A 72089-nucleotide genomic window follows, 5' to 3' on the forward strand; every position below is an offset into this window, starting at 1 on the left:
AAATAACAAACCTCTTAAGACAGCAATACCTCTCTAAGTTCTCTTTCAAACTTTAAAAATCCTCCCTGCAATGCAGGAGGCAGGGACAAGTTCTTAAAAACTACTTCTAAGCTCTGTCTCTTCAAGCTAGTAAAAGACAGTGGGTCAGAGTCCCCTGAGGGAAACGCTTGGGAGAGTGTGGGTAAAGAGCTACAGAGAGCCCAAAAGGGCAGGAAATTTTACCTGAGAAAAGCAAAAAAGCCAAGCTTTCAGTTACAGTTGAGCTGAGGCATCAAGGGTTTTCTGAGTGAGATATGAAAAGGTGCTCCTAATCTTCCTAACGCAAAGATCCCTTGAAGCAATGCAAACTCTGTTAGCACTGTATCCTCGCTTCTGACCAAAAACCCAGAGGCGACTGGCCAGCGTCTCTGAGTTGGAGTGCATTTCAGGGATATACTAGGGTTCCTGCAGTTGCAAACTTCCTGGAGCACAGATCTGATGCTGGAAGGTGAAGGACCCAGGGGAAGATTGCTAATGAACAAACAAAACTAAAGCCAGTGGGAATGGCACAGTTGTCCACTTTCCTACAAGTCCTGGGTTGATAGGTCCACAGCTACAAAAAGAAATCTGAGAAAAGCTTTCCTTTCAGAGTAAAGAGCTTTCTGGGAAAACAGTAAAGCTGAACTGTGTCTGAAGCAGTTGTGCTGCTGAGTCAGAATGCTGTCTGGGGAAAGAGCCCAGCCAGGGCAGAACAGAACTATCTAGGAGTAAAGCTTTCTTTTCTGTCAGAGAAAACATCTCTTTGAGAAAAGCTTTGTTTTAACTGACTCCCTGAGATGAGGGAGTGTAGCCCTGAGGGGTGATTGCCTCTGGCATAAGCTCTGTCCTTGAGCACCCAGACAAGCAAATGCAACCCACTGTGGGACTGGGCCAGGTGAAGGCCTGATACGGCAAAACACCTGTCCTAATGGGAGTTTAGAAACGGCTAAAACCTCCCTTGTTAGATTTTTGGTCTGTATGCAAACCACACAGACCACGAAATCAGATACAGACAAAAAGCCCCTAATTTCAGTAGCAGGGAAAGCCGCCACTGTAGTATAGGAAACTGTTTTTGGGGTAGAGGGGATAAACTGAGACCAAACTATGTATTGTCCGGGAGACTCTGAAGAAACAGAAGGGACAGATTCCTCCCCAGAAAATGCATGATCTGTGAAAGCTGCTAAGAGTTTGAGGCAGATTGAGGGGAAGAAAGCCCCTACCTCCAAAGGCAGCTAGCAGAGGTACAGAGCCACAGACAGATACCTGAAGCTCTGCATGGGGGGAGGGGGGCAAGCAATATGAGAAATAAAATCAGTGGGAGAAAATCTTTGAAGGAGCTATGGAAAAGCTCTGTTGTAAATATTTGTTTTTCACTGATTTCATTGACTAAGGCAAGCACAAGCCCCAAGGAAAGTTGCTGTCAGAAATGCCAGCCTCAATGTGTGCTAAAGAGGCAGGTGTGGTTCTGATTTGGGGGCCAGTGTCTAACGAAGGAGAAGCACCTGTTAAAGCCAGCTGAGGAGAGACCAGAAATCTCCCAATGTGCCATAGCTGAAAATGTAAAATGCTTGTTCAAATCTCCCGTTGCAAAAGCAAAAAACTTTGTTCAAACCTCCCGGGCAAAAATTTGTAAACAAGTCTGGTAAAAGAGAACCAGTTGACTCTCAGACCCGAAAAGAACTATGGGAAATGAAGTCCAAAAGCTAGCTTGCAACAAAGGACTGACATAAGAGAAATGCATCCTGGGAAATGTAGTATTTCAGCTAAAGATGGTGATACTGTCCAAAAACTTTTCAGCTCAGAATGAAGTTTCTTCTCAAAGCAATGCTAGAAAGCTTAATCTTACCTCTTGAGAACTCAGATCAGATAAAAAGCTACCTATAAGAGCAAACAAGCCACTTTAAAATCCTTAAAACAAGGGTAAGCAGTTTACACACTGAACGTTGTCTTAGATATAAAGAAACTTACGTGAAATTAAAAATTCTTTACCTCTTGAACAAACAGCCTGCAATGAGTGATTCCTTTGCAGATATAATTAAGGGGATAAGAAACAGGCATTCATAAAAAGAAATGACTGCTTTATAGACTGGAAATGTCAGAAAAACTGTCTTAAAAAAATAGTTGCTTCACCTGAAAATTCCTTATAAGAAATCAATGCTAAATATTACAGCTGCTAATAATGATAACATCAGGAGTTAAATCAACGAAGTGAAAATACTAAATCCTGAAAATACTTTTTCTCAAAGTAAGCTAATGAAGGATATGTTTCATGAAAGAACATCTATGTTCTTGACTCCTTTGAATAGTAACAGTTTGGGTGAAAATATTGGAACTAACAACAATCAAGTCAAAATGTTTCAACAAATTCAAGACGCTATTCACAAAAGAAAGCTGCCATGCTTTGTGGGCCATATTAGAGCTCACTCCAATCTTCCTGGTCCTTTAGCTGAGGGTAATGCAATGGCTGATAAGTTAACAAAGATAGTAGCATTATCCCAAGTGGAAATGAATCAACAGTCGCATGCTCTTCATCATCAAAATAGCATGAGCTTAAGAAAGCAATTCAAGTTTACTGAAGCAGCTCGTCAAATAGTTAAATGATGTGGGGTATGTCCAAAATATTTTCCTGTCTCTCACTTAGGGGTAAACCCTCGAGGTCTTCTTCCCAATCATTTATGGTAAATGGATGTTATGCATATTGCAGAATTTGGCAAATTAAGATATGTACTTATGACCATTGACACTTATTCAGGATTTTTAATGGCTAGTGCATGAAAGGACCAAGCAGATGCCATAACAGGCTGCTCAGTCTTCTCTCAGAGATCAGGCCTCAATTTCAGTTTCCTGAGACTGAGCAAGCAGTCTCTGGGACGGCCGTGGACAAAAGACATAGTCCTTGCAGTAGCTCCCTTTCTGCATGTACTCTGACTGCTCAAAGTTCAGCCAGATGTTTACTGTCTGGGACCCCTCACCAACTTAGAGTTATGTGCATGAGTCAAGGACAGAGCCTAGACCACTGAGCCGGCCCCCACAGTCAGTACGTGCTTGGCCAGCCAGCCCCCATGGCGGCTCAAGGTCAAAGCCTGGGACTTGTGCTGGACTGCCCCCAAAGTGATAATTGTAACCCCCAACCAGTAAATTCAAAGGTTACATACCCTCACCCAATTAAAAGAGAACAGAGATAAAAATAAACCAATCCGAGTTGCACCCATGGCAACCCTCCCCCAAACCCCCCTGAAGGACGTGTGGTTTTTGCCTTTAAAAAGCTGGCCACACATAAAGAAAGAGCAACTCCTCCCTGCCTCACTGTATTGGGTGTAGGAATGAGTTCCCTGTCTAGAATAAACTTTGTATCTACAGAATAAACTTTGCTGTTGCATTCTGGACACCTATGGTCTTTGGTGGTTTCTTTGGGGTCATGATCTGGGCATAACAGTGTACAACCTGGGGAAGCTACAAAACATGAAATTATGCACTGCTTGAAGTGTTTTTCATATATGGGTATACCAAAAATTATTAAAACTGATAATGGTTCTGGGTATAGTAGTAAGGTGTTTCAACAATGTTGTACCCAATGGGAAATTGTACATAAAACAGGTATTCCTTATAATCCTCAGGGACAAGGTATTGTAGAAAGGACTCATAGCAGTCTTAAAATACAACTTCAAAAAATAAAAATAAAAAAGGAAGAAATTTACCCTCAATCACCACATAATGCATTAAATCATGCTCTTTTTGTTCTGAACTTTTTGAATATGGATGTCTATGAACAATCTGCTGCAGATAGATTTTGGCAAAGTGGCACCCAAGCGACTTTTGCTCAAGTGAAATGGAAAGATCCCTACTTGGAATTATGGAAGGGCCCTGATCCTGTTTTAATATGGGGTTGAGGACATGTTTGTGTTTTTTCACAAGAGGAGAATGAAGCTGGGTTGTTACTGGAGCATCTGGTAAGGAACTAAGGAAGGGTCAGCTCCAATGACTTTCCTATAAAGGAACCAGAATGAAAGTGGCTCAATTAGTGTTTCTGAGGTTTTGTCACTGGTTAATGCAAACCGTGAAGAAATAGAGCTTGGAGCTGTGCAGCTTTTGGCTTTACTAGCTCCTTTCGAAAAATACTTTATATCACCTAATAGCTGTACAGTATTTGGCGAAGAGCTTTACAGCAGCTAAATACGGTAATTTCACCCTCAGCGTGAAGTGAAGTTTTTGGTAGAGCAAACCAAGAGTACTGCTGTAATAGAAACGTTTGTCTGAATTGAAGCACTTAGGGGAGCTATTATGAATTTGGGTGAAGGGACAGCCTCTAGTTAAAAACTGTTTACCACTGACAGTGCATCTCTGCAGGTCCAAGAAAGGCTGAGAGAACTCAGCACCTTTGGGGTGTGGCTCGGTCCCGATAATGTTACAGTCCCCTAGCAACAAGTAACACAATTCTATAACGACAACACTCACTAAATCCCAGTGTTGTATAACAAAGCTGACTATAAACTTCTAAACTTTAGAAATGATGTATGTACTTCCTGTCTAGCTAAGAGAATCTTTCTAATGGAGATAGTGATGATAATTAAGAGTAAGAAGTAGAAAAAGATGAAAATAAGATATGTGAGTTTGTAGAAATTCTGTCTTGTTAGATCTGTGTTAAGATATCTTTAGGTGTTTGCTAAGTTAAATATATGCTAATAGTAGCCCTATATAAGTTTGTAAAATAGATCTATAGAGTTCCTTTAAGAATATAAGCTTGTAAGAAGTATCTAAGGTAGTCTTAAGACAGGTAGTAATAAGCTTGTAAGGAGTAAAGATGCTAGGTGTAAATGTAAGTTTAAATAAGATAAGAAGTATATAAGAAGTAATAAGAAATATATTTGCTAAAGTAGTTCTATAGTTTCCTTAAAGAGTATAAATAAGTAGATGTTAATGTGTTATGTGTGAATTTGTAAAAATGTGTAAATATTGAGTGTGAGTTTATGCTTAAGCACATGTTATATGTGAGTTTGTGAAAAAATATAAATATTGAGTGTGAATCTATGCTTAATGTATATAGTGAAACAACCTGAGACACAGAAGGTAGTGTCCTAGTAGACTGCAAAGTAGGCAGTCTGAATAGTTTCAAAAGCTCCAGAAGCTGCTAAGAATGGCGGACGCCAGAACCAGCACAACAAGGCATCCGCTGCTGAAATCCGTGGAAAATCAACACAACACAGAAAAACCTGAGCTAACATCAAAAAACGGTGCGGTTTAGAATACTACTGTACCTAAAAACGTCTCTGGCTTGATACTAAAAGTTGCAGAGATGCTTGTTTGAACTAAAATTGTTAACTGCAAAAAGTTTTGGTTGTAAAACATCTCTTCATATTTGGAAGTGAAAGCCAGATACCAGAATTTATTTCTTGTTTGAACTTTTTAAACTTAAAATGAGATAAAACTGCAGAAAGATTTTGGTTATGGATTTCTTCATATTTGGAAGGCTCATACCAGAATTTTATTATTTGAATTTTGGGACTTAAGAAATGAAATGAACAATAGTGATTACATTGCAATGGGACAATTTTGAGTTTACTTATAGTAATGACCTAGGAACTGCTTTCTGGAATTGAGTTAAAAATGGAACTGTTTAAATGAAATTTATTGTTTCTACCTTGACTCAAGATGCAGTTTTGTGTATGCATATATGCTGGTGATTCATGAATTGTTCTGTGTTAAAAATGCAATTGTTTTGTGGAACAGTTTATGTAAAAATGGAATTACTTATGGAACTGCTTTTGTGTTACAAATGGAACTGTTTAAACAGAAAAGTTTGGGTTTTCTAACTAGGCTTGAGATTTTGCTTTAAAAATTATAAAGAAAAGGAAGAGTTAATATTCATTAGTCTATTTAATTTAAAAAAATGTTTGAGTGGATTAATGTTATGTTAGTAAGAAATGCAAATGGGGTATACTAAGAGACTACTTTTAAAGTGTAAAGAGTTTTATTAAGAAACTGCTTTTGCGGGAGATCCCAGCTGGATCAACAACAGAGAGGGAGAACAAGGAATAGGAGACCATGGTAAATGAAGACCACATGAGAATAGGAAGAAGCAAAGTGCTAGAGAGGCCCACAGAAATCCACAAAGATACCCCCACAACAGACTGCTGGCAATGGTCGAGAGACAGCCCAAACTGACCTACTCTGGTGATGGGATGGCCAAACACCCTAATTGTCGTGCTAGAAATCTCATCCAACTACTGAGGGATCTGGATGCAGAGATCCATGACTAGGCCCCGGGTGGATCTCTGGGAGTCCAATTAGTGAGAATGAGGAGGGTTTATATGAGCAAGAATTGTTGAGACCAAGGTTGGATAAAGCACAGGGACAAATAGCCAAACGAATGGAAACACATGAACTATGAACCAATGGCTGAGGAGTCCCCAACTGGATCAGGCCCTCTGAATGGGTGAGACAGTTGATTGGCTTGATCTGTTTGGGAGGCATCCAGGTAGTGGGACCGGGTCCTGTGCTCATTGCATGAGTTGGCTGTTTGAAACCTGGGGCCTATGCAGGATCGCTTGGCTCGGCCTGGGAGGAGGGGACTGGACCTACCTGGACTGAGTCTACCAGGTTGATCTCAGTCTGTGGGGAAGGCTTTGCCCTGGAGGAGATGGGAATGGGGGGCGGGCTGGGGGGAAGGTGAGGGGGGTGGGAGGGGGGAGAACAAGGGAATCCGTGACTGATATGTAGAACTGAATTGTATTGCAAAATAAAAAGAAAAAGAAACTGCTTTTGGATGTTTTGCTAAGTTTTCAAAGTGTTAATGGTTAATTAAGACTACTGCATTTTCAATATGGGTTTATAGGAATTGTGTAAGTTTGGGTTCCTCTAACTAGGTTTGAGATTTTGTTTAAAAAATTATAAAGAAAAGGAGTTATGAGTGAATTAAGGTGGAATTATGTTTGCAGAAATTATGTTTAACCTATTGATATTAATGCACCCTGGTTTTGTGGAGTTAAGGAAATATTTAAGTTTGATGTGAATACATCAGAAGTTTTTCCTATGTTCTGTTAGCAAGAAAATTTAAATGATTAAGACTTAAAGTTGTAAGACTGAGAAAATTGTTAACTATATATAGCACCCTTTATGTTAATTCAAATGGTTCTGTTAAGAGTTTGCTTTAAGATTGGGAGAATTGTGACTGTGTATAGCAATATTTATGTTAACCTGCTAATGGTAATGATGAAGCTAAGGGATTCTTTAAGTTTGCAATTGCATTAAGTTTTTGGTTTAGAAAGAGCATGATGCAGCTAAAGACTGCTGTAGTCACCTTGGACCTAATCCAAAAGAGAAATGCCATATTTATTATCCTCTACTCCCATCCTGGGAGGTGTAACAGCTACAGAGATTGTTGTTAACTCTTAATAATGAGTTATTTTTTATATATTAAGAAAGGGGGACCTGTTGGAGCCCGTTTTCAGGTTCCTCATGGCTTTACTCAGAAGGTCCGCATAGAGGAGGATGATTAGGACCATGGGCCTGAGTGCAGGTGTCTTGAGATGGTCTGCACTTGGCTGTGCTTGGGGGAGGTCTTTTGCACCACCCCTTGGCATCTCTATAAATACCCTGGGGCAGAGACAGTCAGGAGCCCCTTGGAAAAGGTTCCAGGCCCTCTTGAGGCTATCCTTTATTTTCTATCTGTTTATTCTCTGCAATATAAATTCTTCTATCTAATATTTCCTGCTGCTTGCACTCAAGAAAACTTGGGGGAACTGTAGGGTTGGTGGGTAAACACCCCATACCTAAGAAAAAAACCCAAGCTTGCATCCCAGCTCTTTTCACATTCCCCAATATGCAAGCTTCCATACTGTTAGAGTTCACAGTGTTCTTTCATCCCAGATCCCTGCTCTCTTTATAATATCAAGGTTTTTCTTTCCCCCTGAATCACTATTCTGTAGCTAGAGTTTTCCTGCCTGGCCCACAGTCAGGACAAATCTCTCTCACCTGCCAGTCCCACAGCTGCTCAGACCCAACCAAGTAAACACAGAGACTTATATTGCTTACAAACTGTATGGCCATGGCAGGCTTCTTGCTAACTGTTCTTATATCTTAAATTAATCCATTTCTATAAATCTATACCTTGCCACGTAGCTCATGGTTTACCAGCATCTTCACATGCTGTTTGTCATTGTGGCGGCTGGCAGTGTCTCTGACTCAGCCTTCCACTTCCCAGCTTTATTCTCCTCCTTGTCCTGCCTATACGTCCTCCTGCCTGACTACTGGCCAATCATTGTTTTATTTACTAACCAATCAGAGCAACACATTTGCCATACAGAACATCCCACAGCACTACTCTCTATTTTTTCCCTTGCTATTCTATTATTCTCCTGCTTCTGTCTGCTCCTAAGCGGTAGCCCTGACCATGTCCAGTCTGCTTCTTTTTCTCTCTGCTGTAGACTCATTCTGATGACTCTGGATGTTTTCTCTCTTATCTACAATAAAACCTTCCAAAAATCATGAAGAGACTATTTCAGTGGTTTCTTTACTAACCTATCACTTACACTGGCATTGCCTACAAGTATCTAGATCTCTCATAGAGTGATGAGATAAGATGACAAGAAACAATAGAACTGTGAGACAGAGACAAGGAGATGTCTCAATGTCCAGAGGGAGTTTGGGAGAGGAAGATGTGGGGGAGAGAAAAAGTCTTTCCCCTTTTCTGCTTTGTTTGATCTAATTGCTCCTGTCTTCAAAAAAAAAATTTTTTTAAGATCATAGACAATAGTAAGGGGACACAATAAAGCACCAGGCAGTCTGTGCTCAGTCCCATTAAGCTGCATACTCACTGTCCACTTACGACTACTCTCTGTTGTTTCTTTCCTGTGTCTAGGGAAGATGATACAACTAAGCCTGTGGCTTTGCCCTTTTAGGAACTTATTGTGAGTGGTTCACTTAACCACCAAAGGACAGCTCTTCAGGTTATAATGGCAATGACAAACTGAAAAAAATCTTTAAGCACCATGTCCACAATGAGGGCGAATTCTTTCCCAGATACACTCAGAATCAGATAGGGGTCCCCATCAACACTGGTCAAAGCATAGCAGGAGGAAGTCTGCTGTGATGGTCTGCTGGGGGTAGTGCTTGTACTGGGGCAAATTTTAATTTCTATCATTGTAGGATAGGCTCTCTCTTACCTTACAAGTGATGGAGATTTTCTTTCAAAGAAGGACTACTGAATCTCCCTAGGCTGAGGGATAGCACTCTGACCACTGGAATCAGTAACCAAAGACATAGGGGCAGATATAGAGATGCTGTGAAAGCCTACCCAACCAGAGTTATCTAGGACAAGTACTGTAGTTATACCATTTTCTCATCTTCCTTTTCCACATCCAGCTCTTCCTGTGTCCCTGAACTCTCAAATTCATGACCTCTTCTTCCTTATTATTGTTAAGGCATGAACACATACATGTACAAACATACATGCATATGCATCTTATAGACTCCAATTAGTATTAATGATAAGTACATGTGTTTAGGATTGACCACTTGGGATTGGATAACCTATCAGAGGGACTCTTCCAGAAATAAAATAGATTTTGTCACTCTCATCAACCATTGATTGCCTGTAGTTTTCCTCTTCAAGTGGGACCTCAAATCAGCTTTTTGGTGAGTTTTCTTAACACTCTTTTGTATTTTTTCATTTCAATTTTATTTTATATATGTATATTGAGTTTTGCCTTTGTCTGTACACTATATTTTTCAAAGCTCACAGAGACCATAAGAGGATATTGGATCTCCAGGAACTGGAATTACAGATGATTGTTAGCTGCCATATAGGTACTGAGAACTAAACCTAGATCCTCAGAAAGAGCAGCCAGTGTTCCTAATGGATGAGCCATCTCTCTAGCCCCTTTCTTCACATTTTTAAAGGCCCTTGAGTCATATTGACTACCAGTCAAAACACTTTTGTTATGGGGAGGCCCCCAGAGATGACCACTCAGACACAGTTTAGCCAATTGAAAATGTTTATTCCACTTGGATATCAGGATGTAAGTGTAGCCCTGAGTATTAGACTAAGGGGCTTTTAAAGGCAAAACACACATCCTATTATCTTGATTATCAGCTGCAGGGGGAGGTTTGCACAATAAAGCAGTTTAATAGAAGCTATGGTAAGCTGTTAGCTGAGGTGGGGATTTTGCGCAAGCAGAGAGTTTATCAGAAGCTAAGATAAGTTAGTGAGGGCATTTGGCCTCATAAATAGAGGTACTAAAATAGAGTTGGGAGCCCACAACTCCCATCCCGCCCCCGGAGCTCCCATCTGGACAAGAGGTGAGTGCCTGGGCTCATACCCAGAGAGGCCTGCCCCTAGGTCCCATCACTGGGCACCAGCCATTCCGGGGAAGACCTGCCCAACTTGGCCCCAGGATCTGGCCATCATGCAGGAACCCCACCCTCACCAACACCGGGAAGGTTCCCCTGCTCCAAGACCCCCAGCAGACCCTGCAATCTCCATGCCCTGCCCCCATACCCATCTGCCCAAGACACCAGCAATTGCCTGAGATTCAGAGAACAGCTCCCAGCTCCCATCTGGCCAGAGCTTCAATCGGGACCAGAGAGAGGCTTCCTGAATCTGTCAGCTCTGTCTGGACCAAGAGCACTGACTGATAAGACTAAGAATGAATCCACAAGGAGATGGGCAAACATTAAGGCAGAAGTACATACAACAAAAGGAAGAGCAATACAGCATCAACAGAACCTAGCCCTCTTACAACAGCTAGACCTGAACATCACAAAATGGAAGTAGCAGAAGAAAGCAACCTTATGAATAACATCATGAAGAGGCTAGAGGCTTATAAAGAAGAAATCAAAAGCAAAATTGAGGAAAAGACAAACAAAAAATGGGAAGAATGCTCTAAAAAAAACTAGAGGAAAGGACAAATAAAGCAGAAGAAAACAATAAATCCCTGAAAGAAAATCATGAAAACGCAATGAAAGAGATGAAGGAAACAGTCCAAGACCTGAAAAGGGAAATAAAAAATGAAGAAGACACAAACAGAGGGAATGCTGGAAATAGAAAATCTGACTAAACAGACAGGAACTTCAGATGCAAGTATAACCAACAGAATGCAAGAGATGGAAGAGAGGATCTCTGGCATTGAAGATACGGTAGAAGAAATAGATTCACCAGTCAAAGAAAACACTAAACCTAACAAAGTCATGACACAAAATTTCCAAGAAATTTGGGACACCATGAAAAGATCAAACCTATGAATAATAGGGATAGAGGAAGAAGAAGAATACCAACACAGAGGCACAGAAAATATATTCAACAAGATCATAGAAGAAAACTTTCCCAACTTAAAGAAGGAAATGACTATGAAGATACAAGAAGCCTATAGAACAACAAACAGACTAGACCCCCCAAAAAAGTCCCCTCACCACATAATAATTAAACAACTAAATGTACAGAATAAAGAAAGACTATTAAGAGCAGCAAAGGAAAAAGGCCAAGTGACTTAAAAGGCAAACCCATCAAAATAACACCCATTTTCTCAATGGAGACTTTGAAAGTCAGAAGGACCTGGACAGATGTAATGCAGACACTAAGAGACCATGGATGTCAACCTAGACTAATATACCCAGTAAAACTTTCAATCATCATAGACAGAGTGAACAAGGCATTCCAAGACAAAGCCAGATGTAAAACAATATTTATCCACAAACCCAGCCCCACAGAAAGCAATAGAAGGAAAATTCCAACCTAAGGAAGTCAGATACATCCTCGAAAACACAGGCAATAGATAGGGCCATGGCAGTAAACCCGAAAGAAGAGAAGTACACACACTCCCACCAAAGAATAACAGGAATGAACAATCACTGCTCATTAATATCCCTTAATATCAATGGACTTAATTCACCTATAAAATGACACAGGCTTACAGAATGGATACAAAAGCAGGACCCATCCTTCTGCTGCATACAAGAAACACACCTCAAATTAAAAGACAGACACTACCTAAGAATAAAAGGATGAGAAAAGACTTTCCAATCAAATGGTCCTAAGAAGCAAGCAGGTGTAGCTATCCTGATATCCAACAAAATAGACTTCAAACTAAAATCAATCAAAAGAGATCAAGAAGGGCATTACATCCTCATCACAGGAAAGATCCACCAAGATGAAGTCTCAATTCTGAACATTTATGCCCCAAACACATGGGCACCAACATATGTAAAAGAAACATTACTAAAGCTTAAATCACATATAAAACCCCACACATTAATAGTGGGAGACTTCAACACCCCACTTTCACCACTGGACAGATCTCCCAAATCGAAACTTAACAGAGAAATAAAGGACTTAACTGATGTCATGACTCAAATGGACTTAATCTATATCTATAGAACATTCCATCCTAACAAAAAAGAATATACCTTCTTCTCAGCACCCCATGGAACCTTCTCTAAAATTGACCACATACTTGGCCACAAAGCAACTCTCAACAGATACAAAACAATTGGAATAACCTCCTGTGTTCTATGAGACCACCATGATTTAAAGTTAGATTCCAACAACAACAAAAACTACAGAAAACCTACAATCTCATGGAAACTGAATAATGCTCAACTGAATCACCAATGGGTTAAGGAAGAAATAAAGAAAGAAATTAAAGACTTCCTAGAGATCAACGAAAATGAAGACACCACATACCCAAACTTATGGGACACTATGAAAGCAGCGCTAAGAGGGAAATTCAAAGCACTAAATGCCCACATAAAGAAGTTGGAGAAATCTCACACTAGTGACTTAAGAACACACCTGAAAGCTCTGGAACAAGAAGAAGCAAAGTCTCCCAAGAGGAATAGATGCCAGGATATTATCAAAGTGAAAGCTGAAATCAATAAAATAGAAACAAAGAGAACAATACAAAAAATTAATGAAACAAAGAGTTGGTTCTTTGAGAAAATCAACAAGATAGACAAGTCCTTATCCAAACCAACCAAAAGACAGAGAGAAAGCATCCAAATCAACAAAATCAGAAATGAAAAGGGGGACATAACAACAGACATTGAGGAAATCCAGAGAATCATCAGGTCATACTTCAAAAACCTCTATTCGACAAAACTGGAAAACCTAAAAGAAATGGATAACTTTCTGGATAGGTACCACATACCTAAGTTAAATCAAGACCAGATAAACTATTTAAATAGTCCAATAACACCTAAGGAAATAGAATCAATCATTAAAAGTCTCCCAACCAAAAAAAACCCAGGACCAGATGGTTTCAGCTCAGAATTCTACCATAACTTCAAAGAAGAGTTAATACCAATACTCTCTAAATTGTTTCACACAATTGAAACAGAAGAAATATTACCAAACTCCTTCTGTGAGGCTACAATTACCCTGATTTCTAAACCAAACAAAGATGCAACCAAGAAAGAGAACTACAGACCTATCTCCCTCATGAACATTGATGCAAAAATACTCAATAAAATACTGGCAAACAGGCTCCAAGAACACATCAAAACAATTATCCACCATGATCAAGTAGGCTTCATCCCAGGGATGCAAGGGTGGTTCAACATACAAAAGTCCATCAATGTAATACACCACATAAACAAACTCAAAGAAAAAAACCACATGATCATCTCACTAAATGCAGAAAAGGCATTTGACAAAATCCAACACCACTTCATGATAAATGTCTTGGAGTGATCAGGAATACAGGGAACATACCTAAACATAATAAAGGCAATTTACAGCAAGATAACAGCCAACATCAAATTAAATGGAGAGAAACTTAAAGCAATTCCACTGAAATCAGGAACAAGGCAAGGCTGTCTGGTGTCCCCATATTTATTCCACATAGTACTTGAAGTTCTAGCCAGAGCAAAAAGACAACATAAGGAGATTAAAGGGATACAAATTGGAAAGGAAGAAGTCAAGCTTTCCCTATTTGCAGATGACATGATAGTATACTTGAGCGACCCCAAAGATTCAAACAAGGAACTGATACACCTTATAAACACCTTCAGCAACATAGCAGGATACAAGGTCAAATCAAAAAAATCAGTAGCCCTCCTATATACAATTGACAACCAGGCTGATAAGGAAATCAGAGATACATCACTCATTACAATAGCCAGAAAAGATATAAAATATCTTGGGGTAACAGTAACCAAGCAAGTGAAGGCCCTATATGACAAGAACTTTAAGTCCCTGAAAAAAAGAAATTGAAGATGTCAGAAAATGGAAAGATCTTCCATGCTATTGGATAGGCAGGACTAACATAGTAAAAATGGCAATCTTACCAAAAGCAATCTACAGATTCAATGCAATCCCCATCAAAATACTAACACAACTCTTCACAGACCTGGAAAGAATAATACTCAACTTCATATGGAAAAACAAAAAATCCAGGATAGACAAAAGAATTTTGTGCAATAACACAACCTCTGGAGGCATCACAATCCCTTACTTCAAGCTCTACTATAGAGCTACAGTAATAAAAACAGCTTGATACTGGCATAAAAATTGACATGTGGACCAAAGGAATCAAATTGAAGACCCTGACACTAATCCGCACACCTATGAACATATAATTTTTGACAAAGAAGCCAAAAGTGTACAATGGAGAAAAGAAAACATCTTCAACAAATGGTCCTGGCATAACTGGATATCAACATGTAGAAGACTGCAAAGAGATCCATATCTGTCACCGTGAACAAAACTTAAGTCCAAGTGAATCAAAGACCTCAACATAAATCCAGTTACTCTGAACCTTATAGAAGAGAAAGTAGGAAGTAGTCTTGAATGCACTGGCATAGGAGATCACTCCCTAAATATAACACTAGTAGCATAGACACTGAGAGAAACAATCAATCAATGGGACCTCTTGAAACTGAGAAGCTTTTGTAGATCAAAGGATACAGTCAACAAGGCAAAGCGACAGCCTACAGAATGGGAAAAAGTCTTCACCAACCCCACATCTGACAGAGGACTGATATCCAGAATATAGAAGGAACTCAAGAAATTAGACATCAAAATGCCCAAAAGTCCAATTAAGAAATGGGCTATAGAACTAAACAGAGAATTCTCAACAGAGGAAACTCAAAAGCCTGAAAGACATTTAAGGAATTGTTCAACATCCCTAATCATCAGAGAAATGCAAATCAAAACAACTCTGAGATACCATCTTACACCTGTCAGAATGGCTAAGATCATAAACACTGAAGACACCTTATAATGGAGAGGATGTGGAGCTAGGGGAACTCTCCTCCACTGCTGAGGGGAATGCAAGCTTGTACAACCACTTTGGAAATCAATATGGGGCTTTCTCAGAAAATTGGGAATCAATCTCCCCCAAGATACAGCTATACCACTCTTGGACATATACCCAAGGAATGCTCAATCAAACCACAAGGGCACTTGCTCAGCTATGTTCATAGCAGCACTGATTGTAATAGCCAGAACCTGAAAACAACCTAGATGCCCTTCAACTGAAGAATGGATAAATAAAATGTGGTACATATACACAATGGAATACTACTCAGCAGAGAAAAACAATAACATCATGAGGTTTGCAGGCAAATGGATGGATCTAGAAAAAATCAACCTGAGTGAGGTAACCCAGACTCAGAAAGACAAACATGGTATGTACTCACTCATATTAGGATACTAGATGTAAAACAAAGATGACTTGACTGCTACTCACAACTCCATGGAGGCTACCTAAAAAACAGGACCATAAGAAAGACACAGGGATCACCCAATGACAGAGAAATGGATGAGATATACATGAACAACCTGGACGTGAGTGGGGGTAATGAAGGGCAAGTTTTGAGGGAAAGAGAGCTTGGGGGATTGGGAGATGCCAGCTGGATCAAGAACAGAGAGGGAGAACAAGGGACCATGATAAATGAAGACCACATGAGAATAGGAAGAAGCAAAGTGCTAGAGAGGTCCCTTGAAATCCACAAAGATACCTCCACAATAGTCTACTGGCAATGGTTGAGAGAGAGCCCGAACTGACCTACTCTGGTGATAGGATGGCCAAACACCCTAATTGTCGTGTTAGATACCCCATCCAATGGCTGAGGGAACTGGATGCAGAGATCCACGGCCAGGCCCCAGGTGGAGCTCCAGGAGTCCAACTGATGAGAAAGAAGAGGGATTGTATGAACGAGAATTGTTGAGACCAAGGTTGGATAAACACAGGGACAAATAGCCAAACTAATGGAATCACATGAACTATTAACCAATGGCTGAGGTACCCCCAACGGGATTAGGCCCTCTGGATAAGTGAGACAGTTGATTAGCTTGATCTGTTTGGGAGGCACCCAGGCATTGGGACCAGGACCTGTCCTTAGTGCATGAGCTGGCTGTTTGGAACCTGGGGCTTAGGCAGGGACACTTGGCACAGCCTGTGAGGAGGGCACTGGACCTGCCTGGACTGAATCTACCAGGTTGGGGATTCTTTGCCCTGGAGGAGATGGGAATGGGGGGGTGGGCTGGAGGGTAAGCAGGGGGGAGGGAGGGAGAGGACAGAGGAATCCATGGCTGATATGTAAAATTAAATTAAATTATAAAAGAAAAAACAGCATGGTATTGGCATAAAAAACAGGAAAATGGATCAATGGAATTGCATCGAAGACCGTGACATTAATCCACATACCTATGAACATTTGATTTTTGACAGAGAAGCCAAAATTGTACAATGGAAAAAGAAAGCATCCTCAACAAATGGTGCTTGTACAATGGAATGGCAGCATGTAGAGGAAAGAAATTAGGTCAATATCATTAGCCCTGCATAAAACTCAATTTCCTGTGGATGAAAGACGTCAATATAAATCCAGTTACACTGAATGTGAAAGAAGAGAATGTGGAAAGCAGCCTTGAACTGATTGGTTCACTTCCTGAACCAGTAGTAAAGATATTGAGATTGACAATTAATAAATGGGACCTCTTGAAATTGAAAAGCTTCTGTAAGGCAAAGGAAATGGACAATAAGACAAAATGGCAGCCTACAGAATGGGAAACAATGTTCACCAACCCCACATCTGATAGAAATCTCATCTCTAAAATATATAAAGAATTCAAGAAACTAGACATCAAAATACCAAATAATCCAATTAACTAATGTGGTACAGTTCTAAAAAGAGAATTCTTAACAGAGAAATCTCAAATACCTCAAAGATATTTAATGAATTGCTCAACATCCTTACTTATCAGGGAAATACAAATCAAAATGACTCTGAGATACTACCTTACACCTATCAGAATGGCTAAGATCAAAATAAGATAAAAAACTGATGACCACTTTTGGTGGAGAGGATATGGAGCAAGGGGAACACTCCTCCACTGCTTGTGGGAGTGGAAATTGACAGTCACTTTGGAAATCAGTATGACGGTTTCTCAGAAATTCGAAATTCAATCTACCTCAAGCCCACCTATGCCAGTCTTGGGCATATACCCAAAGGATGCTCAATCATATCACAAAGACACTTGCTGAACTATGTTCATAGCAGCATTATTCAAAATAGTCAGAACCTGGAAACAACCTAGATTCCCCTCAACTGAAGAATGGATAAAAAAAAGTGGTACATTTACACAATGGAGTATTATTCAGAGGTAAAAGACAATGATGTCATGAAGATTTCCAGCAAATGGATGGAACTAGGAAAAAATCATCCTGAGTGAGGTAACTGAGACCCAGAAAGATAAAAACCATATATACTCATTCCTAAGTGGATATTAGATGTAAAGCAAAGGATAACCAGGCTACAATCCATAGCCCCAGAGAAGCTAGGTAACAAGAAGGACCCTAGGAGGGATGCATGGGTTTCCCTGGGAAGGAGAAATAGATGAGAACTTCTAGATAAACTGGGGCAAGGGGGTGGGTAGAGGGGAGGGGATGGGGAATGGGAACATTAGGGATTGGGATGGTCAAGTTGGGGGTGGGACAATGGAAAGAGTAATGAAAGAGATATCCTGATAGAGAAGGCCATTATGGGGTTAGGGAGAAACCTGGTGCCAGGAAAATTCCCAGGAATCCACAAGGATGACTTCAGCTAAGACTCCTAGCAATAGTGGAGAGGGTGCCTAAACTGGCCTTTCCTGGAATCATATTGGAGACTACCCTGTCATTGTAGAATCTCATCCAGGAACTGATAGAAGCAGATGCAGAAATCTACAGCTGAGCACTGCACCAAGCTCAGGGAGTCTAGTTGAACAGAGGGAGGAGGGATTATATGAGGAAGGGTATTCAAGATCATATCAGGAAAAACCACAGAGACATCTGACCTGAGGTCATGGGAGCTCACGGACTCTAGACCCACACCTAGGGAGCCTGCATGGGACTGCCCTAAGCCCTCTTGCATATAGATATCAGTTGTACAGCTTGGCCTGTTTGCAGCTTCTAGTATTGGGACCAAGATCTGTTCCTGGCCCTTGAGTTTGCTTTTTGGAACCTATTTCCTATGGTTAGATGTCTTGCTCAGTCTTAATACAGAGGAGAGGAGCTTTGTCTTGTCTCAACTTGGTATGCCATACTTTGTTGACTTCCATGAGAGGCCTTACCCTTTCTGAGGAGTGGATAGGGGGTAGAAAGGATTTGGGGGATGGAAAAGATGAGAGTAGGGAGGGGAAACTGTGGTTGGTATGTAAAATAAATAAAAATTTAATTAAAAAAGAGTTGCTTAGGAGATGGGAGATAATGAAAATAAGTAGCATTATTTCTCTCCTTGTTTCTTTCCTCTTCTCTTCATTCCATCCTTCCTTTCTTTTATTGTGCATTTTCTTACTGTATGTTTCAAATTTGTTGTTGTATCATTTCTCTGAGACTGTCAATCTGAGATAGCTCTCCTAATGTTTCTGCAAAAGTCACCTGATTTTAATATGTCTTGGATTTTAACCAAGACTTCTATTAGAGATCCTAGTAGATTTCTGTTGGAGAGCTGTAAGCCAATATCTTTCAGTGATTTCTCATGCTCTCTGTGATGGTACATTTGCCTGGTGATTGACAGCAGCCACTCTCACGCACACTGCCCAGGCACCTGTTTTTGTATTTGCTGACTGCTTTGCATGAGCCCTTCCAGTCCAGTGCAGCTGCTCAGAATTTATAAACCAGGCCTTTACAGTGAGAAATGAGCTGCATCATACAGAAGGTGGAGCAGGATGGAATTACAGACCCAGTTTCTCATGTCCCTGCTGCTCTGGGTGTCTGGTGAGAAATTTTAAAGTATTATAATCTTTTTAGAATCACTTCTTTATATACAAAAATTTACAGTGTGTGCTAGGGCATAATATTTTTTATGCAATAATATTCTGACAATATGGCATTAAATGAGAAATTTCATCTGTATTGAATTCTGTAGTTTTTTTTATTATGCATGATCTTTGATATTCCTGATTGTAGGTGCCTGTGCAGATATCGTGATGACCCAGTCTCCATCCTCCCTGGCTGTATCAGCAGGAGAGAAGGTCACCATCAGTTGCAAGTCCAGTCAGAGTCTCACTTCAGGCTCCAATCACTACTTGGACTGGTACCAGCAGAAACCAGGGCAATCTCCTAAACTACTCATCTACTTAGCATCTACTCGGGACACTGGAGTCCCTGATCGATTCACAGGCAGTGGGTCTGGGACAGAGTTCACTCTCACCATCAGCAGTGTCCAGGCTGAAGATCTGGCAGATTATTACTGTATGCAAGGTTATGATACTCCTCCCACAGTGCTTCAGCCTCCAACAAAAACCTCCTCTGAGAGTCTCACCAGCTGCCTGCACCACACACAGCCCTGGACCTACACACTTCCCCCTTCTGTTTGAGAACCAGTGTGGCTGAAACAGTGATGCAAACATTTGCAAAAATAAGATGTGTTCAATATCTCTTATGTCTTTTGGCATGAAAAACTTTTATACGATAATACAAAGGAGAACTCAGTATTATCTTTCTATTTGTTCTGTAACACATTAACACAAACTCTGTTGCTTGACTGTGAGGGATTTATCTTTTTATAGCTCTGGTGTCCATCATAAGCGTCTATGGGCTAAAGTGATGATTATGACAAATTGTATTTCTGTTGAAGGCTGTGGCAAGAGTGTTTCCTGCTCTTTCTAGATTCTGGAGGGCTTTCTTACCTCCCTACTGGTGTCCATTTCTTCTGTCTTTTCTTTTCCTTTCCATAAATTCTTTTAACTTTTATTACACTTAGTTAATTAATTACTTTCATCTGTATATGAGTGTGCATGTTTCTAGTTGCACATGTAACATGTTATGTTTCTAGAGGTCAGAGGACGCTTGACTTGGTTGTCTCTTTGACATTTGGGTTCTGAGGATCAAGCTCAGGTTTGTCATCAGGCTTGGTGGTAAGTGCTTTTGGCATATGAGCCATCTTGCTGGCCCTTAAATATCTTTTATTGATATAAATTCATTGCACACAGTTCTTTTGTTTGGGTTCTTGGTTTTATTATTTCTCTGAAGCATGTTGAAAGTCTTGAATTTATAATATACATCTACATGTTTTTTCTTTTTTTAATTTAAAAATATTTAACCTTTTTTAAATTAAGAATTTTTTTTAATTCATGTTTACATACCAACCACAGATCCTCCTTTCTTCCCTCCTCCCAACCTCCAGCATTCCCCCAGTCAACCCCCATTTCATCCTCAGATATGGTAAGGCCTCCCATGGGGAGTCAGCAGAGCCTGGTACATTAAGTAGAGGCAGGTCCAAGCCCCTCCACCTGGCTCAAGGCTGTGCAAGGTATCTCCCTACAGGGGACCCCTTAAGCAGATCAAGCTACACAACTGTCTCGATTATGCAAAGGGCCTAGTCCAGTCCCATAGATGATATAATGGTATACATATGTGACCCCAAAAATTCTACCAGGGAGCTCCTAGAGCTAATAAACACCTTCAGTAATTGGGCCAGATACAAGAGTAACTCAAGAAATAGATGTTCTTAAACATGAAAATGCTAAGTTAGATCACAAGAATGACAAGGAGGATCAGAACTTCCAGTCTATAGAATTCAGGTAGAGCAGCTACATGCTAAAGCACAGCTGGCAAGACTTGACTAAGAACTGGGAGAAAAAGGAAAAGAGACACAAGACATGTTGAAAACTGTGGAGAGGCTGCAAAAGACGAGAATGATGGTGTCTAGGCATAGCCCCAGGATCAGAGAGGACACTTCTGCCAAAAGGCTGAAGGAAGAAGTTTTCCACCCAAATAGAGGAAATGCAAACTATTTCCCTGTAACCCTACATGCCAAACAGTACCACCAATATGTCTTTACTGATTCCCATATTTCAGAGGTTTATGAGAAAACTATAGACTGAGAAACAAGCTACACAGATTGATTTCAGAGAGAAATATGCTGAGGATGGAATCTGAAAACAATACAATACAGCAATTTGAAAACTCCGTGAAATGGGTAAAGAATGATACTGCTGCACACATTGAGCCCCTCAAAGCATCTCATGAGAGAGAAACAGAGAAACTCCTTTGCAAAAATGGCTTTGAAAATTCCTCTTCCAAAGTAGACAAACTGCATCACAAAATCACAACTCAAGAGGGGCTTATAAAACATTTACAAGGTCAAGATAATGATCTGGAGGGTAAACAATAATCCTTACATTTCTCAAATTCAGGACAAAATCCCACAGGACAGATTACAAATCTCTTGTGTGAATTGAAAGAAGATAATGAAAACCATACACCAGAGATGAAACCTTTCGTGAGCTTGAAAGGATGAGTAGGTAGATGGAGATGGAGCAAAAGCAGGGAGAGCAGGAACTGCAGCAGATAATACAGCAAACACACCAAGTAGTAGAAACTGAGCACAACAAGGGAGCTGAGAAATGGAAGAGATTTGCACAGCTAAAGAATCGGGAGCTGGATAAGTTCTGCACAAAATTAGACTCCTTACGAGAGGTTCTGTGGGAGCTGCACTAGATGTGCCAGTTGCTCTTGCAGATGAAGTGAACACAGCAAGAGTTTTAGTTGGACTTCTGAACATTGTTACCTCATTGGAAAACAGATGAAAATGTGCCACTGTTGGGACAGCTTTTGAAAAACATAGATCCACTACACAACCATATGTGGACATTACCAGAGTAACATGTAAGAATTAAGTGCCCTCAGCAAACAGGAAAAAGAACATACATGAGAGTGTATTTTACTACAAACCATTAACTAATCACGTTAAAGATGACATTATGAGCAGGTTCTGTCAGTGATTAGCGGGTCTGGTCCCCCAATAGTCTCCTTCCAGCGTCCGGGAAGAATCTCCAAACAGCTGATAATTTAATCTTTGATGAAAAGAAATGAATCTATGTACACAGAACTCCTTAGTCCATACACTTTATTATTCTGTGTCAGTTCTCTCTCTACACAGCTTCTCTTCTGCTCTCATGTCTAGTTCCTTTCTTGCTGATTTGTCTCTACCTTTATCTGTTGTCCCCTCTAAATTCTTTCTTAATTCTCTCATCTTAGTTCTGCCCCATCTAGATTTTCATCCATCTAGTTCCTTCCCATCTTAGCTCCTCTCCCATCTCTTTCTTTCTTATCTTGTTCTTCCCCATCTGGCCCTTCCTCATCTTCCATCTCGTTCCTCTGTCATTCTCTTTTAGCTGTTCAATCTAGTTCTTCCCTTCTAGTCCATTCCTCTTCAGTTCTTACCGATCTAGTTCTTCCATTCTCTTTTTTTCTTCACTCTCTCCTCCTCTCTGTCTCCTTATTCTCTCAGTTCTTGTTAAGTCTCTTAGGAATCCAGTTATAAACCCAAGCAATAGTAATCCTCTGGCAGAGCAAGGTCACCAGGCTTGAATTCTTAAGGGGTCATAAAGGCAGGTAAGAATTTTCCTTAAGCAGTGACCACCAAGCTTTCTTTTACAACCCAAAAGGGGAGTGGTAAAGGAGGAGGTCAACAGAGAGCTAATGATCAGTTGGTATATCAAAAAGGGGATCTATGTGCTCAGTCTACATTCCTAGAAGTGGTTAGGTGAGAAGTTAGGTGCCTATTAGTAAGGTTGTATAAGAAAGGAGGTCTCACCCTAAATTGCACAAGAAATAAAGCTATCCACCTGACCTAGGAGACAGGTGTTATATTGTTTGGCCTTGGATGCTTGATAGGTATTTTAGATAAATACACTGTTAGGAGTTCTTGGAAGCTCACATACCATTACAAGAAAATCACTGAATGAACCAGCTAATATATATACAAAAGCTAAAATATTATCAAGACTTCTTAAGTCATAGCTTGACCTTTGGAAAAGTTCTTGACTTTTCCAAGTAGTAGCTTTTGTGATAGTAGTTGAATTCCATTATGTTTTCCTGTGGCTTTCAGCAAGGTTCCATAATGTCAGAAGACCATGATTAGCAAGGTTTACTGCAAAAGGGCTCTCTGCTTGGCTAGAGGGGAAGAAGAGAATTTGTCATCCTCAGCCACATTTTATAGATTAGATGTGTGCTTTTCATTTTCTCTATGTCAGAAAATCAGCTCTTTCTCATGAGTGGATAGAGGAATGTGGGCCTTATAGTGGGAATAATCTCATTGACTGACAGCTGAGCTATAGAGCATCCTCAGTATTTAGATGATTATTGTAATTTCTGTACAGGGAAATAGCAAGCTCTCTTGGGTTTTTTGGACTTTATATAAAGTGACAATCAATGATGTAGGTTAATGTATCCCTCAATGTAGGCAAGGTCTAGTAAACAACAGTCCTAATTTTTGGCAGCTCCAAAGTTATAAGCAATATATCTTTTTCTGTTGAAAAAGGAATAATGCCAGGCGGTGGTGGCACATGCCTTTAATCCTAGCAGTTGGGAGGCAGAGCCAGGTAGATCTCTGTAAGTTCGAGGCCAGCCTGGTCTACCGAGTGAGATTTAGGATAGGCACCAAAACTAAACAGAGAAGTCCTGTCTTAAAAAAAAAAAGAAAAAGGAATATTATTTTGAATAGAAAAATAAAAACATTCATAAAATAGCTAGATTATTTTGCAATCCCATTTTTGAAAGTACTTCACATATGTGTGAGATAGTGGTTAATCAAAGCCTCTTTGTTTTCAAGTATTTCTCCCAATCTGTCTTAAAGCCCCTCTCTGGAGAGGGAGCTGTCCATGGAGTCTTGGTGTCTTGGTGTCTACAATGGGTGCTTCTGGTAAACCATGTGGAAGAGGCAGGTGACATGAGGACACCTGGTCCTGTTAGCACCAAACAGCATGATAAGAGCTGCATACTGAATTGTAATTTTTAGCTACTTTAATATGTAAAAAGACACTGTGTGTAAGTTTTACATTAATAGTACATTTTGATTTGGAATATATTCCAAATTCACATACCAGTAAATCTAATTCAAAGATAAAACTTGCAAAGCAGAACTTTTCATAAAGGAAAGCAAGTCTTAGTGTACTTGTGAGCAAATGTTGTGAAGTACCGCACCTGTTAAATACAAGATGTGTAATTATTGTCTTAATGCCAACATTATGTAATGTATTTTTTTTTCTGAAATGGGAGTAAAAAGCATTATTATTTTCATTTTTTTCCTGTACAACATTTTAAAGTTATAATACAAATAATTTATTTTATTAAAGAATGAAGCAAGAGACTCATAGATGCTTTGTAGCATTCTGCCAGACCTTCAAAGAAGAGCTGACATTAAAATTCCTGAAACTGCTCCATGCCATAGAAAAGGAAGGAACACAACCAGACTCATCATATGGAGCCAGCATTACCCAGATGACAAAACAAAGATACAAAGGGGATAAGCCAGAGAGGAGAGACCAATTTCCCTGATTAGCATAAGGACTGCCTAGTTCTTGCAAATGAAATCTAAGAACACATTAAGAGGTCTGTACACTGTAACCAAGTTGATTTCTATTCATGGATCAAAGGTTGGTTCAAACAAAAAAAAATTACCTTCAATTCAGCATAAAGTGTTTAAGAAGTAGAAATCCTGTCATCATCTTGAGTAGTGCAGAACACTCATTTGAAATCATGATAAAATCCCTGAATGGACCAGTAATAGAATCTTTCCTGAATATCACTAACAATATAGGGCACAGTTAGTGGCATGTGCAGCCCTGTCTGAAGCTTCATGCTGGAAGAAAGCAGAATATTTGGTTTCTATTGTCAGCACTGAGACAGAAAAAGTCAACTGTTCATTTTCTTTCAAAATTGGAGCATGTTGTCCTGGAGATAGATGTTTTGGTTGCACAATACACTGACCCTTAGTCACACTATCTTTATTGAAAACATCAAAGTCCTAAACAATGCACAGACAGCTGATGGTTTAAACTGTTCTGTGAACAACATGTAGACACAGGATTACTGTGATGGGTTCTTTGAGGAAGTCTTAACTGATGTGGAACCAACATATTGCACAGATGAGTGTCTGCAACAACCTGGGAGCCCACCTGGTAGGGAACGTGTATGCCAAGTTTCTCCTTAAAGGGGATGCTGAGAAGGCTGTAAAGAAGTTGAATAATCCTTAGTTTAAAAGACAGGATATCCACAAACAGGTGTCCTAGGTGTCTAACTTCAGAAAAGCCTGCTGGCTCCAGTTCAAAATGGGAGAGTGTACAAGAGAAGCTTCTGCAACTTCATGGCCCTGAAGCATGTCCAGAGAGGTAAGAGTGCTGTGTGCCAATTCAAGAAACATAATCTAAGCCCCCAACCCTGGAGCTGCATTACTGATCCAGAGACCAGGGGCCTGATAGTAGAAGAGGTGGTGGAGGCTGAGACGATGACTGATCTGGGCAATTCTGAGCCAAACTGTCTCTGCTAGACAGTGATATAGTTGATTGACTACCCAGTTCAAAATGGGATTAAAAATAATAATAGTAGCAATGAAACAATGATAGATTTCTGAAAGAAATTTCTAATGCCACAGTAAAACAAGATAAACCAAAAACAAAGATTATGACTGATAAAACTATCATTTTAATATAATTAGTGGGGGAAATCAAAGCATTGCTTCACAAATCTGAGATGAGAAAGGGGAGCAAGCCCACTCTCTCACTCATATTCAATGTAATGCTCAAACCTTAGTCATAGAAAAAAGGCAAGAGGGAGAAACAAAAGGACTATAAATAACAAATGAAGATGTCAAATTATAACAATATGTTTTTATACTTAAAAGACTCTCAAAACTCAACCAGAAACTTTTAGACCTGAAAACACTTTCAGCAAAGAGCAGGATATAAACAAAGAGCCCTATATAAAGCCAACACACAAAAATCAGAAGTTTTTCTGTGCAATAGTAACAAACTTACTAAGAAAAAACATCAGGGATAAATTCAATTCACAACTTCAAAATAAAATACCTAGGAACCAGTTTATGCAAGGAAGTTAAAGATCCCTACAATGAAATCATTGGGACGTTGAATAATGAAGTTGAAGAAGATAGAGGATGGAAAGATCTCCCACTCTCAATAGAGAAAACCATGCAGGCTGTGGTAACAGTGTGATACAAGAATACAATCCACACCAATATCCCAGGGACATTGCCCTCAGAGTTGGAAAAGCAACAGTGAAAATCTCACTAACATCCACTGAAGTGAGTGTTGCAGTGTTCAGCTGTGCAGTGACTTATGCACCTCTTGCTTTGAATTACATCAAGGGTGAAGGCCTGTGTGTGCATCACTGCTTCAATCACTGGAAGAAAAAGAAATTACTGGAGGCCTTTGGGAGAGCCTGCTCCAAGACTGCCTCCAGGGAATGAAAAAAAATCATTAGTGAATGTAGTGCAGTGAGGGCTAGACTTTTCTATCTGAGGGATAAATAAGGAAGCATAAGCTTTCTGATGGTAACTTACTCTGTTATTTAATCTTAAAAAAAATCTCTTTCTGAAAATCTTTCCATCTCCACAAAGCTACATAGCTCTCTTTAAGACCTACATCTCTCTCCTGCACAGCCACACATCTCTATATGCAGTTACAACTCTTTTCCATACAGCTTCATCTTCCTTGTTTCCACACTGTTACATCTCTCTCCACACAGCCACAGCTATACTTTTCATTTACCCAGCTTTCTCACCACACAACCACATCTCATTCTTCACACACTTCTCTCTACCTCTCTCTACATCTCTCCCTCTCATATAACTAAATCTATTTATTGACACTTCTTACATCTCTCACACGTCTTTCTCTTTATACTCAGCTACATATCTCACTACAGCAAAAACTCTGGACAAATATGAATCATATTTTCAGGGTCACACAGCACTTCTTGAGTAAACAGTAAGACACAGTGCCATTCTGGTCACACAGTTTCTCTCAGACTAGGGATGTCACACTGATGGGTCAGCTTCAGTGCCAGTGGTTCTGGAAGAGACTTCACCCTCACCATCCATCCTGTGGAGGCTGATGATGCTGTAACCCATTACTGTCAGCAGAATTACGAGCTTTCTCCCACAGTGCTCCAGGGCTAAGCAAAAACCTCCTGAGATTGCTGCTCACTGAGGCTCAGTCTTTGAGAGGTGTCAAATGACATTTTAGAAATGTTGTAAAAAAGGTAAAGCTGGGACTTCCCTTCTGGACAAGAGGTGAGTGCCTGGGCTCAGCTTAGACCCCATCCCTGGGCACCAGCCACTCCGGAGAAGACCTGCCCAACTTGGCCCCAGGTTCTGGCCACAAGGCAGGTTCCCTTCTAGCCCTACTGGGAAGGCTCTCTTTCTCCAAGACCCCTGGCAGACACTGCAATCTCCATGCCCTGCCCCAAAGCCCATCCAACCAAGACCCCAGCCACTTCCTGAGACTTAGGGACCGCCCCCAGCTCCCATCCTGCCCCGGACTTCCCTTCTGGACAAGAGAGCTCCCATCTAGACAAGAGAGAGAGACTTCCTGAATCTGTCAGCTCTGTCTGGACCAAGTGTACTGATAAGACCAAGGGTGGTTCAACATACAAAAGTCCATCAATGTAATACACCATATAAACAAACTCAAAGAAAAAAAAAACACATGATCATCTCACTAGATACAGAAAAGGCATTTGACAAAATCCAACACCACTTCATGATAAAGGTCTTGGAGCGATCAGGAATACAGGCTACATACCTAAACATAATAAAGGCAGTTTACAGCAAGCCAACAGCCAACATCAAATTAAATGGAGAGAAACTTAAAGCAATTCCACAAAAATCAGGAATGAGGAAAGGCTGTCTGTTCTCCCCATACTTATTCAATATAGTACTTGAAGTTCTAGCCAGAGCAATAAGACAACATAAGGAGATTAAGGGGATACAAATTGGAAAGGAAGAAGTCAAGCTTTCCCTATTTGCAGATGACATGATAGTATACTTGAGAGACCCCAAAGATTCCGCCAAGGAACTGATACAGCTTATAAACACCTTCAGCAACATAGCAGGATAAAGATCAACTCAAAAAAATCAGTAGCCCTCCTATATACAATTGACAAACAGGCTGAGAAGGAAATCAGAGATACATCACCCTTTACAATAGCCACAAATGACATAAAATACCTTGGGGTAACACTAACCAAGCAAGTGAAGGACCTATATGACAAGAACTTTAAGTCCCTGAAAAAAGAAATTGAAGAAGATGTCAGAAAATGGAAAGATCTCCCATGCTCATGGATAGGCAGGACTAACATAGTAAAAATGGCAATCTTACCAAAAGCAATCTACAGATTCAATGCAATCCCCATCAAAATATCAACACAATTCTTCACAGACCTGGAAAGAATAATACTCAACTTCATGTGGAAAAACAAAAAACCCAGGATAGCCAAAAGAATCCTGTACAATAACACCACCTCTAGAGGTATCACGATCCCTGACTTCAAGCTCTACTATAGAGCTACAGTAATAAAAACAGCTTGGTACTGGCATAAATACCGGCATGTGGACCAATGGAATCAAATTGAAGACCCTGACATTAATCCGCACACCTATGAACATATAATTTTTGACAAAGGAGCCAAAAGTGTACAATGGAAAAAAGAAAGCATCTTCAACAAATGGTCCTGGCATAGCTGGATATCAACGTGTAGAAGACTGCAAATAGATCCATATCTATCACTGTGCACAAAACTTAAGTCCAAGTGAATCAAAGACCTCAACATAAATCCAGCTACTCTGAACCTGCTAGAAGAGAAAATAGGAAGTAGTCTTGAATGCATTGGCATAGGAGATCACTTCCTAATTGTAACACCAGTAGCTCAGACACTGAGAGAAACAATCAATCAAAGGGACCTCTTGAAACTGAGAAGCTTTTGTAGAGCAAAGGATACAGTCAACAAGGCAAAGCGACAGCCTACAGAATGGGAAAAGGTCTTCACCAACCCCACATCTGACAGAGAACTGCTATCCAGAATATATAAGGAACTCAAGAAATTTGACAGCAAAATGCCCAACAGTCCAATTAAAAAATGGGCTATAGAACTAAACAGAGAATTCTCAACAGAGGAAACTCAAATGGCTGAAAGACATTTAAGAAATTGCTCGACATCCCTAATCATCAGGGAAATGCAGATCAAAACAACTCTGAGATACCATCTTACACCTGTCAGAATGGCAAAGATCAAAAACACTGAAGACAGCTTATACTGGAGAGGATGTGGAGCTAGGGGAACTCTCCTCCACTGCTGGTGGGAATGCAAGCTTGTACAACTACTGTGGAAATCGATATGGCGCTCTCTTAAGCAATCTCCCCCAAGACCCAGCTATACCATTCTTGAACATATACCCAAGGAATGCTCAATCATACCACAAGAGCACTTGTTCAGCTATGTTCATATCAGCATTGTTTGTAATATCCAGAACATGGAAACAACCTAGATGCCCTTCAACTGAAGAATGGATAAATAAAATGTGGTACATATACACAATGGAATACTACTCAGCAGAGAGAAACAATGACATCTTGAGTTTTGCAGGCAAATGGATAGATCTAGAAAAAAATCACCCTGAGTGAGGTAACCCAGACTCAGAAAGACAAACATGGTATGTATTCATTCATAGGAGGATACTAGATGTGGAACAAGGATGACTGGACTGCTTCTCATATCACCAGGGAGGCTACCTGGAAAACAGGACCCCAAGAAAGACACAGGGATTGCCCAATGACGGAGAAATGGATGATATCTACATGAACAGCCTGGACATGAGTGGGGATAATGAAGGGCGAGGGTCAAGGGAAAGAGAGCTTGGGGGAGTGGGAGATCCCAGCTGTATCAACAACAGAGAGGGAGAACAAGGAATGGGAGACCACAGTAAATGAAGACCACATGAGACTAGGAAGAAGCAAAGTGCTAGAGAGGCCCACAGAAATCCACAAAGATACCCCCACAATAGACTTCTGGCAATGGTCAAGAGACAGCCCAAACTGACCTACTCTGGTGATAGGATGGCCAAACACCCTAATTGTCGTGCTAGAAACCCCATCCAATGACTGAGGGAACTGGATGCAGAGATCCAAGGCTAGGCCCCAGGTGGAGCTTCAGGAGTCCAATTAGCAAGAAAGAGGAGGGTTTATATGAGCGAGAATTGTTGAGACCAAGGTTGGATAAAGCACAGGGACAAATAGCCAAACGAATGGAAACACATGAACTATGAACCAGTGGCTGAGGGTTCACCAACTAGATCAGGCCCTCTGAATGGGTGAGACAGTTGATTGGCTTGATCTGTTTGGGAGGCATCCAGGTAGTGGGACCAGGTCCTGTGCTCATTGCATGAGTTGACTCTTTGAAACCTGGGTCTTATGCAGGGAAGCTTGGCTCAGCCTGGGAGGAGGGGACTGGACCTGCCTGGACTGAGTCTACCAGGTTGATCTCAATCCTTGGGGGAGGCTTTGCCCTGGAGAATGTGGGAATGGGGGGTGGCCTGAGGGGAAGGGGAGGAGGGCGGGTGGGGGGGAGAACAAGGGAATCCGTGGCTGATATGTAGAAGTAAATTATATTGTAAAATTAAATTTAAAAAATATAAAAAAGTAAAGCTGTGAAACAGATTTCTTAAACTAATATGTGTGTTTGTCCCATCATGTATGTTTTATAATTTGTCAGTTTGCTTCCTTAACAAAATCCACTGATAGTATTTTCAAAGCATATTTTTTATGTTCAATCGACCGAGTATACAATCAAAATAAAATTTACAGGAAACGTTCCTCATTTGCTCAAAATATGAACTTTGAATATTGAAGATTGTTAGTTGTCTTGAGGATGCAAGGTGATATTTTCACCCTCATATCACATTTCCACTTCTATTTTCTTGAGATTTTTAAATTCCCTCTTCAGCAGATCTCACGCTCATGCCTCATGAAACTGATTTATTGCCTAGCTTCTGATCTACTTCTTCGTGTCCATCACAGATGCTCATCCATGGGCTTAGACTCATTAGCTGTTCTTTACTCCTTGTCCAATGCTCACATCTTTCTCTATAATATCTTCCACAATGTGGCCACATTCTCTTTTTGCAATCATTCAATTTTTGCTATCTTCTTAGGTGGACAAGTATAAAGTAACACTATATATCTTGGGCTGACCTGGAAATCACTTATCTAGCACACAATGATCCTGAACCTGTAACCCATCAGCCTCTTCACCCTGACTGCTGAATTACATGACACCACACCCTGGTCCTTTTCATATTCTAGTTATTATCCCACTGCAGATGATAGAGGCCCAAGAGTATAAGGCATGATCATGGAAGCTTTACTTCACAGAAACCCTTCCCTTCTCTTGAACCTTCTTTGGGATTTTGTATCCTCCCCATGTGGAGTGAGAATGCTCAACAAAATGATTCTTAGCAACACTTTCAGATGCACATCGTTGAGTTTTTCAACTTTACAGTTCTATCTCAGGATAGTGAAACTGTATTGTGTGACTTTTCTAGTGCTGCAGAAGAAGTTATCACAAACTCAGTGACTTACGTGCTCAACACCTATACTCTGAGCAGGGGATATCTGGGCCATCTCCTCAGGCTCTCACAGGTTACAGTCAAGGTGTTGTCAAGGCTATTTTCTCGTCTGTGTACTCAAAAACTTCTCAGTGTAAGACCTATGAGGGTGTTGGTACAAACTTTTTTTTTTTTAATTTGTCTATAAGTTTCTCAAGATTACCTTGACTTTGCAAATGTCCTGATTCAATCACTCATGTGAAGCCTGATCCACCATGTCCAATAGCTGTCACAATTACTGATCACAATTACTGATGCGACAGGCAGTAAGGAAATCATTAAGGATGTAGAGGATTTCAAGTTTACTACTAATCAGCCTGGACCAGAAGTTGGCTGAACTCCATCCTCAAACACAGGAAAATAAGTATTGTATTCACATGCACAATGAGTCTTTTCTGAAACAAATCCACATATTGAGCCACAGAGTGAAATGTAATACATTTATGTGATTTCTATTTTTATTATGGCTGAATAAATTTCTTTGCACATATGTACCCTTTTATTATCCATTCATCTGTTAATAGACACTGGGTTGATTTAAATTCTTACTATTTTGAATAGTACAGCAATAAACATGGGTGTGGAAGTATATCTATTTTATGATGATTTACATTTGTTCGGGAATATACATAGTGCAGGGGTAGCTAAATCATATGATAATTTCTTGTGAAACTCCATCCTGAAGTTCACAGTGACTGTACCAGTGCGTAGTCCCTCCAGCATCATATACTGCTTGCTTGCTCTTCATTTTCTGTCTAGCTATCATTTATAGTCACTTTCATGAATTCCTTTTAATTAGTTATTCAAATGAGGTGATTTTTATGTTTTTGCTTTGGTTTCTATCTCATAGCCAAAAGTGAGAAGAATCCACAAGCCACAAAAGATCGTGAAGAAGTCACTAACCAACTTCAGAAGAACACAGGTTATTGATATCCTGGAACTTCCTTTACCTTCAATTACATCTATTTATTTAGAAGAGATTGGATAATTTTTATTCTTCTGCTTCATTTTTCCATACTGAGGATGGTGGAACTGAAGTCACCATTAAGGTTTTGCCTGAGTGAAGCTGATTTCCCAGGGTGTACAGAACTCAGCTGTAACTTGTTGGTCTATTGTTCTTCCTCTCATACAATTTCAGGCAATATTCTATGATGTGCTGAAGATAAGTAACATGTGATAGCATTTGGATCATCTAAGTAGGGAGATTTGTACTGTTTGTGGAGATTGTGTGCCTTTTACACATAGAAAATGACAACATCCTCTTCCTTCATTTTGCTTATTTTGAGGATGAAATAGGAATTCCCTGGGCCTCATTCCACAGTGGTACCCATGGAAGAGGGTGCTGTGTCCTATGAGTTCAAGGCCATCAACATCAAACTTTCTGACTCCAAAGCTGGGAGCAAATTAATCTGTGTTGTTATCAGTCAGTAGGTTTATAGTTTGTTCACTTTTGATCCCAGTCAAAGGAATCTAATGCACCAGGACAGTGTGGAAACCAGATTTGTGGGCAAAGCAGTAACTAAGGACTGTCCAGCTTTTTCTGTTACACATAAAAGAACACGGGAATTATGTCCTTTTAGTCCCCATGGTCTCCCCTTACACACAGTGGGAAGCACATGATTAACTGCAGGAGACTTTGGATTTGTAAGACCCCAGTCTCCATGTGTCCAATGGAAACACATGAACTATGAACCAATAGCTGAGGAGCTCCCAACTGGATCAGGCCCTCTGGATAAGTGAGACAGTTGATTAGCTTGAACTGTTTGGGAGGCATCCAGGCAGTGGGACCAGGACCTGTTGTCAGTGCATGAGCTGGCTGTTTGGAAACTGGAGCTTATGCAGGGATGCTTTGCTCAGCCTGGGAGGAGGGGACTGGACCTGAGGGGACTGAATCTACCAGGTTGAACTCAATCCCCAGGGGAGTCTTTGCCCTGCAGGAGATGGGAATGCGGGGTGGGCGGGGGGGGGGGGGGGGGGGGGGGGGGGGGCGGGCAGGAGGGGGGAGGACAAGGCTGATATGTAAAATTAAATTATAAAATAATATATATATATAATAGTGTAATTATGAATGGGATTCTATATCAAGAAAAATAATTCTAGTTAAACTTCAAATAGCCTTATCAAGAATATAAGATGGAGGAAGCTCTGTACTGTTTTACCCTATCATACATACTTTAATCACAGGATGAGCAAAGGTCTGCTTTCAGAGCTATTTAGTTCCAAGGTCATACTTTATAACCTCTGGCCTGACAAAATGGGAGAAACTAGTATCCAGTGTGTGATATTCATATATCTAGGATATGTTATATCCAAGAAACAGAGACAAAACCACCACTGAAGCAAGAACACAAGCAGTGTTCTGTCTGACATTAAAGACACTCAGCCTTCAGTTCCTTATGGACTATAATTTGTCTTTCCACATGAGCTGCTTAAAAATGGACTTTTGAAGTGCTCTGTGTGTATCTACAAATCAAGTGAGTGCTATCTTCACCACAGTGTCCACTTTCTGCTGTGTATATTGCTGTTTCAGGGATTTCTATTCACTGATTCCCTCTATGTTCTTTAGTCATTCCTCCGTGTTTGGCTTTAATTGGCGTCTGCTTCATAGATATTTGTTTGTTTTTGAGACAAGGTCTTGAAATAGCTTAAGAAAGGTCATGTTGTCCTGACCCAAACACCTTTTCCTTTGGGAGCCCCACATGCCTGTAGACAAATGCCTTCTCACTCCTCTTGATAAAGTGCTTTATAACACCAGAAAGTACCTCATCTCCCCTTAAGAAGTGGTCCTGATATGTAAGAACAGTTTGGTTCCTCTTGAGGAATGGCCTTGAGTGATGTTTAACAAGATCAAAGGTCACACTGTGAAGATCCCTAGCCTGCACTAGGTGTGATGTCATTGAAGCCTTTTGACTGTAAAACCCTTACCCTCTTTATTCTTTGCACCAAGAGTCTTGCCCACTCTAAGTAACCTGGAACCTATGCTTAGTAAGCTGGCCAGAGAACCCACTGCACCCTTAATTTACTTAATAAAGTATAGTGACCTGTAACTTTCTCCAGTGGATTTTATCAGTCTCATTATATCACCCTGCAGATCCTGGAAACCAGGCTACCTTGAACTCACAGGGATCTACCTGCTTCTGCCTCCCAAGTGCTCAGATTAAAGGTGTGAATCACCATGCCTGGCTTCTTTCAAAGGCTCTTAAGGAATAAGATTTAGTCTCAGAGCTTTTGCTTCTTTCTTTTTCTAATATAGGCATTTATATACCATGTATTGTTCATTGAATTATTTCAAGTTTGTTCAAGACTATTATAAATGTTGACTACATACTCACTTTAGAAAACAAGGGAAACATGAAGAATTGGGTTGAATACACCACCTTGTAAAGGCTCTGTCATCATTTTCCTACACTGAAAATGCAGGAAGTTCCAGATTAAATGCCCGTGCTATGCAGACCATTTCAGAAGGAGGCATTAAAACAGACAAAATTAAATCCATAAGCATTACGATTTTTTGACCACAAAAAGGTTACCGCTTGGTGCTCATGCCCTAACCTAACCTCTTAAAAATGCATGGAGTGAGCAGTTCTGACACTTGCTTCTGGTCCATAAAAATGTTGCAGAGGTAAAGGCATTGTGTGAGAGTAATAAAGGACCCAATCTGTGGAATTTCTGGATTAATACAATGAAAGATTACCCTGAATACACCTGAGGTAATCAGGCAAAAACCCTTAAAAAAGAAATTGCCCCCTCCCTGTTATGGATTCGACTTACTGGATTCATTATTGAGCATTCCATGCATCTGGAAACTTTCAGTGTCCTGTAGGACTTTAGCACACTCTTCAGCCAATAGCTTACAATAAGCTGGAACCCTCAACCACATAGTGCCAAACAAGATAATTCTGCCAACAACATGAATGGCTATGGGAGCAAATTCTTCATTTCTCTAGAGGAGAAAATGAAGCCTTAATAAAACCTTCATAATAGCACTTAAGACTTGGAGGAAAGGCTCCAGCTGCACCCTGCACAAACTGTGAGTGGCTTTCAGTTATTGTACTTGGGTTAACTTATTGTGGAGCAGTAGAACACTAACCCAACAACATAGTTTTATATGTAGCAAGCTATGACTATAAAATTGAAAAAGGCAGAAATGGACATCTGATTTCAGTAGTGTTGCTAAGGATCAGTTTGCTAAGAACATCAGCTCCCTCTGGAAAGATACAGAAGGCCAAGATGGGGATAGAGGGCACATGGTAACTAAAATTTCACTGATTGTGGCTGTTCACACTCAGGCTTCTAGTGTTGATTCCATTAAAAAGTGAGAACTTCATAAAATGAAAATTACCTAGGCCTGATGACACACACCTGGAATGTCAACACTGAGGAGGAAGAGGCAGATATACCATAAGTTCAAAGTCAGACTGGGCTGCATAGTGCATTGCAACTCAGCTTCGACAATGTAGTGAGACCCTTTCTCAAACTTACAAAAGTTCAACCCAGTAAAGTAGTGAAAAATAAAATAGGGTAATAATATAACCTGTATCCAAAGTCTCTTAACTGGGGGCTTTTATAAAAATCAAAAATAAGTTAAATACTTATTTACTCCCAGTGGTAAGAACCAGGTGTAAATAGTGTAAATAACACAATGTCCAATGACTAGGATCCACTCACAATCTTCTGGGCTTCTACAAAGGGCTTGGGCCACTTCGTAGGCTCTGCCCTCTGCAGCATACACAACTTTTCTTCTAAGCTCAGGCTAGCTCCACTCCAACACTGCTGCTGTTCTTGGTGGTCATCCCATGGTAATGGAGTCTCCAAAATGCTGGAGTACTGTGCTGCAACTGGGCTTCACTTTCACTAATAGCCTCTCCTGGGCTCTCTTAATTGTTCAAAGCCTCAATTTTTTCTCCACTGCTAATAGAGCTGTATTTTCCTTTTTTGTTAATGAAGAAAATGTTTTCATTCATTTTGCACACTGATCAAAGATCCCCCTCGTCCCTCCTCCCACCCCCTCAGCATCGCCCTCCCAAACCAGCCCCTACTCCCTTGCACAAGAAGGCAAGGCCTCCCATGGGGAGGCACATCCAGTAGAGGCGAATCTAAGCCCTTCCCCCTGCCTCAAAGCTACATGAGGTGTTCCATCATAGGTAGTAGGCTTTAAAAAGCCCACTCACACCAGGGATTGATTCTGATTCTACCTCCATCCCCCCAAAACAGATCAAGCAACACAACTATCTCAGGACCTCCTGAAACTGAAAAGTTTCTGTAAGGCAAAGGACACAGTAAATAAGACAAAACAACAGCCTACAGAATGGGAAAAGATTTTCCCCAACCCCACATCTGACAGAGGGCTGATCTCCAAAATATATAAAGAACTCAAGAAATTAGACATCAAAATAACCAACAATCCAATAAAAAAAAAATGGGCTACAGAGCTAAACAGAGAATTCTCAAAGGAAGAATTTCAAATGACCAAAAGACATTTAAGGAATTGTTCAGCATCCTTAGTCATCAGGGAAATGCAAATCAAAACATCTATAGCTGTACTTTCCACAATGGCCTCTCCTCACCTCTCACAGTGACACACCTTAGCTAATTTCCATGATCCCTTAATGCTTTCAGAACAAGTACAGCTTGGGAGACTCTTACACATGATCAAGTTTAGCTACCAGCACAAGATAAAATGTTGGCCACTTCTGAACACAATTTGTTTGTGCTAAGCATGAGGAAACACTTCCCAGAAGATTTAACCTTGATGATACTGGCCTCTTCTTAATCACACCTGATTCCTAGGCCCCAGCTAACCAGCAACCACAGCCCCAGTGAAACAAAGATTTTACTTTACTATTTCAGGTCTCTTGTTAACCACAGCTGATTCTTTAGCTCCAGCTGTCCAGACACCAGGGATTATGCACACAAATGCCACAATACAATCTTTGCTTCCCTCTGAAACTTTACAAGCTAGGCATCTGTTGTCTACAGTGTTTTTGTCACTCCTATTTCCTAAGCTGATATAGAAAAACCCACTAAGCTTTCAACACTCAATGGCTTTTATAGCCCAAAGTTCCAAAGCACTTTGACAATCTTTGTAAAAACAACATAGTCAGGTCTGTCACTGTAATGCTTGACTCTCCTGGTACAAATTTCTTTCCTAGTTAGGGTTACTATTGCTATGATGAAAAAACATGGCCAAAGCAACTTGGAGAGGAAAAGGTTTGTATGTCTTGTTTCCACATCCATATTCCATCACTGAAGGATATCAGGATAGGAACTGAAACTGAGAGGGAATCTGGAATCAGGGGCTGATGCAGAGGCCATGAAAGGTTGCTGATTACCAGCTTTCTCCCCTTGGCTTACTCAACCTACGTTCTTATGGAATGCAGGACCACCAGCCTAGGAATGACACCACCACAAGGGATGGGTCCTCCCCCATCAATCACTAATTAAGAATAGCTCTACAGACTTACCTTCAGCCCAACTTTGTGGAGACATTACATCAGGGGCTTCTTCCTCTCAGATGACTCTATCCTGTGTCAACTTGGCTTAAATTTAGCCAGCACACTCATTTTTCAAAAAAGCCATAAAGAGATCTATGGTTGAAATGTCTGGAGAAGAAGTAACATCTGAGAGATGGAGCCTCAGTGAGCAGCCACCAAGGAGGTTTTTGTTTAGACCTAGAGCACTGTGGGAGGAAGCTCTAGACCTTGCTGACAGTAATAAGTTGCAATATCGTCAGCCTCCACAGGATTAATGGTGAGTGTGAAATCTGTCTCAGATCCACTACCACTGAACCTGGCAGGCACCCCAGACTCTAGATTGGATGCATAATAAATCAAGAGTTTGGGAGGCTGTCCTGGCTTCTGTTGATACCAATGCATAACATCACTATCCAGTAGGTCAGTGACACTCTGACTGGACTTGCAGGAGATGGTGCCTTCTGTCCCAGAGACACAGCCATAGAAGATGGAGACTGGGTCAATACAATGTCCCCACTCGATCCTGGAATTATAAAATGCACAAACATGGCTAATACAGACATACTGAACCTACCCCAATATAAAGACCATTGAACCTGACACTCATAATAAATGTCACATGGCATTGAAAACAATGATGGCCATAGTGTATACTCCCAAGACTTCCCTGCACCCTCTCACCTGAAACCCAGAGCAGCAGCATCCACAGCAGGTGAACAATAGAGCCCATCTCTGATAGCTGGACTAAAGACTACTTCCTGGGGCACTGACAAGCTGCCTTTAAGTATATTGAGAAGCCTGGACCATGGGCTGTTGATTCAACATGCAAATCAGCTCAGATAAGCTTGGATGAGTGTTCAAAAGAATACCTGCTCTTGTTTCACTCACTGGGAGTTGTGATCAGTAAAACCCTTCCTAGAGTATCTAAAGCACATCAGAAGACATTTTATCACCTGGTTTGTCAAATCTTCACCTCCTATTCTCTTTGAGGTGATATATGTTCTCTTTGAGGTGATATATGTTCATGTGGGTGCTCTACTATGAAGGATTTGAGGTGTTTCAAGAATGCTTTGATCTCTCAATAATAACATATTTTTCAATCAACAAGGCATTTCACATATTGATTACTAGGAAGAGAAAGCAATTAGATTTTGTGGAACTGTGAAAGGAGATGGCCTGGTTCAGGTTGGATGGGAACTGACACCATTAAGTGGCCACTAAGCAAGATCAACAAATGTCACCAGGAGCTAAGAGCATGAGAATCATGAACATGGAATGCAGATGTAGGCTGGAAACATGAACTAATAAATGAATTTGATTCTATGTGAACAAATATATGCTCTCCATCTACTAGTCTAAAATCCAATATTGGACCCACAAGCCTTACTTGAAGACAGACAAGTCACCCACTGGGTCCTACTCAGAGTGGGGAGCACTTGGCTCCCAATTTCCATTAGTTTTGTCCTTAACATTATTGTAAGTTTGAATTGAGGAACCCAAATTCTCCTTCCACAAGACATGCCCCCAAACTGCGAAGGTTATATGACTAATGTATGAATTATTTTTAAATCAGTAAATTCAAAGCCTTTGACTTCAAACCCTAACTTAGTGCTTAAGAGTATAAAGAATCAACTGAAAAAGTCCCAAGGCATACTACTTGACATTCTCATGGAAAAACTTAACAATCATGTAAAACTTTTAAAGTACTAAAGTTCAAAATAATTCACCTGTCACTTATATCTGACTGAATTTATTGTCATATATTTTCAGGTTCTACACATCAGCATCTTTGTGAAATACATAATCTCTTAGCAAGATATTGAGAGGGAAAAATCAGTTGTACATACTGAACTTTAGTCAGCAAAATCCACAGTTAATGTGCAAGATTCTGTCATCTGTGTGTCTGTCTGTCTGCCTGCCAGCCTGTCTGTCTGTCTATTTGCATGTGCATGCACATGTGCACACACCTCTCTGTGTGGGGGCGTGTGTGTGTGTGTGTATGTGTCAAAGTGTTCATTGGGTGGATGGACATCAGTTTTGCACAGGATCATCCTTCTCTCAGAAGCCAGAAGCTCTAGGGACTCCACCAAACATATGCTATTTCAACTATCTCATACCCCATCTCACAAACTAACGTTCACTCATTAAAATCAGCAGTTAATGTGCAAAGTTCTGCTGTCTCTCTCTCTCTCTCTCTCTCTCTCTCTCTCTCTCTCTCTCTCTCTCTCTCTCTCTCTCTCTGTGTGTGTGTGTGTGTGTTGTGTGTGTGTGTGTTTGTGTGTGTGTGTGTCTGTCTGTCTGTCTGTGTATGTCTGTGTGTGTATCTACCTATCTGTATCTGTGTGTGTGTATGTAAAAAGTGCATTGAGATATCAGTGGTGCTCAAAGAAGATCACCCTCCTTTCAGAGGCTGGAAGCTCTAGTGAATTCATTCGAAAGATGCAATTTCAACTTCCTCAAACACCAGCCCTGTGTACAGTGTATGCACTAAAGAATTCAACTGGCATGGAGAAGTCTGTCTTTTGAAAATTAATAGAGCAAAGAGTAGTACTTAATTTGAAATGTCAGAGTCAGCCCCTTTCAATCCTCTTTACTCCCAGTTAGACAGAAATAACTACATTATACTTCATCCTCGCCATGCACTGGTAAAATGAAACGTAAAGTTAAATAATATGATACAAGTTATATCTCCTCCTGGAGCACAAATGCTAATAGCTTCTTGGAAGGGGGCTCTAAGATTCTTTTCCTCAATAAAACTCAGCATATGCAGTCCAGCAACACAGAGAATGGTCAGAGGCCACATCAATGAGAGGGCAGAGAAATTGCATAAGGAGCGCTCAATGTTGTTGCAACCAAAGGGAAAGTGTAATTGTAAGTTTTCCCTGTCCTGCTCAGCCTGCAGTCCTGCAGCCACTTATAAAATAATCACTCAGAGGCTTATATTACCAATTGCATGGCCTATGGCAGGCTTCTTACTAGCTAGCTCTTATAACTTAACTCATTTCTATTTATCTATAAGTTGCCACATGGCTGTGGCTTCCCAGTATTTTCACATCTTGCTTCTCCTAGCAGTGCTGGTGTCTCTTCCCCCTCTGCCTCTCTTCTTCCTGTAAATCTACCTCAATTTCCCACCTGCCTCTAAGATGCCTTGTGATCAGCCAATGCAGCTTTATTTATCAACCAATCAGAGCAACACTTACTCCAGTCAGAACGGCCATCATCAGAAATAAAAAGGGAAACAAATGGTGGAGTGGCCTTGGGGGAAGGGGAACATTTGTACACTGGTTGGTGGGAGGAAATCTAGTGCAACCACTCTGGATATCAGTCTGGATGTTTCTAAAATACTAGAAATAGATCTACCACATGGCTCAGCTATACCACTTCTGGGTATACACCCAAAGGACTTTATATCTTACTACAAAGTTACATGCACATTCATGTTCTCTGCTGCTCTGTTGACAATAGCTAGGAAATTGAATCAAACTAAATGCCTACCAAATAAGGAATGGCCAGTGAAAATGTAGATATACACAGTGTAATATTACTTAACTGGAAAGTGAAATGAGATTATAAAATTTTCAAATGGAAAAAAATGATAAAAGAGTACTCAGTATTATGTTTCTATTCTCTTCACAGTATCTTGTTAGCCCAGCATTGAATTTTGGACTTGTGTACAGGGATACCCCACTAATTCAGAATGATCTACATTCCACGCTCATGTCTCTCAAGGGCTTACCCTGGTAACTTTTATAGATTTGACTTGAAGGCCACTTAGTGGTATAAATTTCCTTTGAAACCAAGAGGAAGTATATCCTTTTACTATTGTATAAAATCCAGTTGCATTCTCTTCTTGCTAAGGATCACAATGTGAAATGCACTATTGATTATAAAATTTGATATTGTTGGGATTTCAAAGTGATCCCAAAATTCTCATATTCTTTAAGAAAGAAAAACTTTTCAGCACTTCTTTTTATTTTACTATTATTTTTCTTTTTGTTTTATTTTTGATAGAGAGAAGAGAGAAAAGGGGAGGGGTGGGGAGACTGTAGTCAGGTGGGTGGGGGGTAGGAAGAATCTGAAACGAGTTGGGGGAGGGAAAAAATGATCAAAATATATTGTATAAAATTATTTTAAAGACATGAGGTGAAGATTCAACAGGGCAGTCACAAAATCCCTTAGGATGTGCTTGAGCTGCTCTGTGAATGGTTTTTCAACCCAAACTACCACTGAAACAAGAGTAGGTGTCCCTCTGACCACTAGCTTTACTGAGATGCTTTGCCTGTTGCATCAATAGCCAATGGGCAAGGCTGTTCAAAGCATCTTTAAGTGTAGCTTGTCAGTGTCTTAATACTGACAGATCTAGTCCAGCTCTCAGAGGTGAAGTCAGCTATGAATACTGGTGCTCTGGATATCAGGGGAGAGGATGTAGGGAAGTGTTAGGAGTATTTACTCTAGCCATGACTGTTTTTCATGCCTCTGGGATCTTGATCATTGGAATTATAGCATTTGTAATTGTTTTTCCCTTTCCAAGGTTCCCTTCTGTTTTCTACTAGCTCAGAGTGATGCTTGGGATTATTGTTACAGGTGTCACATGTTGCAAACTGAGATGATTTTGGTATATCTGCAACAGTAGTTTTGTGTGTTTATTATTCTAGGAACCACTGGGCATACTGTACTGACCCAGTCTCCACTTTCCTTGGTTGTGTCTCTGTAACAAAAGGCCACCATTTCTCTCAAGTTTAGTGACAGTGTCAATAAATTTGGCATAAATATTTAGCGCTGGTATCAACAGAAACCAGGACAGTCCTCCAAATGTCTAATCTATAATGAATTCCATCTAGCATCTAGGATTCCTGCCAGGTTCAGTCGCAATGAGGCTTTAGACTTCACCCTCACCATCCATCCTGCTGAAGCTGGTGATGTTGTAACCTATTACTGTCAGGAAGGAATGGAGTTTCCTCCCACAGCCTTCTAGGTCTAAGCAAAAACCTCCTGCCTTTGCTTTTCACTGAAGCTCTGTCACTAAGGTATATTTTCTCTAAGACATCTCAACTAGTGATTTGTAAAAGATTTGCTGGAAAAAGGAAGGAAACACCAAAACAGAAAAATTTAAACTCCTGAGCATTTGTGTCCCCTATATATCTTAAAATTAAATAATTTCCTTACTAAAAATGATGTCTTTGCTAATATTTCTCATAGAATTTTTTGATTCAATATTTTTTACTTAGACAATTACTTAAAATTTAAACCTTCCTCAGGCATTTAAAATAAAAATAATTTTAAATATTTAACATTGTTAATGATCTGACATTCAGATACAGGGTAATATCCTTAGCCTAATGTCGATTTGTTTTGCTATGTTTTTGAGACAGGGTGTCAGCATGCAGCTCTGGCTGACCTGGAACTCACTATGTAAACAGATTAATGTTGAATTCACAGAGATTTACCTGCCACTGCCTCCCAAGTGCGGGGATTAAAGGCAAGAGCTACCTTATCTGGCAGTGTTTTATTTTTTCCTTCTATTTTATTTAATTTATAATAGTTCCCTTGGTTTGGGGGAAATGCAAGAATCACCTGTCTTTCTGGTAGTTGTGTTTTTATCACCTGGGCATGAGCATTGAAAACCTACCAAGAATATAAGTGAATGATATCGTATATTAGCATGCTAGTTTCTCTCAGAAGTTTTCAATCCGGACTTTTTGAAATAGGACCTGCACAGCTAAATAGCCCCACATTGTTCGTATTTTCATTAAAGTAATTTTTACTTTAATTTCTAGTCCTATGTTACGTTTCTTCAGGTTCCTCAAGGCTCAATATCCTTTTTAAAAATAATATATTTTTCTTTTAAAATCCAGACATGTTATATTATATTGATTATATCCATACACCACTATCTTCCTCCAACTCCTCCATGCCCCACCCCTTCCAGTTCTATGCCTTTTTTGTTATTAATAATAAATCCTTTATTCTGGATAGTGCTGTTCATATGGCCATGTGGACATCTACTAGGGTATGAGAAGCTTTTTCCCAAAGGAGTGTGGCTCTCCCTTCCTCAGTAGACATCAACTGTCAATATATCTTTGGACAGAAATTTTGACTGGCTTGATCTTATGCAGGTAACCACAGCTCCTATGAGTTAACACATTCACTAGCCAGGTTATATCCAGAATTAAGTATTTCTCAGCTCCTTTTCTTATCCACAAGCTCTAACATTCTTTCTGCCAACTCTTCCAGTAAGTTTGCTGATCCTCGGATGGTGGGAGGTTGATTAATATAGATAATCCAGCCAGAGCTGAGAACTCAAGAGTCTTTAATACTTGCCACTTAGATCAGCTATGAGTCTCTGCGTTAACCACTACCCACTACAAAAGGAAGCTTTGGTACAAAGAGCAAAGTAGAGAGCAACACAAGCATGAGTATTGGAAATGGATATTAAAATGTAGTTTGGCAGCTTGACCATTTAGCAGATCAACAGTAACAGGTTCCTCCCTAAAACCCATGGTCTCTGAATTCTTGGGATTTGCTATAATGTGAATCAGTCCACATGCCCAATCAGAAACTCACTGGTTACTATCATAATCATCATGCCACTATTTTCTGAGTTGGCATGTGTTGATGCCAGGTAAGTGATGTACCATGAAGAAGGGTCCAGTTTTGGGTAAGATGTCTTTTCTCATCTAGAAGCCTTTTGTATTCTTAGGCAACTTGTGCTGTATTCACATTTACAGAAAGAACATTTGTATAGAAAACCAGTTTGCCCCCCCCCCCCCCCCCCCCCCCCCGCTATCAGGGAAATGTAAATTAAAACATTTCAATATTTTAAACTTTAAATCTCTCTTCTTTGAATTAAGATGAGGTTAGAAACATCTTAAGCTTTATTTGTGGACTGTGATGGATGAAAATACATTTGAGTGATTAATGTTGCTGTTTGTCCTCCAGACATGTTCAAAACACGATAGAATGACCATGTTGCTTTTAGTCTGGGGTGACCAGTGTATAGTAGAGCAAATTGATATTTATCTCTGTTGCTAGAGTTTTCCTGCCTGGCCCACAGTCAGGACAAATCTCTCTCACCCGCCAGTCCCAAGCCGCTCAAACCCGATCAAGTAAACACAGACACTTATATTGGTTTTAAACTGTATGGTCGTGGCAGGCTTCTTGCTAACTGTTCTTAGGCTTAAATTAATCCATTTCTATTAATCTATACCTTGCCACGTGGCTTGTGGCTTACCGGTACTTTACATCTTCCTTGTCCTGATGGCGGCTGGCAGTGTCTCCCTCTCTCAGCCTTCTACTTCCCAGCTTTATTCTCCTCCTTGTCCCACCTACACTTCCTGCCTGGCCACAGGCCAATCAGTGATTTATTTATTGACCAATCAGCAACACATTTGACATACAGACCATCCCACAGCATATCTCAGAACCAGAAAACAATACAGAAAAAGGAAGGCAATAGAGTCCTACATCACACTTCATAGACACAGTATTACTGGCATAAAGACTTGACACTTGACTTCAATTTCAAAAGTCTTACCATGTCCCAAATCAGCACCCTGGGAAGCAAGTATTTTATCACATGGCTACTGTGATGGGCATTCCACATCCAAACCTGAAAACTCCTGTAACTTATAAGAAATGTACTGTTCTCTGCTAAGCGCCTTGTATTGTAAATGACATTACACATGAATGTCTGGAGTGAAGACCTCCTGACTAGTCAAATACTTTAAATGAGATGTATAACTTCACTAATATCTTAAATTTTCACCCAAACATACCCTTGTCAATGACTCATGCAGAGGCTGCAGAAGAGAGGAGTGATTGTTAGAAAAGAGCATTACTTCAGACTTGGCTGGGATTTCTGTTCAAGGTTTGGCCTCATGAGGAACTGGTGGTGATTCTGCAGAGAGTGAAAAATAAAGCATCACCAGCTTCCTCGTGTTTCATAGGGAAAACAGTACTGGTATATTTGATCCTCTGCCCCAAACAAGGCTGAGACTACTGAGCCAGAGGCTGATTAACAGGATTCCTGGATCCAGACCAAGCGATAGTAGTTCTGGATTAAGTAGTCATGGTCATATTTTCTTTCTTCATGGTTGATGATGACTTTCAGACCTTCAGTCCTCACTCTTTCCTTTGTATTAAAGGGACATTAGCAAAAACTAGAGCTTTAGTAAAGGGTTCTGATTAATTATAATTGGCTTATATAAAGAACTGACTTTAGAGTCTTTGCCATGTATTTTGTTTACATAATAAAAATAATATCCTATGGAATTAACACATTTCATGAAAACATATATATAATAAATTAACTTATATATTACTAAAAGGTCAACTATCCTACTATCCTTCAGTATTATGTTTTTAAACCTTTAAATTAACTGATATGTGTTTGTCTATTAGTTTATTAAGTAGAATTTTTCACTGATTTTTTTCAGCTCATTCCTTATGTCCTTAACCTCCAAGAAATGTTTTTAAGTTAAAAGTTTTAAGTTTAATATTTAAAGAACTAACCTATTCTGAATTATTATATAACCATACTAAGAGTTTAGGGGACAATATATCTTTTTAATAAGAAAATATGGGTTCTCAGTTCTTGTTTCAGCCACTAGAATGATGGAGCAAATAAGAGTTGGAGAATTAATTAAACATAGTGAGATAACTGCCTCACACTGTGAGGCATCAGGTGCTGTGTCGTTACTAATTTCTTTCAAGAACCTATCTTTGTTTGGTTGTTATTCTTACTATTTTTTATACCATTGTGAACTGACTTGTCAATCAACTACAGCACTGCTAGTAGACACACAGTAAAAACAGATTGGCTCAGAATTGCCCAGATCTATCATTCTCTTCTCCTCCACCTCTTATGCCGCTACCAGGTCCTCGTATCAGTAGCACAGTCGCAGGGATGGGGACCTAGATCTCTGCTTCTTGAGCTGGCAACCACACAGCTCCCTTAGCTCTCTGGAGATGCTTCAATACATGAAGTTGCAGAAGCCTCTCTTGTGCACTCTCCCATTTCAAACTGGAATTTTGTTTTTAGTCTTTTCTGCAATTAGACACCTAGGACACCTGTGTGTGGATTGGCTGCCTATAAAATCAAGGTTTATTCAACTCCTTCACAACCTTATAAACATTCTCTTCAGGGAGAAACTTGACATACATGTTCCCTACCAGGTGGGTTCCCAGGTTGTTGCAGACATTCATCTGTGCAATCTGTTGGTTCCACATCAGCAAAGACTTCCTCAAAGAACCCATCAACAGTGCTCCTGTGTCTCCATGTCATTCACAGAACAGTGTGAGCCATCAGCTGTCTGTGCACTGTTTGGGGCTCTGTTTAATGTTTTCAATAAAAATGATCTGGCTAAAGGGCAGTTTATTGTGCAACCAAAAACATCTGTCTTCATAAAGACATGCTCCAATATTGAAAGAAATTGAACATTTGACTTTGTTTGTCTCCATGCTGACAATAGAAACCAATATTCTGCTTTCTTCCAGACAGGGCTGCCCATGCCACCAACTGTGCCCTATATTCATAATTATGTTCAAGAATGATCCTTCTACTCCTAGTTTATTCAGGGATTTTATCCTGAGTTTAAATGAATTTTCTGCACTAATCAAGATAATGACAAAATTTCAGCTTCTTAAGCACTTTGTGCTGAACTGCAGGTAGCGTTTTTGGGTTTCAGCCAATATTTCATCCCTGAATAGAAACCAACTTGCCTCTTCATGTGTTCTTAGATTTCAATTGTGAGAATTATGGGGTCCTTATGTTAATCAGGGGAATTGGTCTCTCCTCTCTGGCTTTTCCCCTTTATCTTTCTTTTTTTTTTTTTGTCATCTGGGTAATGCTGGCTCCATACAAAGAGTCTGATGATGTTCCTTCTTTTTCTAAGGCATGGAACAGTTCTAGGAGTGTTAATGTCAGCTCTTCACTGAAAGTCTCTCAGGATTCTGCAAAGCATCCATAAGTCCTTTGCTTCAGTTAATTTTAAATAAATTATTTGTATTATAACTTTGAAAAATTGTACAAGAAAAATGAAAACAATAATGCTTTTTACTCCCCTATTAGAAAGAAAATACATTACAAAATGTTGGCATTAAGACAATAATTACACTTCTCATATTGAACAGGTGCTTTGCTCATGAGTTCACTAAGACTCACTCCCCTGTCCCTTATGAAAAGTTCTACATTGCAAGTATTAACTTTGAATTGCATTTACTAGCATGTGCAGTTGGAATATAGTCCAAATCAAAATGTGCTATTAATGTAAAATATATTCTAAAGACTTACATACAGTTTCTTTTTACATTTTAAAGTGGCTAAAAATTAAAATTTACTATGCAGCTCTTATCATGCTGTTGGTACTAAGAGGACCAAGTGTCCTCACATCATCTGCCTCTTCCACGTGGATGACCAGGAGCGCACAGTGCAGACAGCAAATGAATCTCCACAGACAACTCCCTCTCCAGAAAGGGGGGCTAGAAGACAGACTAGGAGAGACACTTGAAAACAGGCCACAGCTTCGATTTACCACTATCTCATGCATTTATCTACTTTTAAAAATGGGATTGTAAAATATACTAGCTATTTTATGCATATTTCTATTTTTTTTTTTTTTTTTTGGTTTTTCGAGACAGGGTTTCTCTGTGTAGCTTTGCGCCTGTCCTGGAACTCACTTGGTAGCCCAGGCTGGCCTCGAACTCACAGAGATCCGCCTGGCTCTGCCTCCCGAGTGCTGGGATTAAAGGCGTGCGCCACCACCGCCCGGCACATATTTCTATTTTTATATTGGACATAATAATCCTTTTTGAACAGAAATGGTAAACTTCTTATATGACTTACAACTTTAGAGCTGCCAATAATTAGGACTGTTGTTTTTAGACCTGGCCTACATTAAGAAATGTATTTACCAACGCCATTACCTGTCACATTATATCAGGACCAAAACGCCCAAGAGAACTTGCTGTTTCCTTGTACAGAAGAAATTACAATAGACATTGAAATTACTGAGGAAGCTCTATAGCTCAGCTGTCAGTCAAAGAGATTATTCCCACTATGAGGACCACATTCCTCTACCCATTTTATTAGAAAGAGCTGATTTTCTGACATACAGAAGATGAAAAGCACACATCTAGTTTATGAAATGTGGCTGAGGATGACCAATTCTTTTCTTCCACTGTAGCCTAGGAGCCCTTTTTGCAGTAAACCTTGCAAATAATGGTCATGGGACATTATGGAGCCTTCTCATAAGTCATCTCAAATATGATTAGTTAATGGCTTTTGGTAAAATACACCATCATGTATGTTCTTTTTCTTGTATGTTGAGGGCAATTAGTTCTGACATGTTATTCTGGTGGTGTTCACCTATGGCTTAAGTGGATCCTTATTTTTCAAAAGCTGTCCCAACAGTGGCACATTTCCATCTATTTTCCAATGAGGTCGCACCTTTCAGAGGTCCAACTAAAAATCTTTCTGTATTTACTTCATCTGCAAGAGCAACTGGCACATCTAACCTCTGCTGATGCAGCTCCCACAGAATATCTACCATAAAGTCTAATTTTGTGCAGAACTTACCCAGATTCCGATTCTTTAACTGTGAAAGTCTCTTCCATTTCTCAGCTCCCTTGCTGTGCCTAGTTTCCACCACTTGGTAGAATACACCACTTGCTGTAATATTTGCTAGAGTATCTGCTCTCTCTGCTTATGTTCCATCTCCATCTGCCTGACCACCCTTTCTAAACTCATGAAATGTTTCATCTCTGCTGTATAGTTTTCATTATCATCCTTCAACTCTCCTGAGAGTTTTGTGACATGTCCTTTAGGATTTCTTCTCAAACTTGAGAAATGCACGGATTCTTGTTAACCCTGCAAATCATGAACTTGTCCTTGGAAATTATTTATAAGTACTTCTTGAGTTGTGACTTTGTGATTCAGTTTGGCTGCTTCAGAAGGGGAATTTTCTAAGGTATTTTCTCTCTGATGAGATGCTTTGAGGGGCTCAATACATGTTGCTGTGTTGTCCTTGACCCTTTTTTTGGAGTTTTCAAATTGCTGTATTGATACTTCAGATTCCACCCTCAGCATATTTCTCTATGAAATCAATCTGTCTAGATCATTTTGCAGTTGGTAGTGTTCCCATAAAAACTCTGAAATATAGGAATTAGTAACAGTATGTACAGTTTGGCATGTAGGGTTCCAGGGAAAGAGATTGCATTTCCTCTATTTGGGTGCCAAACTTCTTCCTTCAGCCTTTTGGCAGAAGGTTCCTCTCTGACCCTGGGGCTATGCCTGGACACCATCATTCTTCTCTCCTTCTGCAGCCTCTCCACAGTTTTCAACAGGTCTTGTATCTCTCTCACTTTTTCTCCCAGTTCTTAGTCGAGTCTTGCCAGCTGTGCTTTAGCATGTACCTGCTCTACCTGGAATTCTATGGACTGGAGGTTCTGATCCTCCTTGTCATTCTTCTTGTGATCTAACTTAGCATTTTCATGTTTAAGAACATCTATTTCAGCTTCCACCTTCTTTACAGTAATGTAATGGACATTCTTTATGTCACCAAGTTCTGTCTTAAGCGCTTTTGATAGACATTTTATGGGTGCTTCAACAGTGTTGCTTGCTATGGTTCTGTTGGAATTACTGATATTCTTTCGATATAATTTTATAGCAGTAGTGTGTAGAATATACCTATTTCTTCTAGATTTTCCAGTTTGGGGGAAGTATAAGATTCCTCAATACTCCTTAGTGATCATCTGGATTTTATGTGAATCTGTTGCAAGCCTCTCTCTTCTATCTCTGATTTTATTAGTTTAGATATCTTTCTTTTTCTCTAGGCTAGTTTGCATGCTATTGCCCAACCGTTTATTCAAAATCAAATCTTTAGGTGCTTATTTGAGATCTCTCTGAATTTGGTCATTTATTTGAGGTCTTTCTGGTTTTAATGTAGGCATGCAAAGCCATGAACTTCCCTCCAGGCATCACACAGCTGCCTCCCAAAGATTCAGGGAAGCAGTGCTGTCATTTTCATTTGATTCTAGGGATTGTTTGTTTTTCTCCCTGACTTCTTCAGTAATCAGTGGTAATTCAGGAGGCTACTGTGCAGTCTCCAGTGAATTATTTGGACCGTGTAATTTCTCTCTGTACTGGTTTCTAGTTTCATCTAGATTCTCTTACTATTTTAAGACTTACATTGCAGCTTAAAATGAAGTCTATTTTTAGAAGGTTGATGGGATGCTAAGAATGATAGATAATATACATGTATACATGATAGCTAGGATATATTTTAGATGTCATGGTAGCCATTCATTTCTCATGCAGTTTAATTCTAAAGTTTCTTTGGTGGTTTTCATTGTGAATCTAAAGAAGAGAACAGTGTGTTGAAATTACCCTCTGCTATTGTATCAGGACAAATCTGACCTTTTGTGTCGATTCTATCTGTGGGACCCCCTTTTTTCTTGCAGTTCATTGGCCATCAGTCCACAAGGACAAAGGGACAGAAATGGCAAAAGAGCTTTAGATGGCCTGTGAAAATGACAGAAATGGCCTTCTGGGAGGCAGCTCCACTTTATTCCAGAGTGAGGGGAGATGTTAAGGATGGGAAGTGGCTAAGGCATCACCTAATTTGCATTAAACAACATGATCCTATCATAAAGCTCCTAGTACAAGTCTTGGTTATCATCTACGGAAGAACAGGCCTGTCAAAAAGCTCCTTGTACAATGTCTAATTACCATTTAGGCAATAGGCAGAAAACTTCTGCAGGGAACTGTATCAAGGGTCATACTAGAGATAAGTCAGGCACCCAGGCCAAGAAACAGTCTTCAAATAAAGTCATGTAGAGAACAGGGTGCCTTCCACAAGAGAGGGGGTTGGGGAAAGGAAGTCTTCCATGTTGCCAAGCTCGGAGAGGGCTGTCCGGCCTTCGTAGACTGCAACCTCTGATCAGTAGGGCCTCCCGGCATCAATCCAGCTTTGTTTTATAAAACTGGAGCTCCAAAATTGATGTGTATACATTTGAAATTGTTATGTACTTTTGATGACTCACTTCCTTTATGGCTATCCTTATCTATTTGATTCAGCCTTGTTCAGATTCTAATGTAAAATGTAACAGCAGAGCTGTGCCAGCTTAGTTTTGGGTCCCCATTCTCTTGGTAGATACACATCCACCATTTGACTCTCAGCACATGTGTGTCATTACCAGTTGCTGTGTTTCTTTGAAAAACAGACAGTTGGGTAAAGTTTTTAACGTAGTCCAACAATATGTGTTGGGGTCAAATAGATTATTAATTAGTGTTCATTAATTTCTATAATTTGGGAGAGGTTCTTGGTGTATTAGATTGTTGTTTATTTCCTTTTCCCCAACTCCTCAACTATTTTAGCATTTCTGGCTTAAAGCATAGGACATACTGATAGCCTTAGTTCTCCTTTCCTGATAGCCATAGTTATCTGTTGCTCTCATGATATTAATATTTTGTCTGTGCTCTCATGATTGAAACACTCTTTCTCCTATGTGCATAGTATTTTATAGTATCTTCCGCAGTGCTGTCTTCATGGTCACGAAATACCTTAGTTTGTGATTGTCTTGTAATGTCCATATTTCTCCCTCAATTAAAAATACAATTTTGCTGGATATAGCTAACTTATTACAATTACCTACTATCAGAGTCTGAAATATATTGTTTCATGCGTTTATGGTCTTTAAGGTTTTGGATGGGAGTTCAGATGTCATTCTGATATGATTGCCTTTGGAATCGACTTGGCGTTTTCCCATTATACCTTTTGATGTTGATTCTTTTCTTTGTGTTTTTTTACATAATAGTCACAATCTATGATGTAGAGAGGTTCTTCTCTGGTGATATCTTTTTGGAGAACTAAATGCCTTTTGTATTTGCCAATTTTTTTGTAGATATGAATTTTTCTGTTCTCCTTATTTCAGTATGTTCCCTATGTCTTTAGTTTCTATCTCAGCTCTTCTATATCTTATGATTCTTGGTATTGGTCTCTTCATTGCAAGCTAGAATTCTTTGATATTATAGTTATGATAATTTTTAACCAATGATATTTCAATGCTATGTTTCTTCAATTTCTACCTTGATCCAGGATAGTCCTTCTTCCATTTTACTGAGCCTTATGGTGATTTCTTTGTTCTGTGTGAAAGGAAAAGGATCAACTCAGGACCCCAAAGACCAATTTCTCAACACAAAGGAGATTTATTTGTGCCAGAGGGAGATAGAGCAGGTAACAACAGAAAAAGACAGGGGATAGAGGATAAGGGAGAAGGGGAATGTAATGAGAAAAAGGGGAGAGGGGTATTTGTCCTGGAGGGAAAAAGAACTGCCTCTGTATAGAGAGACAGACATAAACATAGGAAAATAATAGTTTTATAACCCAGTGTTAGGATAAGGTGCTTAATCTCATGTTAATTAGTTGAGCCAATGGAGGCTTTTGGTTGCTGAATTTTGATACTTTGACAGCTGGACCTTGGTAGTCAGCCTCAGGAGGAGAGATTGGCCAAATAAGTAAATAGACCTTGGTGGCTAGCTTCAGGAATGTAATCTAATGGTTTTAGCACAGCAGAGGCAATTGAGGAGAATGAGAAGGCCTGCCAGAGTCATATGCTCAAGTGGGCTAGTGTCCCTTTACTGAATGTGGTATTTGATACATTAAAATTTTAATTTAACATTTCAATTGTGGTTTTTTCCATTTTTCAGTTATTCTGCCATATTGCTGATTGTTTTATCCACCTTGTTTATGTTTGCCTACCTGTCACTAGCCTTACTCCCTACATCCTTGACTGACTGAATTTTTTGTTTGTATCTTTTGTGGTAATTCATCATTTTATGAGCATATTTTTGACATCTTTTTTTTTTTTTTTTGGCTTTATAAATTTTTTTTTTATTAATTTATTTTGCAATACAATTCAGTTCTACATATCAGCCACGGATTCCCTTGTTCTCCCCCCTCCCGTCCCCCTCACCTTCCCCCCAACCCCCCCCCCATTCCCATCTCCTCCAGGGCAAAGCCTTCCCCACAGACTGAGGTCAACCTGGTAGACTCAGTCCAGGTAGGTCTAGTCCCCTCCTCCCAGGCCGAGCCAAACAATCCTGCATAGGCCCCAGGTTTCAAACAGCCAACTCATGCAATGAGCACAAGATCTGGTCCCACTGCCTGGGTGCCTCCCAAACAGATCAAGCCAATCAACTGTCTCATCCGTTCAGAGGGCCTGATCCAGTAGGGACCCCTCAGCCATTGGTTCATAGTTCATGTGTTTCCATTCATTTGGCTATTTGTCCCTGTGCTTTATCCAACCTTGGTCTCAACAATTCTCGCTCATATAAACCCTCCTCATTCTCGCTAATTGGACTCCCAGAGATCCACCCGGGGCCTAGTCATGGATCTCTGCATCCAGATTCCTCAGTAGTTGGATGAGGTTTCTAGCACAACAATTAGGGTGTTTGGCCATCCCATCACCAGAGTAGGTCAGTTCGGGCTGTCTCTCGACCACTGCCAGCAGTCTGTTGTGTGGGTATCTTTGTGGATTTCTGTGGGCCTCTCTAGCACTTTGCTTCTTCCTATTCTCATGTGGTCTTTATTTACCATGGTCTCCTATTCCTTATTCTCCCTCTCTGTTGTTGATCCAGCTGGGATCTCCCGCTCCCCCAAGCTCTCTTTCCCTCAACCCTCGCCTTTCATTACCCCCACTCATGTCCAGGCTGTTCATGTAGATCTCATTCCATTTCTCTGTCATTGGGTGATCCCTGTGTCTTTCTTGGGGTCCTGTTTTCCAGGTAGCCTCCCTGGTGATGTGAGTAGCAGACAAGTCATCCTTGTTTCATGTCTAGTATTCTGCTATGAGTGAGTACATACCATGTTTGTCTTTCTGAGTCTGGGTTACCTCACTCAGGATGATTTTTTCTAGATCCATCCATTTGTCTGCAAACCTCATGATGCCATTGTTTTTCTCTGCTGAGTAGTATTCCATTGTGTATATGTACCACATTTTGTTTATCCATTCTTCAGTTGAAGGGCATCTGGGTTGTTTCCATGTTCTGGCTATTACAAACAATGCTGATATGAACATAACTGAACAAGTGCTCTTATGGTGTGGTTGAGCATTTCTTGGGTATATGCCCAAGAGTGGTATAGCTGGATCTTGGGGGAGATGGATTCCCAATTTTCTAAGAAAGCGCCATATTGATTTCCAAAGTGGTTGTACAAGCTTGCATTCCCACCAGCAGTGGAGGAGAGTTCCCCTAGCTCCACATCCTCTCCAGCATAAGGTGTCTTCAGTGTTTTTGATCTTAGCCATTCTGACAGGCGTAAGGTGGTATCTCAGAGTTGTTTTGATTTGCATTTCCCTGATGATTAGGGATGTTGAGCAGTTCCTTAAATGTCTTTCGGCCATTTGAGTTTCCTCTGTTGAGAATTCTCTGTTTAGTTCTATAGCCCATTTCTTAATTGGACTGTTGGGCATTTTGATGTCTAATTTCTTGAATTCCTTATATATTCTGGATATCAGTCCTCTGTCAGATGTGGTGTTGGTGAAGATCTTTTCCCATTCTGTAGGCTGTCGCTTTGCCTTGTTGACCGTATCCTTTGCTCTACAAAAGCTTCTCAGTTTCAAGAGGTCCCATTGATTGATTGTTTGTCTCAGAGTCTGTGCTACTGGTGTTCTATTTAGGAAGTAGTCTCCTATACCAATGCGTTCAAGACTACTTCCTACTTTCTCTTCTAGCAGGTTCAGAGTAGCTGGATTTATGTTGAGGTCCTTGATCCACTTGGACTTAAGTTTTGTGCACGGTGATAGATATGGATCTATTTGCAGCCTTCTACATGTTGATATCCAGTTTTGCCAGCACCATTTGTTGAAGATGCTTTCTTTTTTCCATTGTGCACTTTTGGCTTCTTTGTCAAAAATTATATGTTCATAGGTGTGCGGATTAATGTCAGGGTCTTCAATTCGATTCCATTGGTCCACATGTCGGTTTTTATGCCAGTACCAAGCTGTTTTTATTACTGTAGCTCTATAGTAGAGCTTGAAGTCAGGGATCGTGATGCCTCCAGAAGTTGTGTTATTGTACAGGATTCCTTTGGCTATCCTGGGTTTTTTGTTTTTCCATATGAAGTTGAGTATTATTTTTTCCAGGTCTGTGAAGAATTGTGTTGGTATTTTGATGGGGATTGCATTGAATCTGTAGATTGCTTTTGGTAAGATTGCCATTTTTACTATGTTAGTCCTGCCTATCCATGAGCATGGGAGATCTTTCCATTTTCTGACATCTTCTTCAATTTCTTTTTTCAGGGACTTAAAGTTCTTGTCATATAGGTCCTTCACTTGCTTGGTTAGTGTTACCCCAAGGTATTTTATGTCATTTGTGGCTATAGTAAAGGGTGATGTATCTCTGATTTCCTTCTCCGCTTCTTTGTCCATTGTATATAGGAGGGCTACTGATTTTTTTGAGTTGATCTTGTATCCTGCTATGTTGCTGAAGGTGTTTATAAGCTGTATCAGTTCCTTGGTGGAATCTTTGGGGTCGCTCAAGTATACTATCATGTCATCTGCAAATAGGGAAAGCTTGACTTCTTCCTTTCCAATTTGTATCCCCTTAATCTCCTTATGTTGTCTTATTGCTCTGGCTAGAACTTCAAGTACTATATTGAATAAGTATGGGGAGAGTGGACAGCCTTGCCTCGTTCCTGATTTTAGTGGGATTGCTTTGAGTTTCTCTCCATTTAATTTGATGTTGGCTGTTGGCTTGCTGTAAATTGCCTTTATTATGTTTAGGTATGTTCCCTGTATTCCTGATCGCTCCAATACCTTTATCATGAAGGGGTGTTGGATTTTGTCAAATGCCTTTTCTGCATCCAGTGAGATGATCATATGGTTTTTTTCTTTGAGTTTGTTTATATGGTGTATTACATTGACGGACTTTCGTATGTTGAACCACCCTTGCATCCCTGGAATGAATCCTACTTGATCATGGTGGATAATTGTTTTGATGTGTTCTTGGAGTCTGTTTGCCAGTATTTTATTGAGTATTTTTGCATCAATGTTCATGAGGGAGATCGGTCTGTAGTTCTCTTTCTTTGTTGTATCCTTGTTTGGTTTAGGAATTAGGGTAATTGTAGCCTCGTAGAAGGAGTTTGGTAATGATCCTTCTGTTTCTATTGTGTGGAACAATTTAGAGAGTATTGGTATTAACTCTTCTTTGAAGATCTGGTAGAATTCTGCGCTGAAACCATCTGGTCCTGGGCTTTTTTTGGTTGGGAGACTTTTAATGACTGTTTCTATTTCATTAGGGGTTATTGGACTATTTAAATAGTTTATCTGGTCTTGATTTAACTTAGGTATGTTGTACCTATCCAGAAAGTTATCCATTTCTTTTAGGTTTTCCAGTTTTGTCGAATAGAGGTTTTTGAAGTATGACCTGATGATTCTCTGGATTTCCTCAATGTCTGTTGTTATGTCCCCCTTTTCATTTCTGATTTTGTTGATTTGGATGCTCTCTCTCTGTCTTTTGGTTAGTTTGGATAAGGGCTTGTCTATCTTGTTGATTTTCTCAAAGAACCAACTCTTTGTTTCATTAATTTTTTGTATTGTTCTCTTTGTTTCTATTTTATTGATTTCAGCTCTCACTTTGATAATTTCCTGGCGTCTATTTTTCCTGGGAGACTGTGCTTCTTCTTGTTCTAGAGCTTTCAGGTATGTTGTTAAGTCTCTAGTGTGAGATTTCTCCAACTTATTTATGTGGGCATTTAGTGCTATGAATTTCCCTCTTAGTACTGCTTTCATAGTGTCCCATAAATTTGGATATGTGGTGTCTTCATTTTCATTGATCTCTAGGAAGTCTTTAATTTCTTTCTTTATTTCTTCCTTAACCCATTGGTGATTCAGTTGGGTATTATTCAGTTTCCATGAGATTGCAGGTTTTCTGTAGTTTTTGTTGTTGTTGAAATCCAACTTTAGACCATGGTGGTCTGATAGAACACAGGAGGTTATTCCAATTGTTTTGTATCTGTTTAGATTTGTTTTGTGGCCAAGTATGTGGTCAATTTTAGAGAAGGTTCCATGGGGTGCTGAGAAGAAGGTATATTCTTTTTTGTTAGGATGGAATGTTCTGTAGATATCGATTAAGTCCATTTGAGTCATGACATCAGTTAAGTCCTTTATTTCTCTGTTAAGTTTCAATTTGGGAGATCTGTCCAGTGGTGAAAGTGGGGTGTTGAGGTCTCCCACTATTAATGTGTGGGGTTTTATATGTGATTTAAGCTTTAGTAATGTTTCTTTTACATATGTGGGTGCTCTTGTGTTTGGGGCATAAATATTCAGAATTGAGACTTCATCTTGGTGGATCTTTCCTGTGATGAGTATGTAATGCCCTTCTTGATCTCTTTTGATTGATTTTAGTTTGAAGTCTATTTTGCTGGATATCAGGATGGCTACACCCGCTTGTTTCTTAAGACCGTTTGATTGGAAAGTCTTTTCCCAGCCTTTTATTTTTAGGTAGTGTCTATCTTTGAATTTGAGATGTGTTTCTTGTATGCAGCAGAAAGATGGGTCCTGCTTTCGTATCCATTCTGTAAGCCTATGTCTTTTTATAGGTGAATTAAGTCCATTGATATTGAGGGAAATTAATGACCAGTGATTGTTCATTCCTGTTATTTTTTGGTGGTGATGTGTGGGTACTTCTATACGTTGGGGTTTACTGCTGTGGCTTTATCTGTTGCCTGTGTTTTCGAGGGTGTATCTGACTTCCTTAGGTTGGAATTTTCCTTCTAGTGCTTTCTGTAGGGCTGGGTTTGTGGATAAGTATTGTTTAAATCTGGCTTTGTCATGGAATGTCTTGTTCACTCCATCTATGGTGATTGAAAGTTTTGCTGGGTATATTAGTCTAGGTTGACATCCATGGTCTCTTAGTGTCTGCATTACATCTGTCCAGGTTCTTCTGGCTTTCAAAGTCTCCATTGAGAAATCGGGTGTTATTCTGATGGGTTTGCCTTTATATGTCACTTGGCCTTTTTCCTTTGCTGCTCTTAATATTCTTTCTTTATTCTGTACGTTTAGTTGTTTAACTATTATGTGGCGAGGGGACTTTTTTTGGGGGTCTAGTCTGTTTGGTGTTCTATAAGCTTCTTGTATCTTCATAGGCATTTCCTTCTTTAAGTTGGGAAAGTTTTCTTCTATGATCTTGTTGAATATATTTTCTGTGCCCTTGAGTTGGTATTCTTCTCCTTCTTCGACCCCTATTATTCTTAGGTTTGGTCTTTTCATGGTGTCCCAAATTTCTTGGACATTTTGGTTCATGACTTTGTTGGCTTTAGTGTTTTCTTTGACTGATGAATGTATTTCTTCTACTGTATCTTCAACGCTAGAGATCCTCTCTTCCATCTCTTGCATTCTGTTGATTATACTTGCATCTGAAGTTCCCAATCGTTTTCTCAGATTTTCTATTTCCAGCATTCCCTCTGTTTGTGTCTTCTTCATTTTTTCTATTTCCCTTTTCAGGTCTTGGACTGTTTCCTTCATTTGTTTCATTGATTTTTCTTGATTTTCTCTCAGTATTTTATTGTTTTCTTCCAGGACTTTATTGATTTCTTCTAATTTGTTTGCCCTTTCCTCTAGTTGTTTACAGCGTTCTTCACATTTTTTTGTCTTTTCCTCTACGCAAGCCTCTAGCTTCTTCATGATGTCATTCATAAGGCTGTTTTCTTCTGCTTCTTCCAATTTCTGATGTTCAGGTCTAGGTGTTGGAGGAGGGCTAGGGCCTGGTGATGCTGTATTGCTATTCATTTTGTTGTATATGTTTCTGCCTTGACGTCTGCCCATCTCCTTGTGGTTCGTTCTTGGCCTTATCTTGGTTCAGACAGACCAGTGTTCCAAAAGGGAAGTCAGTGTTCCAAAAGGGAAGTCCGGAGCAAGATGGGAGCTGGGGGCCGGCCTCTAAGTCTCAGGAAGAGGCTTGGGGCTCAGGCGGATGGGCGTGGGGGCAGGGCGTGGAGACTGCAGGGTCTGCCAGGGGTCTTGGAGAAGGGGATCCTTCCCGGTGGGGCTAGCAGGGAACCTGCCCGGTGGCCAGAACCTGGGGCCAAGTTGGGCAGGTCTTCCCTGGAGTGGCTGGTGCCCAGGGATGGGGTCTGGGGCAAGGAGGGGCACTCACCAGTGTTGTAAAAGGGAAGTCCGGAGCAAGATGGGAGCTGGGGGCCGGCCTCTAAGTCTCAGGAAGAGACTTGGGGCTCAGGCGGATGGGCGTGGGGGCAGGGCGTGGAGACTGCAGGGTCTGCCAGGGGTCTTGGAGAAGGGGATCCTTCCCGGTGGGGCTAGCAGGGAACCTGCCCAGTGGCCAGAACCTGGGGCCGAGTTGGGCAGGTCTTCCCTGGAGTGGCTGGTGCCCAGGGATGGGGTCTGGGGCAAGGAAGGGTACTCACGAGTGTTCGAAAAGGGAAGTCCGGAGCAAGATGGGAGCTGGGGGCCGGCCTCTAAGTCTCAGGAAGAGGCTTGGGGCTCAGGCGGATGGGCGTGGGGGCAGGGCGTGGAGACTGCAGGGTCTGCCAGGGGTCTTGGAGAAGGGGATCCTTCCAGGTGCGGCTAGCAGGGAACCTGCCCGGTGGCCAGAACCTGGGGCCAAGTTGGGCAGGTCTTCCCTGGAGTGGCTGGTGCCCAGGGATGGGGTCTGGGGCAAGGAAGGCTATTTTTGACATCTTAACCCAACATTTTACCTATTCAGATCTTTGAGTTGAATCCTTGAGTGAATTATTATACTTTTGGGGCATCAGTTTTTACTTGATTTTTAATTATTTTCTGCCTCTGTGGTATGGTTTGTATCTGTTGGTTTAAGCACATTTTTTGGTTTGAGGCTTTTCTATTTTTTTTTTTGTTTTTGTTTTTCGAGACAGGGTTTCTCTGTGTAGCTTTGCGCCTTTCCTGGAACTCACTTGGTAGCCCAGGCTGGCCTCGAACTCACAGAGATCCGCCTGGCTCTGCCTCCCAAGTGCTGGGATTAAAGGCGTGCGCCACCACCGCCCGGCTTTGAGGCTTTTCTAAACTTAGCAACCTCACTCAAGGATTCACTGCCCAAAATCACTCAGAGAACCATTCAGCTTTAAGGAATTGGGAGATCTCCAGCAATTTTATGTAGTCTGTAGCACACTTGTTCCCTGCAATATTTCCAAAATAAGTGTTCAATAATATTTTTAATGAGATTATGGACATGATTAGTTATCGTATGGTTTGCAGAGAAACACAAAATATTCCCCTCAAAAACTAATCTCTACTAATTGACATAAGATGTAAAGACTGGAAGGGAGCATCTGCTGACACAAAGTTATATCCACCATTAGAGTGAAGGGAGGGATCTCAGCTCCACAGTTGGAAATCAGATGCATAGACTTCTGAAGGAGATGTGACCCCAGAAACAAAGGCAAAAAATATCACAATTTCCCTCCTTTGCAGATCCTAAGTATGTATATTTTGTAAGAGTGCATGAGTATGTATGTATGTATGTATGTATGTACACACACACACACACACACACACACACACACATATATATGTGAATGCATTGTTCATGTATGTGTATGTATGTGGATATGTGTGTATCTATGTGCTTATATGTGCATAAGTGTGTATGTGGGTGTGTGTGAGTGTGTGTGGCAGGATATGCATGCATGGGTGAATGTATATGTATGAGAGAGAGATAAAAGTAGAAGAAGGACTAAGGGAAGAAAAGATAGCAGGAAAGGGAAGGAGAAACATAGAAGGTTACTGCACATGGTCAAAATATATGATATACTTGAAAAACGTTACTGTTAAGAAAAATATGTACTATGAATTTACATCAATAAAAAATTTTAAGGGGCAGCAAGATGATCAGATGGCAAAGACACTTGCCACCAAGCTTGATGACAAATCTGAGCTTGATCCCTACAACCCAAATGACAAAGAAACAATCAAGTCCAAATGTCCTCTGACCTCCACAATTATGCTGTGTCACATGTGCACCTAGAAACATGCACAGGCATACACACAAACACACAAATGCACACTCACATAGACACAGAAAAAGGTGCTTAATGAACTAAAATGTAACAAAAAGTAAAAGAATTTATAGAAAAGAAAAGAAAAATCAGAAGAAATGGGCTCCAGTAAGGAATTAGAAAAGCACTCCAGAGTCTAGAAAAAAATAGGAAACACTCTTTCCACAGCCTCCAAACTGAAATACAGTTTGTCATCATCATCACTTCAGCCCATAGACTCTTGTGTTGGACACCAGAAGTATAAAAAGATAAATCCCTCATATTCAAGCAACAGAGTTTGTGCTAATGTGTTATAGAAGAGATAGAAAGATTGCTGTGGATGTCACTCTGTATGCTGTGAATGTGTTGCTCTGCTTGGTTGATAAATAAAACACTGATTGGCCAGTAGCCAGGCAGGAAGTATAGGCAGGAAAAACAGACAAGGAGAATTCTTGGAAGAGGAAGGCTGAGTCAGTAGACACCAGGAGAAGCAAGATGTGAAGGCAGAACTGGGAAAAGGTACCTATCCACGTGGCTAAACATACACAAGAATTATGGGTTAGTTTAAATGTAAGAGCTAGTCAGTGGTATGCCTGAGCTAATGACCAAACAGTTTAATTAATATAAACCTCTGTGTGTTTACTTAGGGGACGCTAGTGGGAGAGATATGTCCCATCTGCCAGCAGGCCGGGACACAGAAAAACTTCAGCTACAAAAGATAATATTTAGTTCTCCTTTGTTTTATCATATAAAGATTTCTCATACCAAAAGACATAAGAGACATTGAAACCATTATATTTTACTGGGCTCTGCAAACTTCTCCATCAGTGTTTCAGGCATAGCAGTTCTCAGGCAGAAGGGGGAAGTGTGCAGGTCCAGGGCTATGTGTGGTATAGGCAGCTGGTGAGACTCTCAGAGGAGGTTTTTGTTGGAGACTGAAGCACTGTGGGAGGATAATCATAACCCTGCTGACAGTAGTAATCTGCCAGGTCCTCAGCCTGGACACTGCTGATGGTGAGAGTGAAATCTGTCCCAGACCCACTGCCTGTGAAGCGATCAGGGACCCCAGTGTCCCGAGTGGATGCATAGTAGATCAGCAGTTTAGGAGATTGCCCTGTTTTCTGCTGGTACCAGTTCAAGTAGTTCTTTTGGTTTTTACTGTATAAAAGACTCTGACTGGATTTGCAGTTGATGGTGACCTTCTCTCCTACTGACACAGCCAGGGAAGATGGAGACTGGGTCATCAGGATATCTGCACAGGCACCTGCAACAGGAACACATAATGAAGATGCATAATATGCAAACAGATAATGTAGTAACAGTTGAAATTTGTCATTTAATATCCTTGTAATATCATATTGTCAGAGTATTATTGTGTAAGAACTATTATGTCCTAGCACACATTGTCAATTTCTTATATACAAAGAAAAGATTCTAAAAAGATTATAATACTTTTGAATTCTCACCAGACACCCAGAGCAGCAGGGACATGAGGACGTGGGTCTGTGATTCCATCTTGCTCCCGATGCTGTCTGATGCTACTCAGTTCTCATGGTAAAGGTCTGGTTTATAAATTCTGAGCAGCTGGGCTGGACTGTGTGGGTGGGGGCATGCAAAGCAGTCAGCAAATGCAAAATCAAATGCCTGGGCAGTGTGTGTGAGACTGGCTAGTGTCAATCAACAGGCAAACATACCATCATAGGGAGCATGATCAATCTCTGAAAGATAGTGACTTACAGCACTCCAACAGAAATCTACTAGGTGCTCTAATAGCAGATGCAGGTTAGAATCCAAGACATAATTTTTCAGGTGACTTTTGCAGAAACATTAGGAGAGCTATCTCAGATTAGCAGTCCTAAGGAAATGTTATGTTCAAAAAAATTACAACAACAAATTAGGTAACATAGATTTGAAAACATGCAATAAAAAAAGGAAGGATAGAAGGCAGAAAAGACGAAAGCCAAAAAGTGTGAGAGCTAATGCTCATTGTTTTTGTTATCTCCAATCTCCACAGCAACTCTTACAGTAAGGACAATGAACAGTGCCTCAGACATTTGGACTCCAGATTCTGGGCCAAATATGGAAGAGAGATGCAAAGAGAAGTCCATAACCGTTTTTTGGAGATCCTGGGGACATTAAACCTGAGATCAGGGGAATTTTAATCTTGAAGTAAGGTAAACCCAACAGAAACTAACATGTATCCTCCCTACAATTTCAGGAAATAGAAAAAGTGCTCTCCATTGGGGGGATGGAGGGGAATGAAAGAAACAATATTCCTCCAAGAAGTCATAGAAGACCAACACTGCCAAGAGTATTTATTGTAGAAATTCATATTCTAGGATAATTTAGAAATTAGCAGTATTGAAACTGGGTTAAGGTGGTCTTGCTGACAGAGTGAGCAGGGAAAAAAACCGTCCCAGAAAAGAACTCCACCATCCTAAATCAATTAACAATTTTATAGAAACCTGTAGAACTCGACATCAGAGATTGCTTCCAACCAAAGGGAAAAAAAATGTTTGAACATAAATGAAAACCAATAGCAATAACAGAAATCACAGAACCTGAATGGACTTCAGATTAGTGGACTCTGAAAGTATACATAAGAAGTATATTATAATCCTAGTGTTACTTATAAGGTACAAGAAATAGAGAAAGAAAGAAAGAAAGAAAGAAAGAAAGAAAGAAAGAAAGAAAGAAAGAAAGAAAGAAAGAAAGAAAGAAAGAAATTGTCATGGCAAAAAGTCAAGATTCACATCTGTAATCCCAGAACTGGGGAGAGAGAGAAGGAACATGAGGTGTTTGAGGCCAGCTTTGGGTACATAGCAAGTTCTAGGCTGATCTAATCTGTGCATGGGGACAGTTTCTCAAATTATGTATTATTAATCAACTCCTTACAAAGCAGCTCATGGCATTTTATATACAAAGGAAAATAGTTATCTGACATTAATGTTTTAGCATTAAGCCAAGAATATTATTGAAAATTAAATAAGCATTTTAAGTAATATGTACTTCCCTTTTATTTTGCATTAATTATATAATTTTATACATCTACTTTTCATGAACAAAATATTGAATTATTTCTGATGAGCATTTTTAGATCTTCCATGTAAACTGCTAACACACTATCATAAGAGAGAAACAAACAGTGTGTAGGTTGAGAAAGTTCCCAATCTCAAGGTCAAGAATATGACAGATGAGTAACTCTGCCCTGTCAGTGTCTAAAAAGTTGTCATGTGCTCTCGATCTTTGCTAAACTCTGTACTTTGCTTTGTGACAGCTGCAGTGAGCTCAGGTTGTGCTTCATGTCATTTACTGCTGATCATTCAGGTTGGGCACAAGGAGACTGGAGTCTTACAAATCCAAAGTCTCCTGCAGTTAATCATGTGCTTCCCATAGTATATAAGGGGGATCATGGAAATTAAAAGGACAAAATTTCATGTTATATTTTGTATAATATAAAAGGCTGACAGTGAACAACAACTCCAGGAAGTTTTTGTTTAGCCCTGGAGCACTGTGGGAGGAAACTCCTTACTCTGCTGACAGTGATAGGTTGCAGTATCATCAGCCTCCACAGATTGATGAGGGTAAAGTCTGTCCCAGACCCACTGCCACTGAACCTGGCAGGGACAACAGATGCTAGGTTGGATGCTCCATAGATGTGGAGTTTGGGGATGCCCTTGTTTCTGTTGGTACCAGTGTGTATAACTATTGGCAGATGAAGTGACACTCTTGCTGGCCCTGCAAGAGATGGTGGCCCTCAGCCCTAGAGACACAGGCATTGAAGCTGGAGACTGGGTCAGCACTATGTTGCCAGTGGAGTCACAAATAATAAACACACCTGGCTGTCACAGATATACTAAAAGCACCCCAGTGTAAAATCATCATGTGTGTGGAATCTGTAAGAGCAATCATGAGCTACACTCTGGGAGGTCATAAAATAAAAGGGAAACTTAACACTAATTAAATGCCATAATTTCAATGGTCAGGACATCAAGGCAGGAAAAACAACCAGAGTTACAAGGGATGTTCCCAACACTGTATCCTCTCACCTGAACCCAGAGCAGCAGTACCCACACCAAGAGAGCAGCTGACCCCATCTCTGAGACCTGGACTAGAAGCTGTTCCTCGGGCACCAGCAAGCTTCCTTTAAAAATACTTTGAGCAGTCTGCACTGTGGTTAAAGTCTCAATATGCAAAACAGCTCAGAGAAGCTTGACTTGGTGCTCAAAGGACACCTGCTCTTGTGTCACCCTGTGACAGTTAGAGTTAGCAAAGGATTCCCTAGAGTGTTCTAAGTGGGGTATCCCAGTTGACTTTTTGGCTGGCCTTTTGGAATTGTCACTTTTTGTTATTTTGAGGTTCCATGTGAGGAGTTCACTTTCAGCTCTGCTGTAAAGGATATGAGTTGTAAAAACACTGTGATCCCTCAGAATTAAACTTTTTAAAAAGTTGTCTTTCTAGTTGTTCTATGTGTATGTGTTTTGGCTTCAAGTATCATTTGCAACTCTTGCCCTTGGATTCCATAAGAGGGCATTGGGTCATTTGAAACTATTGTGGCAGATGACTGTGAACTGCCATATGGATGCTGAGAATTAAGCCTATGTCCACAGCAAGACCAGGAAGGGCTCTTATCCACTCACCTATCTCTCTAGCCTAAACTAATTTTTTGTATATCATAACAGTATATTTTGCATTGTGATACTTCTCAACAAGAGAAAACAATAGAATTTAATACGGTTGAGAAAGAAGAATGTGTCCTGCTTTGGATTAAGGGGAAGTTGCTTCCACTAAGAGGCTTTAATCTAAATGTCATCAGGAGCAGAAGAGACAGTGAGCTGTGAGTTTCAAATGAAGAAGGAGTCTGGAAACCTAACTTAGAGTGAACAGGCATCACGGAGTGTAAGACAGGTCTCTGCCTTCTTCCTCTAAAGACAGTGCTGAGTCCACATGAAGCCTTCACAAATGGAGGAACATTTAACCCTGTAACCAGTAACACCTCCTCATAATCCACAATTCCTGTCAGTCAGAATCCAGTTTAGGAGTCCCAGCTTAGGCTGTTGACAGAGTGTCAGATATCCAGGCCATGACTCTAATATGAAACCCAGGGCAAATAATGATGCTGGACTTAGTATCACTCTGGACCCTCAGCATACCACAGTTCTACAGCTTCAAAAAAAAAACTTAGGTTAGCTGGGAAAAGAGACTCATTCACAATCAGCATTTCCCTTCTCTATGGAACATGAACATTTCTGTGTCCAGGTATTTGACAGATAGAAATGTCTCAGACCCTAATTTCCTTGAATGGTATCATTTTACTTGAAGGGACTGAGTAAAACTCAGTCCTTCCGAATGAAGGACCGAAGCACATTGCAGCTTGACTCTCGCCAGAAGGCCTATGTAGTAAAGCCTTGCTCTCCAGGCTGTTGTTCTGTTTGGTGGTGGAACAAGAATGAATTCAGGGCCACTGGGAAGGTGTGAGGTCACTAACTCTGTGCTCATGGGGGGAACTGTGTGCCTGTGATCACCTCCTCTTTCCTATCCACAAAGTGCTCAGCTTGTCTTCACAGACTCCTGTCCTGATGTGCTACCTCACTACAGACTCACACAGAACCTTCCTCCCATGGAGCAGAACCTCCAAAACTGAGCCAACATTAAACTCATTATTTTCTTTTCTTCTACTGATTAAAAGAGTGATGCACACACACACACAGAGCTTCACCTTTTCCGTGTAATTCAAAGCAAGAGGTGCTTAAGTTACTGCACAACTGAACACAGCAACACTCACTTCAGTGGATGTTAGTGAGATTTTCACTATTGCTTTTCCAACTCTGTGGGATATGTCCCTGGAATATTGGTGTGGATTGCATTCTTGTATCACACTGTTACCACAGCCTGCATGGCTTTCTCTGTTGGTGAGTGTGGAAGATCTTTCCATTCTCTATCTTCTTCAACTTCATTATTAAACATCCCAGTGATTCCACTGTAGGGATCTTTAACTTCCATGATTAAACTGGTTCCTAGGTATTTTATTTTGAAGTTGTGAATGGAATATATCCCTGACTTCATTCTTAGTACATTTCTTACTATTACATAAAAAAGCTACTGATTTTTGTATGTTCATTTTATATAGTGCTCTTCATTTATATCCTGCTCTTTGCTGAAAGCATTTTCAGGTCCAAGAGGTTTCAGGTTGAATTTTGTGAGTCTTTTAAGTATAAGAGCATATTGTTGTAACTTGACTTCTTCATTTACTACCTATATTACTTTTATATCTCCCTCTTGCCTTTTTCTATAACTGAGGTTTGAGCATTACATTGAGTAAGAATGAGAGAGTGGGCATGTACCCGTTTTTCTTTTCAGATTTGTGAAGCAATGTGCTCTGTTTTTTCCCACTTAGTATAATTATAATGATATTTTTATCATTCATAAGCTTTGTTTTTATTTTATATTGTTTTACTGTGTCATTACACATTTCTTTCAGAAACCCATTTTTGTTTGGTTGCTAGTATTATTAGTTTTTAAGCCCATTGTGAACTGGCATCTCAATCAACTCCAACACTCTCTAGGAAACACACAGTAAAAAATAGCTTGGTTCAGAATTGCCCAGATATGTCATTCTCTCTTTCTCCACTACCTCTGCTGCTACCAGGCCCCAGTCTCTGGATCAGTAATGAAATGGCAGGGATGGTAACCTAGATCTATACTTCTTGAGCTGGCACCCACACAGCTCCCTTAACTCTCTAGGGATGCTTCAGGTACATGAAGTTGCAGAAGCCTCTCTTGTGCACTCTCCCATTTCAAACTGGAGCCAGCATGCTTTTCTGAAGTTGGACACATAGGACATCTGTGTGTGGTTCGGCTGCCTATTAAACCAAGGTTTATTCAACTCCTTCACAACCGACTCAATATACTCTTCAAGGAGAAACTTGACATACATGTTCCCCAATATGTGGGCTTCCAGGATGTTGCAGAAATTCATCTCCACTAGCATGTTGGTTCAACATCAGTAAAGAACTCCTCAAAGAACCCATCATAGTGCTCCTATATCTTCATGTCTTTCACAGAACAGTGTGAGCTATCAGATGTCTGTGCACTGTTTGGTACTTTGGTGTTTTCAATAAAAATAGTCTGGCTAAGGGTCAACCAATAATTGTCAACCAAAAATATCTATCTCCATAACGACATGCTCCAATATTGAAAGAAAATGAACAGTTGACTTTGTCTGTCTTAGTGCTGACAATAGAAACCAATATTCTGATTTCTTCCAGCAGAAGCTGCAGAGAGGGCTGCATATGCCACTAACTGTACCCTATATTCTTAGTTATAATCAGGAATGACCCTTCTATTCCTGGTTCACTCAGGGGTTATATACTGAGTTCAAATGAGTGTTCTGCAATAATCAAGAGGATGACAGGATTTCTGCTTCTTAAGACTTTGTGCTGAATTGCAGGTAGTATTTTTGAGTTTCAGTCAACCTTTCATCCCTAAATAGAAACCAACTTGGTTATAGTGTACATATCTCTTTACTTTGTATTTTTTTACATAATAGTCACAATCTATGACATGGATAGGTTCTTCTCTGGTGATACATTTTTGGTGAACTAAATGCCTTTTTGTATTTGCCATTTTTTTGTAGATATGAATTTTTCTGTTCTCCTTTAATTCAGTATGTCCCCTGTGTCTTTAGTTTTTATCTTAGCTCTTCTCTATCTTTCAACTCTTGGTATCAGTCTCTTCATCGAATGCTGGAATTCTTTGACATAATTATGATAATTTTTAACAAATGATATTTCAATGCTAGATTTCTTCAATTTCTACCTTGATCCAGGATATTCTTTCTTCCATTTTACTGAGTCTTATGGTGATTTCTTCGTTCTGTGTGAAAGGAAAAGGATCAATCAGGACCCCCAAGACCAAATTCTCAGCACAACGGAGATTTATTTGTGCCAGAGGGAGAAAGAACAGGGAATAAGAGAAAAAGACAGGAGATAGAGGAAGAGGGAGAAGGGGAATGTAATGAGAAAAAGAGGGCAGGAGTATTTGTCCTGGAGGGAAAAAGAACTGCCTCTTTATAGAGAGACAGACATAACACATAGGAAAATAATAGTTTTATAACCCAGTGTCAGGATGAGGTGCTTAATCTTAATGGACATGTTAATTAGGTGAGCCAATGGGGGCTTTTTGTTGCTGAATTTTGATACTTTGATATCTGGACCTTGGTAGTCAGCCTCAGGAGGAGGGATTGGCCAAATAAGTAAATAGACCTTGGTGGCTAGCTTCAGGAATGTAATCTAATGGTTTTTAACATGGCGGAGGCAATTGAGGAGAATGAGAAGGCCTGCCAGAGTCATATGCTCGAGTTGGCTAGTGTCCTCTCACTGAATGTTGTTTTTGATATTTTGAAATTTTAATTTAACATTTCAATTGTGGTTTTTTCCATTATTCAGTTATTCTGCCATATTGCTGATTGTTTTATCCATCTTGCTTATGTTTGCCTATATGTCACTAGCCTTCCTCCCTACATCCTTAACTGACTGAATTTTTTGTTTGTATCTTTTGTGGCAATTCATCATTTTATGAGCATGTTTTTGAAAGCTTCACCCAACATTTTACTTATTCAGAACTTTGAGTTGAATCCTTGAGTGAACTGTTATCCTTTTGGGGCATCAGTTTTTACTTGATTTTTAATGATTTTCTGTTTCTGTGATATTTGTATCTGTTGGTTTAAGTACATTTTTTTTGGTTTACTTGAGGCTTTTCTGAACTTAGTAACCTCCACTCAAGCTTTCACTGCCCAGAATCACTCGGAGAACCATTCAGCTTTAAGGAATTGGGAGCTCTCCAGTAATTTTATGTAGCCTATAATTGTTCCCTGCCATATTTTCAAAATAAGTGTTCAATATATTTTTAGTGAGAATATGGACATGATTAGTTATCATATGGTTTTCACAGAAACACAAAATATTCACCTTGAAAGGCATTAATCTCTACTAATTGATATGAGATGTAAAGACTGGAAGGGAGCATCTGCTGAGCCAAAGTTATATCCACCGTTAGAGTGGAGGGAGGGATCTCAGCTCTACAGCTGGAAATCAGATGCATAAACTTCTGAAGGAGATGTGGTCCCAAAAACAAAGGCAACAAATACCACAATATCCCTCCTTTGCAGATCCTAAGAATGCATATTCCTATATGAGTGCATGAGTGTGTATGTATGTGTGAATGTATTGTTTATGTATGTGTATATATGTGGACATGTGTGTAACTATGTGCATATATGTGCATAAGTGTGTATGTGGGTGTGTGTGAGTGTGTGTGGCAGGATATGTATATGTATGAGAGACAGAGAGATAAAAGTAGAAGAGGGACAAAGGGAAGAAAAGATACCAGGAAAGGGAAGGGGAAACGCAGAAGTTTACTGCATATGGTCAAAATATATCATATACTTGAAAAATATTCATTTTAAGAAAATTGTGTACAATGAATTTACATCAATAAAAAATTTTAAGGGGCAGCAAGATGGATCAGATGGCAAAGACACTTGCCACCAAGCTTGATGATAAACCTGACTTTGATCCCTACAACCCAAATGACAAAGAAACAATCAAGTCCAAATTCTCTGACCTCCACAACTATGCCATGTCACATGTGCACCCAGAAACATGCACATGCATACACACAAACACACAAATGCACACTCACATGGACACAG

The 72089-nt window shown here is 40.2% G+C and overlaps 1 non-coding gene, 4 pseudogenes and 2 gene segments (V, D, J or C); 3 read left to right on the plus strand and 4 right to left on the minus strand.

Annotated features, from left to right (window-relative positions):
• Nucleotides 1–19159: 19159 nt before the first annotated feature.
• On the plus strand, nucleotides 19160–19810 carry LOC128099654 (immunoglobulin kappa variable 4-1-like). The segment is given in 2 exon segments: nucleotides 19160–19208; nucleotides 19401–19810. Coding segments are annotated over 2 exon segments (459 nt in total).
• Nucleotides 19811–21743: 1933 nt separating this feature from the next.
• On the plus strand, nucleotides 21744–32826 carry LOC128099655 (splicing factor U2AF 26 kDa subunit-like; annotated as a pseudogene).
• Nucleotides 24550–24714, plus strand: LOC128100230 (small nucleolar RNA snR34). Its single transcript, XR_008214742.1, has one exon. It is a non-coding gene; the product is annotated as a small nucleolar RNA snR34 (small nucleolar RNA).
• Nucleotides 32827–38567: 5741 nt separating the features above from the next.
• On the minus strand, nucleotides 38568–39099 carry LOC128099656 (Ig kappa chain V-III region MOPC 63-like; annotated as a pseudogene).
• Nucleotides 39100–47254: 8155 nt separating this feature from the next.
• Nucleotides 47255–47828, minus strand: LOC128099657 (splicing factor U2AF 35 kDa subunit-like; annotated as a pseudogene).
• Nucleotides 47829–63258: 15430 nt separating this feature from the next.
• On the minus strand, nucleotides 63259–63913 carry LOC128099658 (immunoglobulin kappa variable 4-1-like). The segment is given in 2 exon segments: nucleotides 63259–63641; nucleotides 63844–63913. Coding segments are annotated over 2 exon segments (432 nt in total).
• A 5128-nt stretch (nucleotides 63914–69041) lies between these two features.
• Nucleotides 69042–69669, minus strand: LOC128099659 (splicing factor U2AF 35 kDa subunit-like; annotated as a pseudogene).
• Between the last annotated feature and the right edge of the window lie 2420 nt (nucleotides 69670–72089).

This window comes from Peromyscus californicus, unplaced genomic scaffold (genome assembly GCF_007827085.1).
Source record: "Peromyscus californicus insignis strain IS unplaced genomic scaffold, ASM782708v3 Scaffold_6__1_contigs__length_162567912, whole genome shotgun sequence".
NCBI lineage: Eukaryota > Metazoa > Chordata > Mammalia > Rodentia > Cricetidae > Peromyscus > Peromyscus californicus.